The sequence below is a fragment of the Maylandia zebra genome, linkage group LG1 (genome assembly GCF_041146795.1).
Source record: "Maylandia zebra isolate NMK-2024a linkage group LG1, Mzebra_GT3a, whole genome shotgun sequence".
Classification (NCBI taxonomy): Eukaryota; Metazoa; Chordata; class Actinopteri; order Cichliformes; family Cichlidae; genus Maylandia; species Maylandia zebra.
Window position 1 is genome coordinate 2,637,575 of NC_135167.1, and position 72,089 is coordinate 2,709,663.

The 72,089-nt window shown below is 42.4% G+C and overlaps 1 protein-coding gene and 1 long non-coding RNA gene across 2 annotated transcripts; both read left to right on the forward strand.

Moving 5' to 3' along the window:
* Window positions 1–24,128: 24,128 nt before the first annotated feature.
* LOC143419897 (uncharacterized) lies at window positions 24,129–47,106 on the forward strand. The gene is made up of 3 exons (XR_013099922.1): window positions 24,129–24,215; window positions 25,515–25,599; window positions 46,001–47,106. It is a non-coding gene; the product is annotated as an uncharacterized LOC143419897 (long non-coding RNA).
* LOC101477516 (forkhead box protein B1-like) lies at window positions 31,144–33,542 on the forward strand. Its single transcript, XM_004565757.3, has one exon. The coding sequence runs from the start codon at window positions 31,478–31,480 to the stop codon at window positions 32,399–32,401; it is 924 nt and encodes a 307-aa protein (XP_004565814.2). The 5' UTR covers window positions 31,144–31,477; the 3' UTR covers window positions 32,402–33,542.
* Window positions 47,107–72,089: the final 24,983 nt, after the last annotated feature.

The window sequence follows — 72,089 nt, forward strand, 5'->3', positions numbered from 1 at the left end:
TTGTTTCCATTACAGCAATGATTCCCATTGGGTCCCCCTAGTGGGCCACAGAGGTACTGCAGGTTGAAATCCTGTACAAGTATGTACAGATCCATTTTCATATAAATAGGAGATGGTTAGTTTGCTATATATTAGATATTGCTCATTACTCTTGTGTACCAGTGGCAGATGGGTCGCACACTGACTTTAACAGCAGTAGTAGTTATTTAAAGCCAACAGCCTGTTTGGTTTATGTTTAAAGGAAATCTCTTCCTGTTCTGTTTCAGTTAGGGTGAAGATTTCAGATGCGTGGACCCCTGTGGGATTTTCTGGTCTTTAAGTTGTCCACAGTGCTCTTGACTTTGGAAATCTGTTCTCTATATTTGCTCTATCGACTTTAGGACAACAGAGAACTGTAGCACTTTGTAAAACTCTAATCTGGTAGAAAAATACAATAACAATAATGTATGATAGAGTGTCTGTTTGTTCATTTAATCCTTTGAGCTCGTGTTGTGTGTTTGTCATAGTTTCTGTCTCCTCCGTGTTGTCGCCTTCACTGAAGCGAATCAGCCTTCGCTCTCTGTCTGACCACACATGCGTCACATGGACGGAGACTTGACAGATGGTTCAGGTGGAGATTTAACAGCTGATAGTTTAATTGTGGAGCGTTTGCTGTGGGTGCGAGGAGGTTAAACAGCTGATTAATGCGAGGCTAACAGCGAGCGGCTCCTGCAGTGGCTCCTCCGTCTCTCGCCGCTGTGATAATGAGCTCATTCGATATGCAGATTCGATCCCCAGAGGCCTCGTACAATTAATTGTTCTCGTTGACTCGAGTAATTGTTTGTTTGCAGGTTTAATTTGGAGATTTAGAAAGCGTCACATGACGAGCGCGAGCCGAGCTTGATGTAATGAGCGGCAGCTGATCTGTGACGTCATGTTATGGCCCAAATGATGGCCAGCGCGGTTCAGTTACAGCCTCAGCTGAGCTTTGGATCACATGTGTCACAAAGCAGGGGTGTGTCTACAAGGGGGGCAGTGGTGGCACCAGCCAAGCCATCAGACTCGGGTACTGTTAATCTTACAAAGTAGCTGAGTACATTTACTCAAGTACTTCTCTTAGGTTTAATGTTCTTGTACTTCAAGTATTTCTATGCTGCGTTCTGCTTTTATATACACCAGGTAATGAGGGAGAGGAAACAGGTGGGGGCACAGCTGGAACTAATGACAGAAGAGGGGCTGTTGTGATTTGGCACTTGATGAGACAAGGGAAGCAGAAATGAGAGACCAGAGACCATCAAAATAAAACAGGAAATGACTAACAGATATGACTAAATCTCATATCCCGATATAAAACATCTATCGTCCGATAACGATATAAATCACAAAAATGTAACATTTTCTGTAAATTCTGTGAATCTCGGGCAGCTGAAGTGTTTCCAGCTGGGCGTCGTGTATCTGGAGTCGAGTGTTTTACCGATGCATGAAACTACACATTTTTAGACGTTTTCTTTGCGGCGTGCTGCAGGGAACAGCCTGTTCTAACGTTTGAGTCTAAGGTTTATTTTTTAGCACCTGACGCCTCTTTTTTGCTTCTCATCGGTAAATAGTCTGCATACTATTTCACATGATTCAGTTTATTTTGAAAAGTCTCAACAGGATCTTGAGCTTTATTGTGAAAGGTTTATGTGGAAAATAAACAAGCAGACACGCGATGGTTTTACCATTGTTGTTGCTAACGACAACACATAAAAACAGGTGTTTGTCCGTCCATAGTGTGGTTGTGTGTGTGTGTGTGTGTGTGTGTGTGTGTGTGTGTGTGTGTGTGTGTGTGTGATCTGCTTTGATAATAGTTTATTTGAAGGAAAGGCTGAATATCAGACATGGGAGAATCTGATGAATTGTAAATATGAAAATCATGAATACGTATATTTCTTCAGGAAAACAAAATAAACTAGTGATAAAAAATATTTTCACTTGATATTTATTGTTAAAAGTTTAAAGAAATGTAACTAAATAATAAAATAAATAAAATGTGCTAAATCCACAAAAATAAACAGTAACAAATGATAATTATATTAATTGATGTTAAGTATATTAAAATGGGTTTTAAAAAACTGCACTTTGTACTTGTTTTTGTTGCAAACTTCTGAAAGTACATTTACACTACAACACCATAACCTGAAAAGTAAATCCTGCCCAGAGACCGAGAGGTGCGCTGGCGGAGGCTCGACCCTCTGAGTGCGTCTTGTTCTCAGACCTGATTGGTCAGTAGGCGGTGATTTCATACCTGCCCTCTTATCTGGAAGATAACCCTGAACAGGAGGAAATACCACAGCATCTCCAGGCTCCACATGCTCAGTGTGAACCTGTGAAAAGGACAGGGCACCATGATTGGTCCTGCCAGATCAGGTGTTCTCAGGTGAATGCTAGTTAAGCTGCATGGCACTGGTCTGTGAGCACAGGTCCTATTAAAGGTCATCAAGCCCCAGTGCTACTCTCGTGAAGTCCCTGATAGCTCGATCAGACACATGCAGTGCTTCTCCTCTTCCTCCTCGCACAGATACCTGTCCTGCTAACAGCCCCTCTCCTGGTATCTCCTCCACACTGAGCCTGTGCTTGGAATCACAGCAACCTTACTGTGACGGCACATACAGATGTTTCATCCTGCATGAGCTGGACTACCTGTGACACAGTTACACACTGCCAGCTGCGAGGACACCAGCAAAAAGCAAAAGTAGAAGATCCATCAGGGCGATCGGAGTCGATGTCTCTCCGGTGCACCTGTGGTCACTTCAGTTTCCACTAAAGCAGGTGAAACGTTCTCAACGGAAGTGCATCCAAAACAACTCTGACTCCGAATTAAAAGAAAAAAACTTCTGAGTTTAAAATCAGATCATGAACACAGACAGTATCGATAGATTTTTAACAACTTTTCTAGAACAAAAATGTGTGGAGATCAAATAAAGATTTGCAGGTTAATAAGGATCCACATAAAGAGCTCTCACTTCAAAGGGAAGCTGGTTGTTGCTAAATCTGATTATGAATGTAATGTTCAGTATCCCAGGGCGTGTGTGTGTGTGTGTGTTAGTGGTCCAATATTTCCTCAGACAAAGGCAAACACTTTGTGGTCTGTGTCATTTTGGTGGCTTACTCCTTTAATCAGGCGGCGCTCTGATCTGGCAGAGCAAACATGGCTGCTCTAATTAACAGCATTAGTATTAATTAGCTCCCGGTAATCTGAAGTCAAACACACTGAACTGTGTCTGTGTTTGGTTTGTTCATGAGATTCATCCACACGCTGATTTCATTCACATAATATTTAATGACGAGTAAACGCCGCGATAGAGCGATTTACGTCAGGAAAATCAGAACAGACCACGAGCAGCGAACGCATCAGAAATTCTTCGACTCTTCCAGAGCAGCTTTGCATGATTCACAGTTCAAAATAAGCTTTCTTTATCTGACACTGGGTCACTCAGTTCATCTCTGTCTGAAACAAGCTGTTGTTTCTCGTGTCTTTAAGGTCATCCCCCCTTTAAAGCCTGATTGGCTGGTTTCCAGAAGCAGAAAACCAATCGACCAAACTGACCAATCAGCACGCGTTAACTGAAAATCAGCTTCACTTCCGACATGTTACTGATGTTTGACTGAACTAAAACAAAATGTGAAGACCTGACAATTTACCTCTTTGTGCAAAGTGAGGAAGTTTTTGTGCGTTCCTCACACGGACGGGGTCTCACGGGGTCTGAGGGTTCAAGGCTGGAGGTCTCCATCGGCGATGGTCCCCAGAGAGATGGTAATACAAGCACGTGTGTTTCCTGTGCCACAGCTGTCCCCAAAAAATTAATTACTGTGATCCAACTTTTTATAAAACGTGTCGCTTAATAAGAGCTGAGACATAATTAAATTTGCAGTCGAGTGACCTTGAGAGTTAAAACATAAAAACATGATGGATGGGTAGACCACACACACACACACACACACACACACACACACACACACACACACACACACACACACACACACACACACACACACACAGAGAGAGAAAATATAGTATGAAATTATAAAAATGTCAAAATTAAAATATCTCCTTTATATTTATATTCTGACTGAGCGGCCCATGTAAAAACAGACACAGTGGAGAGGTCAAAGGTCACAGATGCTGAAAGTAAAATTTTGAAATTTTACTTCCTTCAAAAACCAAAAGAACAAATGTTACAGTTTAATAGGAGAGAAGCTTCCTGTTGAAGCATCAGAACTTGAATATGGTCATAAAATGACGATGAAGACTTTCAGTGAAATGCTGCTTCAGGTTGTTTTGGGACTTTTTTTTACCTTTTTAAAGGTTTCATCTTCACCTTTTTTTTGCTTTGCTCTGAGGTTTAAACCCATTTTCTAACTGGAATCGTGCGTTTTTCTTTGAAAAACAGTGCTTTCAGCATTCTGACATGATGAAATACCCTTTAACTATCCCTCAGTGTCTTCTTTGAGTTTGGTCGCCTAACAAACCGCAGCAAATTACATATTAACTTTCTTTTCCGCTGCTCTCTGGCTTTGTCTCATCGACTCGGCCGCTGTAAGTCATCTCTTCATACATGACGCGACCGACCTCCTCTCGGGGACTGTGTGAATGTAATCGGACCCATCGATCACAGTGAGACAGTGCGTTTGGAGTTAAATGGTCCTAAAGACTAATGACAGAGTGGGTCGAGTGTTCCTCCTAAAGTTGGATGAATTAATCTCCTCTGTCACTGCTCAGTCAGAGTTCAGCAGATAGAGCCATTATTCAGCTAAAATTCAATCACAGTTTTCCCGTGAAGTTCCCAGGCTGAGGGCAGCGACTTCTCCAGTTTAAACAGGAAATCCACACAGGAAGGAAGCTTAGATTTAAGGTTCACAGTCTGTTAGTTCAAATATTAACTGGTCTCTTCCTGTTAAAAGGGAATTCTTCCTCCACACCATCACCGAATGCTGTTCACAGCAATCTCTCTGTCTTCGAGACAGAAAGCAAAACAAATTGAACAACCAAACCGAAGCTGCTGCTTTTCCTTCTTCAGGTGACATGTTTCGTATCTCCTGAATACAGCTGCCTGCTACCTGCTCTACAGTTCTTGAACCTTTCTCTCCTGGTCTTACCTTCAACAGGTAACGTGCGGTCTACCTTCATGACCCCGGGTCGTAGCATACAGTGCATATTGATGGATGATGATGCTCAGGGGTTTTTGAGGCCAGTGGCCAAGAGTATGAAGCTTTCTGGAGGTCAGTACATCTGTCAGGCGTGTCTGTCCGGTTCTTCAGTACTACGTCATTGGTTACTCGCTCTTTTCTCTACAGCAACAGATGGCAGCAAATGAGTTCTGCTGGTTCTTTGTGCACTGATTCAAAGGTTTCCTTTGCATAGGTCAGGAGTCCCCAACCCCCGGACTCCGGTCCAGAGCCGGAAACCATTTTCTCTTTCACTGTGTAGTTTGATATTTTATTCCTTCCAGCTGCCGTGGTTGACTTTTGAACAGGCGCGAGGGGGAGTTATGTGGGTCAGTAACTTTCTGGTCCACACTCCAAGCCAGCTAGTGGCAGTATTGCACCACCAACCACCATAAAAACAGCAAAGAAGAAGAAACTATGCGGGCCTTTCAACGGCTGTATCCCAATTCAGGGTCTGCAGCCTTAAAGGCCGCATTTTAAGGCCGATTACATCACAGCGACGCGACGAAGGCTGTCCCAATTCGAAGGCTGCTCGAAATGCGGCCCTCAAATGCGTCCTTCATTTCCCTGAATTTTAAGGATGTGGCGGTGTAGACTTCGTGGCCCAACATATCCCACAATTCATAGCGCGGCGGTGGGTGTGGATAATTTTGCTGCAGACGGCAGAAGCGGAGCGGCGAAGAGTAAACTGTGAAAAGTAAGGACTGAATATTATGTCACTTATTTATGTGCAAATGTTTAATAATGAAGAACATTAAACATTCCTGTTGGCCACATGTCGGCAAAGTCATGTGACATTAGTGACGTTTGTACTAACTTGGTTTTAAAGCCTTTACTTTAAAATATACGCCGTTCAATAGCTGAGCTTAATCTTACAGAGAATGATCAAAGCTCATGTAGAAACAAACAAATGAACAAAAGATTTTCTCCTTCATTTCTGTCAAACAAAGCTGTATGACACGTTTCCAGCTGTTAGTATCATGGTTGCTAGGCAACCTGGGCAGCGCGACGGACGCTAGACCGTCCCATTTCATAAGCCTCGCACTTCCGGCCTCAGCGGTCTTTGAGTACGCGGCCCTTGAGGACCGTTAAGGCTGCAGACCCTGAATTGGGATACAGCCAGCGTGGGTCGCTAAGTTACTAGCTTGGGACCTTTGCACTGGGAGGTCTGCACTTTGGACCACTGCAGCAGCTCCATTCTTGTTTTTCCAGCCATTCTTTTGGAGATTTGTTGCTGTTGTCCTGCTGAGGACCCAGTTTGGTCCAATTCAATTCAATTTTATTTATATAGCGCCAAATCACAACAAAAGTCACCTCAAGGCACTTTATATTGGACAGTAGATACAGAGAAAAACCCAACAATCATATGACCCCCTATGAGCAATATCTCACCCTGGGTCAACACACCTGAATCAAATGATTAGTTCATTACCAGGCTTCTGGAGAACTTCAAGACATGTTGAGGAGGTCATTTAGCCATTTAAATCACCTGTGTTGGACCAAGGACACATCTAAAACCTGCAGGACACCGGCCCTCGAGGCCTGGAGTTGGACACCTGTGCTGTAGAGTCTGAGTTTGAGCTGTTGGCTTTTTTGTTGTGTCTCAGCGTCTTCCAAAACACCGTCCAAAAACCAGGGGGTGGTTATGTCGCTTTAAAATCTAATATATGGTGATGCGCCTTGACAAGCTGTCAGAAGCTGGCCAATCTAAAGAGAGCGGACTTTTAGTGAGGAGGATATTAAAGCGATTAACGGCTTGTTTCAGATATAGCCAACCATTTTAGGGTAAATAGGGATTATTTTGAAGTGCGATTCATACAAAGCTACTCTAATGAAGTCTGAGATAAAAAGAGCTGTCTGTTAAAGAGCACAGAGATCCGTTTAAATCTGTGAGATGGTAACTCAAACCTTCTGCTCACATTCTTTAAATGTTTTTCTGACTACTCTAAGAATCGCTCTTCCTGTCAAACAGTTGGAGACGTCTGGTTTTAGCTCCGACCTGTATTCAAACGGCTCTCAGGTAAATATCATCGGCAGTCAGGTTGTGATGATGGCAGAGACGGCCGCCTCGGTCACGCCTGTCGCGTTGAACGAGTGCTTTCATTGAACTGCAGCAGACGTGTGATCAGCTGGAGACGATCTGTCTCTATGTGAGGCTCGGCTCATCGTTCAGCAGACTGAAGGAAAACCCCGAGAGGAGCAGCTCGGATCCAGGAGGACTCGGCTTCAGCAGAGGCAGGAGAAACGTCTGAGCAGTCTGAGAAACATCCCTGAAGACTGAAGCAATCAGCTTCAGTGAGATTAAAGTCTTTGTAAAGGAGTAAGACAAGAAAGGAGGTGGGTCCAGATATTAATAAATATATGTATGAAGAGATTTTAAAATTCACAAGTTTGGGGGTCCTGCGCAGTATTATTTTTTTACCATGAAGACTGACCCCTGCAGCTGCTCTGCAACATATTAAAAATCCAACAAAAACAGAAGCAGCACAACATCTTTTATAAAGTTTAGATGTTTCTTTTGGGTTTTCCTTGTCCAAGGTGTGCAGTAGGAAACGCACTTTCTCCACATCTTTGAAAGGTTTGTTCCTGCCAGGCTGCACTGAGGGCTCAGCTTAGCGCCGGGCAGTTCATTGAAAACAAACTGACGTAATCTTACCTGCGTCAGTTCATTTCTTTGTTACTGAGTTCTGTTAATACTTCCCCTTCATATCGTCCCTTCAAACAAAGAACAGTTTGTGTCACGTGACTTGTTCCCGTGCAGCCAGTAACATGCACGTTTCTGTTGTTTGGACACATCTTTGGATTTAGTAGCGACGACGTCAAACAAAAAGATAAAAACAGAAAACTAAGAAAGGTGGACCAGTCTGTTGCAACACAGTACAAAGCTGCTGAACTGTGAGGCCAAGCAGCTAAATATGGCATGTGCTGATTGTTAATGAAATCAAACTAATAATTTCACTGTGTCATACAATCAAAAAAAGCGCTATACAAATACAGGCCATTTACCATTTACCATACAAACACAAACAGCTAATCTTAAATCATAACTGCCTCTGATTTGTTTCAGTTGAAGCTTTTTAGTTTTTCTGTCTTGTTATTTTGCTGAATTTCCCCCTGAATCTTTTTAAAGATTAGTTTCCCCATTACTATAAAAAAGAATATCCTGTGAAATTTTTCCTCATTTAGACAAACAGCTCGTTGAAATATGTTTTTATTTCAAACTCAAATGTATCACTTTATTGTCCTTTTTTAGCCAAAAACTGTGATGACGGCTGATAATGTGGCGATATTGTGCAAAGTCTAAGGCATGTCTTTAGCCACTGTTTCATTGCTGCAGACAACCCCACCTCCAAGAGGGTTAGAAAAGGTCAGAGGTCATCACTCACTGAGGTGCAGTTAGGACACTTTCTGTCTGAGCTGCCATGTTTAACACTGCGAACTTAAAGATCAGCGGACCGATCAGGTTCCTCGAGTACATCAATCTGAAAAATCCACAGACATTGGCACAGATCCGTGTGTGCTGAGACATGTGTGCTGGTCTCACTGCTGATGTGGGGACAGAAGTGTGTTTAAACACTCTCATTGTGGGGACTGGACATAGGCATGCAGTCCTTTGAATAAATAGTCATTAAATTTTTCTTGGTGTAAGATTATTCTGCAGCAAGTGAGTGTGATGTCCTCTGAAGAGGTGGAAACATGACTGTGTGTGTGTGTGTGTGTGTGTGTGTGTGTGTGTGTGTGTGTGTGTGTGTGTGTGTGACAGATGGCGGGTTAATGAAGGCCTCGTGTGGCTGACATTTCAGTCGATACAGTATTGACGTCCCAGTTAAGCCGACAAACGAGCAGATTATTGTGTCGACTCCTGTTAGTGAACCGATCAATCAGCTCACTGTCTGTCCATTTATCAACACACACACACACACTCACACACACACACACACACACACACCTGACTGTCACCGTGTCTTGTTAGGCTGCTCTCATTACATCTGCTGCTTTAACCTGTCATTAATGAGCTAAATACACAGCTGTATGCCTCTAGTGGTGTTCTGTGGAACTGCAAGAAAAACTGCTACAGGACTGAAAGGTGAAGCTGAAAGCTGCAGTTCCTGTGACGTCCAGCAGGGGGTTCCAGCAGCGAGTTAATCCCCATAGACTCCCATGATAAAACTTTACAGCAGAAATAAACATGTTTACAGCCTGATACACAAACTGTGTTGGTCTATATGGATAATTTCCCCCTTTATGAAGACCGTATGGAAAGTTGGCGGGATGGTTAATGTCTTTGTAGGGGCGTGGCCTCTTTGATTAACAGGTGGATGGCGACACGGGTGGCTGCTGGGCTTCACCTCAGCCAACTGGAGTCCCTGAACTGGACCTCTGGACCACGTTTGATTGTTTTAATGACATCATGTGACCAATAATATGGCTGCTGGGAGGTTACTGTCCTAACAGACCGTCCAGGACGACTGAGCTGCAGTTCTGGTGCAGGGTGAAATTCTGGGTATGTGATAAAGTTGGCCAATTAGGAGGAAGTACATATTACAAGGTATCTGCTTTTTAAATGAGGTAATTGGCTCCACAAAACCAACTAAATGGCGTGGCCAAAATCCCAATGTTCGAAATGTAAAGGCCGCTATGGTGTCATGTTTTTAATGTAATTTCATATTATTTAACATAGTAACATAATATATATCTTTAAAAGGCAAAGGGGAAACTGAATATACTCGAAGAAAAGTGTGTGTCGTCCTCTTCACATTAATGTTGACTTAAATCATGGTAACTCCTGCCAGAACGTGCCGAGGGCCAAATTCGTCTCCGGGGGCCAGAGGCAGCAGAGTAATGGAGGACTTCCTCCCTGGCTCTATTTAATAACCACCGCTGCTCCTGGGTCCCACGGTCCCTGAACACATCAGAGCCGTAATGTTGGCAGATCGTCTCCTAACAGGTCAGGACCATTTGGATGCTCCGACCCCCCCACACCTTGTTAAATCCCACTTTGTTTGCGTCCCTCGTCCTCTGACAGTTAAAGAAGTGACGGATGGCCATTATTATGGAAAGAAGGTTACTTTTATACACGGCTCGTGGTGCCGGATGAGGGGGGTGCCGCCGGCCGCTCCATCACTGTCAGGGAAACTAATGATAAGATATCATAAGACACAGGACGGCCATGTTAAGATGGAGTGGCCTCCCAGCGAGTTTTCATCAGCCGGCGTCTGTCTGAGCTCAGCATTCATCTTGATTCTGCATCCACTTGCACTTATTTTGCTTTACACCTGCAAAACTGCATCAAACACCCAGAGCTGCATGGATTTATAAACGGACAAATCTGCAAATGAATAATGATGATGAAAGCAGCTTTATTTCTGCACGATGCCACTGTTCTGTAAATGAGGAGTCTACTGCTGCCTGTTTGGGTATCAGGCGCTGACACGCTGACAGGAACAACAAATAAAGTTCAATCAAACAGTCTCAACACAGAATAAATACAAAGACAGCAAATAAATCTCACCAATTTTGGGTCAAAATAAACCATTAATTTGTTTTAATTATAGATAAATGGACTGAGCATCTGGCCACCACCCTGAGGACCCTCCTCCTGATATATATCCAACACACAGACATGTCTGCACACACTCTCCAGCTACTCCCAGAGTGACAGTGCAACACAAAGCACAAATGGTGGCCAATCTGCTTCAAAATAAAGGTTCCACCTTTTCAAAAATGTTGGCTCAAACTGAGTCTTTTACTTTGAAGGCAAACAGTCGTCATTTCTGTTTTTCTACGTTATTTTTCAGTTTTTGGGCGAGTGACAGCCAGAAACGTCCTAAAAGCGCTCACCGACGACTGGTGGAGTCGCAGCCGGAGGTTGTATCACGTCCAATATGGTGACAACTCTTGATCAATGTGAGAAACCTCTATTTGGGGCTTTGCGTTGTGCTCATTGTGGCTACTCGAGCTTTACAGCAAGTTAAAAAGACGACTGCCTTAATGAACTCGGCGCTCGGACCAGGAAGCAGGGTTGATATTTCATGACTTAATAAGCAGATAACTGAAGCTGAAAGGGCGCCATCCTTTGAACGTCCGCTCTTTGGAGCCAACAGAGAATCAGGAAACGAAATGAGCATCGAACAACCATCATTACACATATACAGCGTTAAAGCATTGCTAGAGCCCAAGGTTTAAAATAAGGTGATACACGCTAGACCAGGGGGTGGGCAACTCCAGGCCTCGAGGGCCGGTATCCTGCAGGTTGTAGTTGTGTCTTTGATCCAACACAGCTGATTCAAATGGCTAAATTAGCTCCTCAACATGTCCTGAAGTTCTCCAGAGGCCTGGTAACGAACTAATCATGTGATTCAGGTGTGTTGACCCAGGGTGAGATCTAAAACCTGCAGGACACCAGCACTCGAGGCCTGGAGTTGCCCACCCCTGCGCTAGACTAATAAATTTCTTTATTCATTTTTAATTATAATAAATCCCAAAAGGTTGATTCTGTTCATCTAGACGTGACGTTTTCAGTAGGATCATGGAACTGACCTCCCAGCCCAGTGTTCCTTCAGTGGTGCTGGTTTCAGTCATTGTGCAAATGTCCTGTTTATAAGGTTGGAAACCTGCAGTCAGCTGAGACTGAAGACGTCACCTGGATGACGATGAAATGTTTCTCCCACTGAAAACGTCCAGATGAACAGAATCAACTATTTGGGAAAAAACATGAAATCCACCAAAGTGTGGGACATGATTTAATGTTACAGACAGAAATCTCACATTTTTAAATATACTTTCACCTCACTACAGCATCAGCACAGAGAACCGCCGGATTTTTAGTGTTTTCAGACCCACAATGCATCCGACAACCATCGTCCTGCAGCTCCTGCGACACCAGAAGAAGAAGAAGACGAAGACGAGTGTAAGTTTTAATGAGTGGATCGTCTCGGACTCTCGCCTCTGATGGACGGATTAGAGGCTCAGATTGTTTTCCTGCTGCAGTTTCATTGAAGTTTCCTGTGAATTAATTGAAAGCGTGTGCTGCCTAAGCCCTGGAAAAACATGCAGTTTTCACCGGTCGGTTCCCAAATCTGCCCGCGATGTGTTTGAGGAGGATTTTGATTTAATTTACCGCACACATCCAGGAGCGGGGCGGCGCTGTGCTGCTCTTAATTTACAACAAAATCACACACTAATCTTCTGATAATTAAATCTTTATTTATTAGACAGCTTTTGTTTAATCGCCAGCGAGGGGAGATGAAGTTCTGCAGCAAATATATGCACAGACAGGCAAAATAAAACCTCCGATCGCACCGCTGTGAACAAAGTGAACTGTTAACAGAAACTATACGAGGGGAGAGAATTCATTTTTATCATCGTCGTTGCTTACAAGACGATCGGGGACGTGAATGTACCGGGAGTATTTGAGCAACACATCTTCTTCCTTTGGGTTTAAGATTTGGGACTTTTAATGTGAAATAAAGTAAAAGGGACAAAATATGGGACAAAGGCAGAAAGACTAAAATCAGTTATCAGTCCCGCGCAGCTTTCTGCTCTGATTGAGATGGAGAGACGACCGTGCTGGCAAAAACAAAAATCGTTTTCTGTAGGTTTCCTAAATGCCTGGAACGTCAGTGGCCAGGTTATTCCTTAAAAACCCTACATAGGTTTGATCGACTTCACATCCTCGAAAGGGCAGAACAACAGAAAAGTGCTGTGGAGGCTTTGATGTAGTGTTTTGAATGTTGGTGTTGGGCCAAAGTTCTCCAGCTTTCTGAAGGTGTTTCAAAGTTTTTCTGATTTTTCACCCATTTTCAATCCAGTCCTGGTACCTGAACAATTTCACAGGAATGTTTTTGTCTGTTAATACCAGTCTATGGATTATTCAGGAAGAAAAAAAGCTCCTAATTCAAGAGATGAGACAACCTGGCAAATAACCCTTATTAAATTAAATCGGGCATAGCAGGTTGTCACGAAACGCTTAATTTGGTCTCTTGACTCGTGTGATTAGGTAGAGGATCAACAGGGGGTCCATGACCCTCTTGTGGGACACTCCCCTAGGACTTAAATCTGGGACTCTCCACCGTTTGACCTTAGAACTGAAGAAGCTTCTTGGATGAGAGGTGAAACATCTTCAAGCAACTTAACCCTTTAAGACCTACCATAGAACCAAGTCCGCCAGAGCTGATATCATATTTTTACATGCTGTGGAGCCATTTTTGGGAACATTTCAAGTTGCTATACATCAATACAACCATTATAGCCCAAATTTTAATAATATGTATGCATTAAGTGCATAGTAATTACATAAATTGCAAAAAAGTGCAATTCACTACAAAAAAATTGAAAATCGTTTTTGTTTTTTAACATAAATTTCTAGTTAGAGAAATTTAAGAGTCTTATCCCTCAAAACTGTAAATACAAAAAAGTTGCACAAAATAGTTTCCCACCACAGGAAATTTATTTTGAGTGTCTTCATAGTTTTGTTTTTGAAATACACCAATTTTTATACACTGAAAGAAAAACGAAAATAAATATTATACTGCAAATTTGCAAAAAAGCAGCATCTGCATCAAAATAAACTATTTCCAGCAGTGCAATATGAGTCCTAAGCATCCCAGAAATGACACAGGAAGTCATAAAGTCAAAGACAACTTTTAAAAACACCAGTATAGGCTCATGAGGCCCTGATGGTAAAAAACTAAATTTCCACGAAAATGACATCACTTCCGGTTTCGGGCAGGTGATGGTGGACATGCGAAAGTTCGCTCTGACGTCTATTCCAATGTAGGAAGTGTTATGAACAGCTGATCGGATCGGCAAAGCGTGTTTCTGGATTATTGTGTTTTTGTTGCTGCAAGCACTTTTTATGCAGTTTTTGCAAAGCTTTATGTGGAAGGAAACCGTGACCGAGGACAAGCTGATGGCATAAGATGTAAGTACAACTCCTCTGGTTTCATGTGCAAAAAAATTATTGCGCTAGCTTAGGCGGTTGCAGTGCTACCGGGATTTAAAAATAGTTACGCAAAACAGAGCGTGCTGCTCCGATCGGTTTTAAAGGGTTAAAGAAGTCCAGACGCTTTTCTTTCCAAACTCCTTAGACTACCATGATCTGGATGACTGAGAACCTTCACAGACATCATTTGGTCCAGTTTCATTAGTTAAAGAAAGAAGCTTTTATTCACTATGTTCACTGAAACCTCATCAGAAATAGTCTCAGTGGAAGGGCGGCTGTCAGGAAGCCATTCTTTAAGAAGGGAAACAGGAGAAAATGAAAATGATACAAGAAGATCAGAGGAGCAGATCTGATGGAGCGATGGATCCAGATCATGGTCAGTATGTACGAGGAGGTCCAACAGTGACAGTCTGCAGCCATCTGTGAGGCTCTGTCATGGTTTCAGCTGCACGTCAGCCAGTGGTGTTTATAATCTGTGTTAAAAATTATGAATTATGATTTCTCTAAAAAGAAGCCAGGCAGTATTTTTCCATCTATTAACTCATTGTGTGATAAATGCAAAGCAATGGAAAGAACCCTAGGCCACCTTTTCTGGTGCTGCCCTACACTCAGGAGTTTCTGGGAAGAGATATTTAATATATATAACCAGATTTATGACTTAAAATTAAAGTCAGATGGAACTTGGAACATCACTGGAACTTCGGTGTCCTCTTCAGAAAGCCTTAATGTTTGTCATGATTGAAGGTAAAACACTTATTCTTAGAGCCTGGAAAGCACCACCTCCTCCCTCGTTTAGGGTTTGGCTACGTGAGCTGATCGCATGTTTCTATATTGAAGAGGTTTGTCATCGTCTGGCTGGCACATTTGTCGAAATCTGGACCCTTTTCTCAATCACATTAACGGGGATTCAAGATCATCTTTAACCCATTTGACTGCGCTTTGTGTTTATGTGAAACCACACTTCTGTCACGATCCCGGGTCTCTGACCAGCGTTTTCAGTTTACGTTTTGAGTTCTTCAATTATCCCTTTAAATATGTTGAGTAACAGGATTATCATTTGGTTGTCTTAAGTTTAGTCTAGTTATGTTTCACTTATGTGTTAGTCTGTCATGTTTCTTGTCTTCTTGTTCATGTTGTCAAGCTACTTGCTGTTTCCTGTTTTATTTTGAAAGTCTGTCTTATTTCAGTGCTTTGCTTGCTTTGTCTCGTGTCAGATTAGCCTCAGCCGTTTCCCCGTGTGTTTCCACTTCCCCTGATCACCTCATGTGTGTATTTAGTCTGTGTGTTTTCTTCATTCGTCGTCAGGTCGTCCGTTATTTCTCGCCATGTTTCATGTCCAGGTTTCTGTCAAGGCTCTTTTTATCAGCCTTATTAAACGGCTCGCCTTTGTTCATATCAAGTTTTGTTCCACCTTCTTTTGTGTCTGCATTTGGGTCTATTAACAATTCATACAGGCTGCTTCGGCACACTGTGACAACTTCTGCTGGACCCTGATTCCTTCCTGGACGTGTTCCGAACATCTATTGGACTCGGTGAACTCTCTGCTGCCCTGTCTAACTTTACACGGAAGATCATCTTCTTCGGACTCCAGCATTTGTCTCAAACTTTTGATTTGAACTGACTAACTTGGTTTTGTTGTTTTTTTGGTGGCACGGTGGTTAGCACTGTTGCTGCACAGCAAGAGTTCAATTCCACCATCAGGCTGGGTCTCTCTGTGTGGAGTTTGCATGTTCCCCTTGTTTGCGTGGGTTCCCTCCGGGGACTCCGGCTTTCTCCCACCATCCAAAGTCTTGCAGTTAGGTTCACTGATTAATCTAAACTGCCCATTGGTGTGAATGTGAGAGCGAATGGTCCCTGTGTGTTAGCCCTGCGACAAACTGGCGACCTGTCCAGGGTGTACCCCGCCTCTTGCCCATGACAGCCAGTGTTGGTCAAGTTACTTGAAAAAAGTAATCAGTAACTAATTACTGATTACTTCCCCCAAAAAGTAATCCCGTTACTTTACTGATTACTTATTTTCAAAAGTAATTAGTTACTTAGTTACTTAGTTACCTTTTTAAAAACACGATTTACAACCTGAGTAGGTGATAAAGCGATAGATCTTTCAGCCCAAATTCTACTTTTTCTACATAATCCATCATACAAAATGTAATCAAATGGAAAAGTCTCTTTTTAAAACTTGTTTTATTAGTTTTAATCTTTTAACTTTATGCATCAAGCAAAAATTTAATTATATGCAACTTTCTCTGACTGGAAGAAATTAGTTTAACATTTAAACCTATTTTCTGCACATTCCAGCTCATAAAATAAAATATTTTTTGTGTTTACACTCAGTCTTTCAAATAGATGCAAGTAAAACACAGCAGAAAATAAATAAAGTGAAAGACTCAGCGGTCCTGTTGCTCTATTTTCACCTGTAAAGCAGGAGTGGGGTAGGCGGAGGTTTACCCTGGTGCAGGTGTGCCGCGGTCAGTGGAAGAATCCGCGAGTTTCTCTGTGAGTTTCCCATTACGTCGTAGCTACTCGGTGCTTGTTTGGAAGTTTAGGGGTTTTTTTCGCTGTAAAAAGAAGTTTTCTTCCCACGCACAGCGGACACTAATGTTTTTGTCACTTTTTATGGAATCAAACTCAAAGTAAGGTCAGTACTTCCACGCTTTAAACGCTGCACGCTCATACTCTCTCTGCACTCGATATATGATCCATTGTTGATCTGCACGCAGCTGCTGTCACTAACGGCGCACTCGCTTACGTCACTGTCGTGAGACATTCTCGCAAAAAATCACGGTTTTAGTAACGCAGTAACGCAGCGTTCCTACGGGAAAGTAACAGTAATCTAATTACCATTTTTGCAATAGTAATCCCTTACTTTACTCGTTACTTGAAAAAAATAATCAGATTACAGTAACGCGTTACTGCCCATCTCTGATGACAGCTGGGATAGGCTCCAGCACCCCCCGTGACCCAGAAAAGGAGAAGTGGAAGTGGATGGATGACCTGTGGGGGTTTTTTTTCTTCTTTTTTTGCTGTTTTGTTTTCTCTTCTCTGTGCTTGGATATTTTTGTTTTTTAATTTTTTTTCCTTTGTCTGGAGTGATTTTAATGTAATTTTGAACTTGAAATCTTATAAATTAAAAAAAAAAGATGAATTATGAACCGAGAAAAGTTTGAGCCATTACGCAGTAACATCTGGAAACATCTGATTAACAGCAACTTCATTTTTCAGCATATAGTGATCCTAAAGTCACTGTGAGTGCAGTAAAAGCATGGCTGGATAGAAACATGCGCAATGAGCCACAGAGCTGTGGTTAGGCTAACAGTTCCCGTGCTTTGGGAAAGTCAAACGCTGTCATGGCAGGAAGAAGGCGGCAGACCAGGTTAATCGTTAATGTATTGATAGCTTGATATGACAGCTTTGCTGGCCCAGAGTGATTCTTCCACTTGTACCTATTTGGTGTGACGCCACCACGAGGCCACGGGCTGCAGCTACATCACGAGATTTTAAGAACGTTTGGAGCGTGTCATAAATGTCTTCCTCCCATTTCTTGTGTCTCTTTAGTTACAAAGTATTCACATATTTCTAATTCAAAGTTCCCGCAGATACGCTGAACTCATGTGTCTCTAAGTCGAGACGTTTCTGTGTGAATGACAGAAATGAAAGACCTGCAAAACAATAATAATAGCTTTTTCAAAAAAGGGTTTGTGTCTGTGTTTGTGCTGTGGACCGCTCCTCAGTAAAATGTTTCCTCCTCAGAGAGGCCGGGCTGAAGGCTTCTAAGCCTCACAGGTTAACGAGTGTTTCTGCTCCGTGCCGCCGCCGATCCTCAGTTCGCAGCTGAGCCACCTTTACATTTACCTCCACTGATCTCCAGAGCTTTTACTCTGAAAAACAGGCTGTGGGCTCTGTCAGATCGTATATCAACACGTGTCTTTCTCCCCGTGTTCTCGCCGCCTCCTCGGGTGCCATCAGGAGAAAACAGATTGGAGAATCAGTGGATTAAACCCACAGATCACCTGCAGGAAATCCCCGCCGCCCGCCGCTCTTTCAGAGCTTTACAGAGTTGTCTGAAAGAAAAATGAAATAACGGGCTTCTTTAAGGTCAAGATTTGCTGTGGCGGGCTCAGCTCAGGCGTAAACGCTCAGTAACACCGGCTCGGCTGATTGCTTTGCTCTCTAGACGATGTCAATTTTTGGCCGAGGAGCGCTCGGTATTAAGGTGGCGGCGCATCGAGGGCCCTTGTTGGCGGCAGGTGAGTCCTGAAGCTCCGCTCTATTATCGGCTGAGCCCAGAGGAATATCTCACAGAGTAATAGCACATTACATTCTTAATGCGTCTAAAACACGAGGCGCTCCTCACACAATCCCCCCGCCATCTCTGCACAACCTTTTTGTTTTTGTCCTGTTGTTGTTTTTGTCACTTTGCTCCGGTCTCCCAGCGGCGTTTTGGCTCGCGCTCGCTGGGCCGCGGAGCATCCATCAAACCGGAACTACGTGCCGAGGGAGCGTTGGCCAACAAGGAAGTCATTAGAGAGGATGAATCTGTTGTATTTACTCCTCTGTTATGCAATAATAAAGACAGAGTGCAGCGCAGGACAAAAGGAAATGATGGTCTTTACACAGCGCTGGTTGGAGCCGCTGTGAGGGGAGCAAACTGCGTCTCTAAGATCAGGAAGAGGCTCCGATGTAAATGCACCGCGCTGGACCCTCCAGCTTTACCAGCACCTGTCTGTACAAATGAGAGCGTTACCTAAAACCATTAGGACGTATGAGCAGCTTAATACGCCGGGCAAAGACTCACAAAGTGCTGAAATACATTCACATCCATGATTGTTGTGAATGTGACGGATGGCTTTAAAATGAGCTTGAAAACAAGAAATTTCAACTTCCTGGTGTTCATCTGGTGCACAAACACATCAGTAAATGGTAAATGGCCTGTATTTGTATAGCGCTTTACGCACCAGTCATCCACACATTCACACACTGGTGATGGCAGCTACATTGTAGCCACACCCACCCTGGGGCGCAATGACAGAGGCGCCACCGGCCCTCTGACCACCACCAGTAGGCAACGGGTGAAGTGTCTTGCCCAAGGACACAACGACCGGGACTGTTCAAGCCGGGGCTCGAACCTTGGACACTTCATACGTTCTAAAAACACACGACTTGGTTAAGCTGAGGCAGGATTAAGCGCCTCTTGTTTGGGCCCATTTATCTGAACAATACTCGCTCCAAACACAAAATATACTTACGTACGCAGCCATCGAGAAAAGCAAGTGACAGACTGTCAGTAATCCACGAGAGTTTAATGACAACGTTTAAAACTCAAGCTGTGCTCTCTGCTATTTAAGTTATGTTTTGAAAAAGCTCCAACCTGCTGATAGTCTTTTAGGAAGTCCAGGAAAGACGCGTAGCAGTGATCCCGTCGACTGGAGAATATCTACAGTTTAATTCCAGGATTAAAACGTCAGCTTTTGACCTCGTGACCTCTCGTGCAGAGATAAAAGATGTCACGTCCTCTTTTCCTTCGTCTCTCTGTATGTTTTGGGTTTGTTTTTTGGCCTCCTGTGATCTGCCAGTCATTAAAGCCTCTGGTTCGACCCAATTGTTGAGGAAACGGCCTGTTTTAAGCCTTTAGAGTCAACACAGATGCCTCCACGGGGAGAAACGAGCGGCAGTTTAAGTGATTTCTCTCTGAGCGGCCCCATAAGTGCAGCAAATATCGCCTTTAAAGCCCGAGACCTGTAAAACATCTCACTCTGAGGTCTTTTTTTCTCTCTCTGACGCGTCTTTTTAGAAAGCTCAGCGATCACCGCCGCCGTCTGAGGAGATGAGCTAATTAAATTGGTACTTTTTACAAGTCTTACTCAATAAATCTGAATAAATTAACAAGGCATTACTAAGGCTGCTACATTAAATTTGCATAGTGCATTTAATGAATATGCAGCCGCGACTGGAAAGGTCTGCCACTGTGAACCCCGGCGAATTAGCATAACTACTTCCAGCATGTTTCTTAAATAATGCTCTCATTTGCACATCACTGAGTTGGCTAATTCTGGCTTCGGCGAGGGCGGCCCCGTAATTAAAGAATCTCACTTTAATTTTTAATGAAGTTTATGTTACATCAATCCTGACAGTAATGAGGGAGACATGGAAACAAAAAGGCTGCTAATAATTAAATTCACAAACCAGTTTGAGGGATAATAACTCCTGAGGAGGAATTACATGACTAATTATTAATTAAATATTCATAGTATCATGCAGCAGCAGCAGCGGCGGCGGCTCCTTACCGCACGCCGCCGGAGCCCAGATGCCAAACGGCTTTTATCTGTGGAGGACCTGAGTGGATCATAACGGCGCTCCAGACTGCCATTAATTATAATGACCCTACAACAAAAACAGGCTGTAATTGGTGGGCGTCCGCCACGTCCACGGATCTGTCTGGGAGGCTTTCCCTCTGATTTGTGAAGCTGCAACTCGTCCCGGCGCCTGAATGGACTCAAATAGCTTTCATTCAGTTCACTGTTAGCACTACATTATTGTACTCATAAATATACTTTTTGAACGTCTTCAAATAAATTGATGCATTCTCATAAACTTATTAGATTAAAAATAGAGATATTAGCCACCATGTTGCCCCGCCATCTCGAATGCAGTGGCAGAGACGTACCTCGCCACGTGTGGCTGGAGACGGGTGAAACAGCAGCGCTCGCCGATAGAAAACTTAACGATATCTCCAACAAGTCGCCTGCTCTTCAAGTATCGATGTCCTCGGACAGACGTGAGCTTCACGGACTCGTCCACTCGCAGGTTTTACAGCCTCCTCCAGGGCAAGGCTGGACTGGGACAAAAAATCGGCCCGGGCATTTTGACTAGAGACCGGCCCACCAGGATAAAGATTGAAAATGTGACGTCATTCAAGGGTAAAACCGCAAAGGATTCTGGGAACTTGTGGCAAGCGGTACTAGCGCACGCAGGCTTTCAATTGAAATCAGTCACACAGCGATAAAAAGAAACACAAAAATGTCAAGAAGCTGTTGTATTATTAACTGCAATAGCCGGTCGCATGACAGCCACGGGAAGCCGACGGGTAAAGAGATCGGTTTTTTTCGGATTACGTTGTTGAAGAGAAATTTTTCAAGCCATGTTTCCGAAGTAAGAGCCGACGGATGGTCTGGATATACCAAATATAACATCTCAGAACCCTCCAGCTCACAGGTTAGTCTGCTCCAAGCATTCCCACAAAGGTCAGAGTTTTGTAGTAGTTAATACGTCATTTTTCTTAACATAATTGGTGATATAGGTTACAAGCAAGTCTGGCGCTGAACAGAAATTGTGGCGCTATGCTCCTTTATTTATTGTGCATAAATAGTGAATTGTCCTGACACAATATTGCGTTTCGCTTCTGTTATTATGGTACATTGACAAAAACATATACTTTTATTCACAGGGTAAAACAGGTTTTTTGTATCACTAATTGCCCAGTACGATTACAGCATACAGTATTATTGTCACTGCTACATTTCTGTGATGAACCAGAAATTATTTCCACTACTAATTAATTACCGTTGAGCTCAAAGGTCCTATTAATAAACGGTTAACGAATGTGTATTTATGATGACGATTTGTGAGACTGGTAAACTTATGATACGTACGATGGTCTTTCGTTCTACACGGTGCATTTCAAGGTCCTGCACCCATCCGTCGGTAAACTGTACCTGGGCTTGTTGCAGTGACCTGAAGTTACTAAACTTCATGAGTGTATGCACTCACTCGAAGAACCGTATAATTATAAATATGAGCGTGGTGAAAGTTGGGCAGCACGCTGACGTCTTTTGTCACTCTGTGTGCTCGTAAGGGTCTGACCCTTTCACTGCTTTGATTTTTTCCTCGTATCTTTTCTTTGTCTTTTCGTCGAGTCTGTCTTTGTACGGACCGGCATTGTTCTCCTTTTGTTTTGTACATTTCTTTTTTGTACGGCAAAGAAAAAGCAAGAATTTATTGGAACCGGAGAATGAACGTTTTGCGGTGCTGCAAACGCTTGCATTTGATGCGGTACTTGGATTGTTTTGCCACGAGTTCCCGGCATGCAATGCGCGAAAATCACGTGATTGCTAAACAAGGGGGAGGGTGCATCCGGCCTCCTCGGCTGTAATTGGTCCAGCCCAGAGTCGATCATGACCAACTGGCCAATCCAACACCTTTCATTATATATACCCTTCCTAAAAAAAAAAAAAAAAAAAAAAAAAATCCATCGGCCCATAGAAACAAAAAATCGCAAATGCCCGGTATGCCCGATGGCCAGTCCAGCTATGCTTCAGGGTAAAGAGACGTGGACACCCGGCATGAGCAGCCGGACAAAAACCTTCATGGAAAATCACGAACACATTTTTGTTTTTTTAAGACGAAAAGAAAAAAGATGTGACAACTGTTACGTGACGTTTTCTAAATTTAACCTGAGATGATAAAATATGGAGATAAAGTCCGGCCAGTGTGGAAGTCCTGTTCTATTTAATGTCCACCAGGAGGCGATACCTGTGGTTAAAGAAAGAGTCTATGGGAACTCAGTCGTGACCTCTAAGTGCTTTCCTGATGAGCTCAGTTTGTTTTAATTCTGAAGTCCATTTAATAAATGTTGGTGATGCTGATGCTGCTTCCTCACAGGAAGCGATTCATCTCAAATCGCTCTGCAGTGACTGTTGGTCGCTAGCAGGTGTTCCAGGCTACAGTTGCCTAGGCAACTGGTAACCTGCATTTTCATTGGTAGTTGAACCTCATAAACGAGGTCAAAAGCTGTGTCCCAAAATGTCGGCTGCATCCTCCGGAGGCCGCATTTGAAGGCCGATTACGTCACAGCCAGGCGACGAAGGCTGTCCCAATTCGTCGACTCCTTCAAATGCGTCCTTCATTTCCCGGAATTTGAAGGATGGGTTGGGTGTGTCCTTCGTGGCCCACCATATCCCAGAATTCATAGCACGGCCCAGCCTAATTTCAGCTGCCAACAATGGCGGCAGCTACTGAGTTTTAAAATTACTCTTATTAATCTTTCTGGGCCACAAAATAAACTTTTAACATATTTTCAGGCGAGAATGTAGCTGTGTAAACATCAAATATCTGCTCGTTTATCAAGACATCACATATTTGGAAAAGTGTGCCAACGTTTTCAGAGATGTCTGTTACCCACCCACTCGATAGCAAGCCGGGGGGCTCAATGGTCACTCGAGCCGGCGAGAGCAGCGGACTCCCGGCTTCATCGTTTTCCGACCCCCGCTGTCTTTCGCTACTCAGGTTAAACATGATATATAAGTCTCTCAGATAACTTAAAAATTTAATTTTTTACCCTTTTTCTATGTTTTATTTGTTCCGGAGTAAATCGGTTTGGCTGAGATCAAAGTTATTAGATTAAATAAAACTTTATTAATCCATCGGTTGGGGTCCTCCGGGATTTTCACACAGCTGAATAAACGTCAAACAGAAAACTGATTAAACAGAAGTGTGAGATGGTCGAGAGTTTACTCCAGTGCCCTGTTATATTTTAGATAGCAAGGAGCAGACGGACGAGTTTATTAAACTCCACCGACACAGCGGTGACACAAATCTGAAGGCTAGACCGTCCAATTTCACAGCCTCGCACTTCTGGCCTTCTCGGTCTTCGAAGGACCCGGCCCACGTAGACCACGAAGGCCGGGTCTTCCGAAGGACGCAGCCTACGTTTTGGGACACAGCTCAAGAAACAAAATTCAGGCAAAGAACTGTGAAGTTCATAAACAAGGGTGTGTATATATAATGGCTGATCAGACCACTATAACACAGCAGGGGTCACTAAACACAACACGATTGCAAGCCACAAAAACGATGCAGTACAATCCAGTTTGTTAATAAACTCAGCACCACAGAAGAAAATCAAAAACACTAAAGTCTGAATTCACATATTTAGTTAAATACAAATGCTTGTTTAACTGAAGAAAATACACATTCTCCCCCCTTCAGCAAGACGTGGTGGTGCCGTCCAATCAGCCCCTCTTCGTATTAAAGTGCTCTAAACCCCGGCCACCATCTTTTGTCTGGCAACTCCCAGGGATCACGGCAGGTAAGAAACAAAGAGCAGTCACAATCACAACCCACAAATAAGAAATGAACTGTTATAAAATCACAGGCAAACTAAATGTGCACGCTTGCAAATAGAACAAATGTATTTAACCAATCAATAAACTGCAAACTAAGGTGTGTCGTTGTGTTTAGATGAAGCAAAGACTAAAAATACATGAGAGTTACTGACTTTTAGAGTCAGTCAGTAACAGCTGGAGCTAGGAACTGAACCCACAGATACTCGTTTTCTTGTGAAGTCGCCCTCTGCTGGACATTACAGAGAGTGCAGGATTGAGTGCTCAGCACTGTTGGTTTTTGTCAGATGTTGAAGGGGCGTTAGCGTCTGGAAACAACCAGCAGACTTTAAACTGAGTGACGGTTCAAATGTAAATGTGTCGCTGTTGGCGGGACTGAGTCGTAAGCTCTTCAGTCTAATCAGAGCCGAGAGTTTCTGCCATGTTTAAAAGTTAATTTCAGAGGTAATGACTGCTGAGCTCCCGCTAATACGCCACCGCTCTGAAATCCAGCACGAGGAGGCCGAGCCCGTCTGTCCTCATTACAGGCAGCAGAAACATCCTCATCGCTCCTCTATTTAATTGAGCTGCAGAAATGCAGCATCAGGAGGACTTGGGGATAAATAGGAAGCGTTCCCATTGGTCCCACAGAGGAGCTATTGATGTTCCATAAATCCCAGTCAGGAGAAATTTAATTGAGTTATACCACACTGAATTACCTTGCATCTAAATGGCACCCAGATCCAAGCAAATGGAATAATTAGGCGCCGGACAAAATGTTAGGGAGCGCTATCCCGAGCGACGAGGCGGCTGCCGATATTCATGCATGTTAACACGATCGGCTGCATTTATGAAGAAGCTAATCAGGTAACAGGGCCGAGCAGGGAGCACTTCACAAGCTCAGAGGAGGAAGACGCTGAAAATAACGATCCACACTAATCCTCCAGCTTCACAAATACCACGGCCACATTTAGACTTTTAATTTATGTCACGATGTCTGTGGAGATTTCACTTCGTCACATGATCTTCAGCAGATGGTGGAAACTTTTTAAATGTGTATGTTGGAGCATCGGGTGAGAGGACGCACTGAAGCTCCTTCCTGCCGCAGGAAGGAAAGTAAATTTCTTGTAGACCACTTCTGCGTTCAGACGCATATCACCTCTGCCCTCCAGTATATCTCATGATTTATCAGAAAGCATGAAATCATTTGTCTTTTCCCAAGTTCTGTTTATTAGCTTGCGTTTGTTAGCAGTGGCCTCACTAATCACAGATGTTCCCACCTGCAGTGATCAGGCTATAAGACTCCATCCTGGGAACCCGCCGTGCTTCCACGGAAGCAGGATGACCTCATAAACCAGCGCTGGATCGGAGGTGGGTTTCAGAGTGGCTTGCAGATGTGGGCGGGATAAAGCAACTTTAGTGGCCCCTGTTAAAGAGAATATCAGCTGATCTGGTGCGACTGTTGCAGAAACTGACCTCATGTTGCTCCTGAACATTTTTGTAGTTGTTTTTGGCCTTTTGTAGTTCTTTGCTCCTCGCCGGGTTTGTTCAACCCGGTGTGTTTATGGGTGATTTTGGCACCTTTCTGTGTATTTTCTCTGTGGGATGGTTGTTTTGTTGTTTTATCTGCTGTTTTTAATATAACTTTATTAAAATTTGATAAATCCACAATACAATGAAATCAATAATAGGGGAACACTCCCCGTCCTTCATACTCCACTTGAACCTGACCATTAAAGGAGTCAGGACTAGTTTGGCACTTCCGGGGTCCAAAACAGGAATACTGGGTGCACTTTGGAGGAGATTTGAGAAACAGAAACAAACGAGTCAAATTAGTGAACTTTAGCATTTATATATAGACTTAATAGGTTTCTACGTTAGTCAGCCGTGGCTCAATTTGCTGTCCACTCTGTGCTTTAAAAAAAATACTGCCGTGAAAGAAAAAGTTAGAAATGGCACAGAGACAATGCCTCTCCTCGCTAAAGCTCAGGTACACTTCAAGAACACTCAAACCAAACTTGATTTCCTCATTAACGGTGCTTCTCAGTATTAATCGGATGTTTCCCATCAGGGTAAAAAGGTCCAAACCAGCCGCTGCAGGAAGGAGCTGAAGATGAAACACGAGAATTTGATGATAATAAAAAGTCCAGGATAATGCCTCGAGATTGAAAGGAGCCTTCCTGGACGTCGTCTGCGACATCTCGCTGTGACGCGGCAGCATTTTGGCAGCCCGATGGAGTAATAATCTGTCAGTGTGGCTCTTAACGAGCGCTGACGCCTCATTCGCTGCTCTTAACACGCTAATCGCCTCACTAATTAGCAGCAGCTCTCCTGAAGGCCGCTGCTCGTTTACTAATCAGCCTCCAATCTGCTTAAACAGCGATTTAATTGAAGTGATCGCCTCCCACAGGCAAAGAACCACTCGAGCATGAGAGAGCTGGGAATCGAACCTGCAACCTCAGTCTTTAACCCAGGCTTAATGGCCTTTGACCTTCAGATTTTAACAGTTATATATATATATTTTTTTTTTTAAATATTTTTGATCAGTCCTTTAATTTTCGCATTCTTTGTGGTGAGTTGACTGTCTGTAGTAATATTGGGATAGTGGAGTGTCTGTTTAGCCCCGCCCAAGCCGCTGTGTCCAAACACTATAATTGAGTGATTTACATTGTTTTGAATTGTGTCCTCCTCCTGATAAATCAGCAGCTCTAATGGAGGCCAGCAGCTCCGACTGGGGGTTGGAGGAAGGTGGGGGGACGGTGGGCGACGTGCTGGGCGGTAACAGCTATGACACGTTCGGTGGCACCCATTCATTCATTTCATAATAAGGGCCTGGCAAATCTGCGGCGGTGGGAGGGTCGTCATTAATCCGTCACAAATTGGTGCCTGGATGAGGAACATTTAGAGGAGAAACACGGGTTCAGGTTAATGAGTTTGTGTCAACGTGACAGAAGAACCACAAACAGATTTTTACTTTTTTCCTGTTTGTCGATAAAAGTCCGAAACAGAAATTTCCTCTGAGCTTCTGGGTTTTTGTTTCCCGACACCATTTGAAATATATGTTTGAAAAATAACAACAGTTGGGCAAAAAGAAGATGATTATTTGGAAAATGGGGGGTATTAGTTTGCAATGTGCGCACATTTATCGGACACCTGGAAAGAGCAGGACTGGTTTTAGAAGTATGGACGTGTATTTGCAGAAGTTTGGATGTTACCACAAAGATTCAAAGCTCTGTTTGTGACATCAGACGAGGGTTTGGGTCAGTTTAGGATCATATTCCAATTTTAGGGTTAATGTCCCAGGAATGCATTGTGTTAGCGAAGGTCCTCACAAAGACAGCTGTGTGTGTGTGTGTGTGTGTGTGTGTGTGTGTGTGTGTGTGTGTGTGTGTGTGTGTGTGTGTGAGGTCGTGCTTATTTCCTGAGTGCAGCTGAAGTGTTGGTAGATGATGAGAAGCGTGCTCAAGTACCACCGCCACTGCTGCTCTGCATTTTGAATCCCCTCAAACACACACACACACACACACACACGTATGTTTTTCTGCCTTTGTGGGAGCCTCAGTAACATAATGCATTCCTGGGACGCTAACCCTCAGCCTGAACCTGAACCTTAAAACCAGACCTTTGATGCTCTATCACAGAGTGAAGATCTCCTCGGGTTCTGCAAATGTCCCCGCAAAGTTTGAAACGTGAACGGGTCCCCACAAAGTCAGATAAATGACAACACACCCCCACATGTAAAAGTGATGGGGAATGTGTAGTCCCTCATTTTTAAGAGCCCCCACCCCCCATTAAAAAGAAATCACGGGAACACCCCTGGAGAGTACAGCATTATAGCTGAATAACATCAAACCTTTTCATACTGAAAACAATTTTACATGAACTGATTTGAAAGCAGATGTTAGAAGATTTGTTCTGATAAATGTTTGGTGGCATGCCGTCTTTGTTCAGAGCTGAGACAGAAAACCTCGAACATGTCAGGGAACATGTTGGGGAACATTTCAGTGGACCGTGGGGATGAAACCTGAACAGGGTTAGGTGTTCCTCCTCTTCCTCCTCTGCTGTCGGCTGCTTTGAGCTCTGCTTTAGTCAGTTAACAGAGCCGTTAATGAGAATCCTCCTGCTGCTAATTAACTGCAGCCGGCTGAATATTTATACCTGCTGATGATTGTTATCGTCATTGCAGGTGCTATTAATGTTTGCATCACAAACCTGTAAGTGATAATAATAATAATATTAGAGGTGGTGTTTAATTCAGTTCAACTTTATTTATCTCAGTCAGAGGTGAGACCAAAACAGCTTCAAAAGCTCCCGGCTGTACCTGCCAATAGTGATCAATACATTGATTCATTAATAGCATTAAAAGTGAAAAGGCTGTTCTTCCCTTTACTTGTAATTCTGATATTATTTGTCTGTTTTCAGTGTAAATATAATTAATAAAGCATATTACGTAACGAGGATTAATTATGATAATTGGGATTACAGCTTCAGCAGGTTAGGAGAACCTTTAAAATGTGTTTTTCATTTGCTCACATTAAATAATAATAATAATAAAAATGTAAAAACCACTGCTGCAGAAAAAATATAAACTGGCTCATTCAATATAGTATGGATAATTTTTATAAGAATGAGTCGTATTTATTGCATTTGTATTCAATATTTATTATGTTGGATATTACTTTTAAGTGAACACTGATTTTTTTTTTTTACAAGAAAAAATTGTTTTGTCAAACATTTTAAACTAAATATACATTAAAACAGTTTTTATTTTATAAAAAAAAAAAAACAGCGCTCAAAGAGTTTTCAATAAAACCTTAAGAGGAAGCAGTGACCTAATTTAACTAAAACTATCACACTGACCATAAAATCTGCAGCTACGTGCTGAATATTATCAATAAGTCATAAATCACAGAACTTATTACATTCAGCACCAAAATAAAATCACATCATAAAAAACTGATTTTATCATTTAAATTCTTTTAATCAGTTTTTGAAAACTAAATTTATTTTATTTGTATTTAAGTCACCAGAAAAATTAAACTCACAGCCTAATGCAACATGAATGAATGAAATCATAAATGATGATACAAGAATTAAATGACACTGAAATGAATTTTCATCAATTTAAAAAATAAACAAAAAAACCTAAAATGAAAACACCTAAAATGCACTGAATAAATAAAATAAAATATAAATAAAAAACAGAGAATAACTAAAGTGATGAGCACCAACAATAAGAGTAACTGGAATAAATGATAACAGGAAACTGAAACTAGAAAATGAAATGACCAAAATCAAAAATATTAAACAGGAAACAAGTGGAAACAATAAAAAACACAATATAATTCTGTATGAAACCCTCTCATGTCACATTATCAGCTCACAGGTCAAAGGTCAGACGTGTGAAAGTAGCTGTTTGGTGTCACCCCCTCCCCCCCCCCTCCTCTGGGACTGTTAAACCCCGGGGCTCCTCCAGTTTAATCCTCCTTCTGCTGCACTTTAACTGACACGATGAAACGATGAAGAACAAAAAGAAAACAATGGACATGAAAGCAGCCGTTACGTCAATAATTAATGACCAAAATATGAAGAAGAAAATCAGATTTAATGCTGCAGCTTTTTAGAGTGATCATTAGTTTTGTTTTGAAGAAACAACTTTAGTTTTTACTGATAACTGATCGTATTGTAAGATCATAAAATCAGTCAACAAATTAACTCATCATCAGATGATTCTTGCACAAAAATGACTTGAGAATATATCAAGTCTCAGAAATAAGTTCTGCAAATAAATACATTTGGTAAAACATTTTTCAGTGTTAATATAATAATAATAATAATAATATATGGCAATATATCTGCTAGACTATTTCCTTTATTTTAAAACTGACAAGTCTTTTTTCAGGATGATGAAATCATTCTGTCTCTTTAACGATCAATAAGATTTTTAATTGTAAATTACTAGATAAAATAAATGTATGTGCTACAAATATCAGATATTAAGATTATAATACGTTAATTAAATTGCATTATATTAGAGTTATACTGACAGATCAGTTCAGATGAAAAATGAAGCTTTGCTGAGTAAAATAAAAATGATTAAGAACTTTAAGGCGGAACCTTCAGATCCATCTGAGGAAAAAAGACTCAAAGCTTTACAGGCTCCTTAAAAATATCTGCCTATTATTTTAGAAAAAAAAGATAAATGTGGCATTTGGGCAAAAACGGGAGAAAAAAAGCAAAAAGGGTTAATCGTATGAAATTAATCGCAGAAATTATAAACTCATTGTTTAAAGTTCAGGGTTGTTGTTTCCACACAGAGCTGTGGATAATAATTATAACAATAATTTGTTTAAATTTCGTGGAAATTCCCTTTAATTCCGTAGTTCAAGGAAAGTGGAAAAACAGGAGCTTATTAAAGGAGTTTCTCTCCCACAGTGAGAGAAGTCTCGTCTTCATCAGCTCAGACTCTGTGAAAGATACCTGGATGTTTGGAGAGAAGCTTCGTAACGGTTCTGTGAACAGAGACAAACGACAAAAAGACAAATAAAACAAATTAAAGCGCTCACACAGCAGCTCTCAGCGGCTCTATTAGTCAATGCAAATTGGTGCGAGAGGCCACAAACAACCCCCCGACACACACACACACACACACACACACACACAGACACACACTGCGCGTAAAACGGTGCCAACACACCTCCGCTCAGCGCACACGTTCCCGACAGTCGTGCTCCTCTCTTTTGCTCTTTCTCCGCTGCAGCTTCAAATGAAAGACTCGCGTCGGTTCACCGTGTAAATGACAGCACGGTGTGCCCCCCGCTTCCCCCTACACCCCCGCCTCCCTCCTCCTCCTCTTGGCTGTGATCATGTGATGGCGCAGAAGTGGCCCATTAATGAAGCTCCTCACCGGGGGTCTTTTCTGCTCCTGTCACCGCGCACGGGACAGATCTGAGAGGGGCATGGAAGAGGCAGCAGCAGCCGCTTAGCGCAGCTCACCAGCGGGCAGCAGGAGGACGGACACCGCGCTGCACCTGCCACCCAAGCGGAGGAGAGGAGGAGCACCCACCGCTTCAACTTCTCCCAAAGTTTCGCTACCAACTGTGCGTAAAAACTGGGAGCATGCGTCCAGGACAGCCGGCGGTTTCCGTTTCATGCGTAAAGGCGCAGTGAAGAGTTTGGAGAAAGTTTCCGAAAACAAAGCGAAGAGAGGCTCTTCTGACGGGATCCCGGTCCGGCTCGGCAGGACAAAATGCCGCGCCCCGGGAGGAACACGTACAGCGACCAGAAGCCTCCGTACTCGTACATCTCCCTGACGGCCATGGCCATCCAGAGCTGCCCGGAGAAGATGCTCCCACTCAGCGAGATTTACAAGTTCATCATGGACCGGTTCCCGTACTACCGGGAAAACACGCAGCGCTGGCAGAACTCGCTGCGCCACAACCTCTCTTTCAACGATTGCTTCATCAAGATCCCCCGTAGGCCGGACCAGCCCGGCAAGGGCAGCTTCTGGGCTTTGCACCCCAGCTGCGGTGACATGTTCGAGAACGGGAGCTTCCTGCGGCGCCGGAAACGCTTCAAGGTGGGCAGCATGCAGGCCGCGGACCCGCTGGCCGCCAGCAAGCCGCAGGATGCGACGCACTACCTGCAGCAGCAGGCCAAGCTGCGGCTGAGCGCGCTGCACGCAGCCGCGCACCTCCCGCAGATGCCGGCCGGATACAACCTGAGCTCCGTCTCGCAGCCGTCCAGCTTCAAGCACCCGTTCGCCATCGAGAACATCATCGCCAGAGAGTACAAGATGCCCGGCGGACTGGCGGCCTTCTCCACCGCCGGGTACCCGCTGCACAACCAGCTGACCCCGGCCTGGCCGCACATGTACGGCTCCGGAATGATGGAGACTGCGGCCCCCATCTCCATGGCCGCCAGCGACTACTCGGCCTACGGCATGCCACTCACGACCATCTGTCACGGCGGGCAGACGCTGCCCGCCATCCCGGTGCCGATCAAACCCTCCCCAGCCTCGGTACCCGGCCTGCCGAGGCTGCCCGCGCACATTCCGGCTTTCCTCGCGAACTCGCCCCAGTCTCTGAGCCCCACCTCCCCGCAGACAGCCACCGGCCAGAGCAGCCCGGGCGGCCCCGGAGAAGCGCTGCAGTCCGCGGTGGCGGTGCACTGACGGGGGCTGCTCCGCTTTTTCTATATTTAAAAAAAAAAAAAAAAAAAAAAAAACTTCCACCGCAGAGAGTTTAGGAAACCGCAGGCTGACCTCTGACCTCCACAGAAATAATCAAAATGATCGACTGGCTTTCTTTTCCACCGAGGTCAGAAACAAATTTGCTCCACATTCCTTCGCTTCACCGTGACTGAGTTTAACGGCTCGGTGGATCCCGCACAGACAAATTATCCGGATCTTTTGTGTTTGCAGCCTTTTCTTCTCGGACTCAAAGAAACCCTCAGATTAATGACTCCAGAAGATTTTTCTCCCTCTTGAGCCTCTCCGTTTCTTTTCTGCCCCCAAAACAAAAGTTAAACCTAAAAGGAGGTTAATTTGATCCCATTTGTAAAACTCAAGAGGAAAATCTGCCTAAAGAAGCCGGCAGGCGTGTGAACAACCAAATATGTCCCCGCTGTTTTTTCCTTTCTCAATCGAGTTTATTTTGTAATAATCGATATGAACAATCGCAGAGAAGATGAAACGTAAAAGCATATATTTATGTCACAGTCTAAAAACCCACCGGAGAGGTTTGAATGCAAGGATCTATGTCTCTGAAGCACTTTTTAAAGACCAACTTTAGATGTTTTTTATTGAGTAGCGAGGCCATGTTGGTTTGATTTAAAGGTTTGGTGTTACAATGAGCCGCTGTCTGTGTATTTGTACTGCTGCATGCTCCTCCGTCTGAAAAGCAGAGAATAATCCAGTGTTTGTATGTTTTTTTTTAAATGATTATTTTCATTTTGGGGGCATTGAAAAGCATGAACATGACTAATGGGCTTTTTATTCCCTTCGCTGTGTCTGCTCATCCAGATCCATTAAAGAAACCTTCATGGGCAAAAATACAGGAAATAAAACCAGTCCGAGTGCATTTTTAACATTTTCAGCTTTCGTGGATTTGTGCAGTTATAATTCAGTCCTCTAAGTTTGTACATTTAACCTCTAACCTGCTGTTTTCTCCCTTTCTTAAAATCACAAAGTGACATTTTTTATTTGAGTGGGATATTTATTATATTTCAGCCCAATATCACAGCAGATTGTGAAATAGTCACAAAAAACAAATGAAAGTAGAAAAAGTTATGACTATTTCACAATCTTTGTTAAATCAAATTAAAATTAAATTAAGAATAATTTAGATTCGCACCTTTAATCTCAGTAAACGTGGCTCTTAAAGCTGACTTTCTTTTAACTGCAGAATTCTTTTTAAATTTATTTTTCTTGTAACCTGAAATGTGGTTTAATAAATCTGCTTTACCAGGTGTTACATAAACTCAGCAGTTTACCTGGTAACAGCTGTATTTTCTTTGAACTCCTCACTCTGTGAAATTTCACCTGTTCAGGTATTTTAACAGCCTGACACTACTTCTTGTTTCCCTTCTGTTATATATAAACCCAAGATCAAAGGTACCTTAAATTCAAACCGTTTTATCAAAGTGTAGGCCTCCTGTCGTGAAGTACGAGTACGTCTGTATTCCTGAGATTTGGAGCCGGAGGCCTCCGACAACAAACCAGTTTTAAAATGAGATTTTACGGTTTCTCTGTCTCGCCCGTTTTATTTTTAACATTTCTTTGTCACTTTCACAAAGCAGCAGCTGAGAAACTGAACTTCTGTCAGTGATTTATAGGTGATCATTTCAGTGCAGCCAAATATAAAATCAGAGTTCATTTTGGGAAGCTGAGATTCACATTTCAGGCTCAGTGTTATTAAATCAGGATTAAATGAACCCTCAGACTGTTTCTATTGGAACACATTAACGTGCTCAGATATTAAAACTGGACCAACGCACCGTCTCACACAGTTCATCAATGCTGCGCTGCATTTTAATGCTAAATCATTTATTTAATAAGACAGCAACATAAAAATACACACTGAACTAATGGGCGTGAATAATCTTAACACATTTTTAGTTTAGTATCATAAAAAAATCATTTGAAAAAATATTTAATGCACACTAAAAATTCTTTATTCTTTATAATTTGGTAAGTAAGAAAATAAAAATGAGTGAAGCTTTATTTTGCTTTGTCTTTTTTTATATACACAAAAAACATTTACAATAAATGTGAAATTATGTTTAACCTGTTCAGGTGGCAAATCTGTTGAGTGAGACAACAACATAAATATAAGTTTAAATAAAGGTTTGAATATTTTTCAGTCACCTGTGACTGCAGATTTGTTCTTGTCATAGTTCACTGATGTTCGTGCAGTGAGCTGATATCAGAATCAGGTTTTTGACTGAACGTAAAAAGTCCCGTTGAGCAGACCCGACATGTTTCATTTAATATTACGCTGTAAGAAAACGTCATCGATAAACTTTGACTCAGTTTTAACGTCTAAATGTGAAAGCAAACAAAATGTGAAACAGAGAGTGAACACAGAACGAATTCAAAAATAATCCTTTCAGTTAATAACTAAGATTTTTTTTGTTAGACTACAAAACAAAGTCAGTTTCTTTGGTTTTGTTTTCTTTACATCAGATGAATTTCCACGTGTGTGACAGGATAAAAGATGCTGAGAAACAGGAAGTGGCGCGTCTTTCATTTATCGCATTAAAAAAATAAGATGGAAATGGAAAACCTCGTAAAAACATTCACAGTAAATCAACATAAATGTGACTCCTTTATACATCAACTCGGATATTAATAAAATATAAATGCAGCATGTACTGATGTCAGGAGAAAAATCTCTTCGTACCAAATTTATTTACTAAATATTTCACACTTGTGAGGATCCTCAACATGTCGTGACTGTAAATCAGAAGAAGACCGAGTCCCGCTTCACGTTAGTGCCGAGTCACATTAATATATTCTCAGGGTGTGAACCATCAGTGCAGCACGTTCACATGGAAACGCTCCACAAACATGCGTGTTACACACGAGTGTAAAACATGAACCATGGACGATGACTTCCCTTCAGATAACATTAACCTGGTATGTCGAGCGGCCGCGGCACTACAAACATTTCCATATCACATTTAGCAGGAGTTCAGTGCTCCAATCATGTGATCCATTATTTTCAGCTTTTGTAACTTTTATCTTGTTGTCATTACTGTGACACAACTGCAGCATTTAACCTTTTAATTAAGCGCCTTTAGCTTCTCATTATCCTTCACATTTACTTGGAACCTGAAGAAAAGGGGCAAATAAAGTTGGATACTTCAGCTTTCACGCATGTAGTCTGACAATGATAACACATTTGTACTGTTGGGGCATTTTCTTATGTAATTATCTGACCAATAATGCGGCTCCTGTGCGATTAACGGCGCTAACAGAGCGTCCAAGAGACCGTGAGCTGAACTTGGCACTTCCTCCTCTTGCTGAAGCGGCACCAAGATCCAGTTCAAGGCAAGATTTAACTTGAACTGTGATTTATGCAAAGCTGCTCTAGTAGAGACCAAAAGTAAAGTCTGCAGTGTCAGTTTTGTCTAGAAAAAGCGTAGATGTCACCATGACAACCAAGAACCCAGAGCTTAACAGGAAGTAGGAAGTGTTTTAACACAAACCAAGCCCTCTTCCTAAACCTGAACCGGATACTGAAACCATGTCACTTGAATAATGTAAACATAATCAAGTTTATTTGTGTTTATTTTAGTCGTCTATTAATTAAAAACGGTTCATAGCCCTGTTCATAGTTAAACTGCAAAAATCTCATGTTTGAGTCAAAACTATGATGATTCCCACAGCAGTTTGTGAAAAGTCACAGTCTACGTCAGAAACATCTTTATTGGATGCACAAGTTTGAATTTATATTTATGCCTTCCAAACCCGGTTTTGATGTGCGTGGGATCCAAGCGCAAGTTTCAACCATCTAGCTGTTTTTCTTTTGAGGTGAAGTTGAAGAGTTTGGATGTAGACCTCCTCCAACATTGTTCCATCCACTTTGTGCAGCATAGCGAAACTGCTGCCACCACCAGGCCTGACAGTTGGTACGGTGCTCCTACCTTTACTCTTCCAAACAAACCTCTCGTCATTGCAGCTCAATCTTTGTCTCGTCTGATCGTAGAACTTCGTGTGGGCAGCTGCAGGTGTCAGTCAAACTTGAAGGTGTTATTTTTGGAGCCAAAACCAAATTCTTCCCTGCACGTGTCCATGGTGATGTAGAGCTGGCTTCACTGTGGACAGTGATGCTGGTGTTGCAGCAGTTTACAGTTCATGGCAGAGCCTTGGTGGTTCCTCTGTTATTAACATCCTAACCACTGGGCGCTCATGAGGGTCCGTTTGGGTTTTCTTCCAGACTCTTGGCAAAGTGGTGACGCATTAAAGTAACTTCTACTGAAGTATATCTGCAGCTGTTTAGCAACGACTCCACGAGACCTTCACATCTTGTGTAAATCTACAATCATCTTTCTTAGATGTTCATTGACTCCCAGGAGTTTCACATTGTTTTGAGTGTAAATTTTGTAGTAGATTAATGTGCAGACACTTATGGCTGCATTGATTCTGCAGTTAAAGTTTAAGGTGTAATTTATTGTTAAATCCTGGGAGTAGCTCAGCATAGATCCTGCAGGTGGTTTCTGTTTAATGGACTCTGTTCCTCTGAGCGCTGAGAGCCAGCAGCTCGTGTGAAGAGCTTTTCCTCCCCCCGCAGTGACCGAGCTCTGGTGTGTAAACACTGGCCGGTTTGTGCGGAGCAGTGAATTAGCAGCGGGCGGCGTCTGGGCGGCCGTAAGGGATTAGCCAGTTAACACTTTCCTGGTGCCAAACACAATTGTGCTCCGTCAATGCGTACGGGTCTTTGAGTGTGTTGCCAAGAGACGGCGACTGTTACCATAAAAATGTCAGTTTCTGAACACCCCTGCCACCACCACCTCCATCCTCCTGAGCTGTGTGACCACACACAAGTAAAACAAACCGACTTTAAAGGGAAAAACCTCCACAGACGTAAAAGACGAGGTTAAAATAATCACACGGGTACAGGAGGAGGAGGTGCTGGGAAAGATGGACCTCCAGGGGACAGAAGGAACAGAACAAACACGACTTATTACTCCACATTTATTGATTACTATTGATTCCACAGGGACTAAACTTTGAAATCAATAAAACTTTATTACACGCAGCAACAGAGCAGTCAACAATATCTAAAGTTTTTTTGGCATTTGAGTTGAATTGCAGGCGTTCATAGCAGGTTTGATTATTTGTGGCTTGTGTGCCATTCCTACATGGGAATTCAGCGCGTTTGTTTTCATGGTTAGACCCAACAGAGGCTGGAAGCTGAGTTACTGAGTAAGGATGAACATGTGAGCTGTTTTAAATCCTGCAGTTCCACGTTTAACCCTCGCAAACATTTTAATACGCAGCTGAGAAGCTTTTTAATGCCTCGACTTCAGTTTCAGTCGAGTGAAGCTGGGAAATATCAGGAACACGATTTAAGGCGAAGATCTGCTGGATGTCCAACATCAGCTGCTAAACTCGCTGCTCGCTGAAGTGCAATTAATCATGAGCCCCTCGCTGCTGTTCGTTAATTAGAGACTTCAGGAAGAGGTGTGACAGCGTTAATTAGCAAACTGTACAGACGATCTGTGGAGAAAGACTCAGAGAGAGAAGAAGAAGAAAAGAAGAAGAACGTGGCGATGATGATGATGACAGAGCGTGCCGTCTGCTGTCAGCCGAACAACACATGGCTTATTTACACTGACGAACTCGTCAGATGATGAAAGGCTGTGAAAGATTGTTGGTCCTGAAACACGACATGAAAACGCAGGACGGCAGAAAACACAACTCGCCGCTGCTTTCATCATCGAGTCATCTCCAGTTTGGCTGAACAAATATTTAAAGTCATGTAAGACGTGGTTCTGATTTATGTTAATAACAGAAATAACACAAAGTACCATCCAGCCAATAATCCTAAACACACAAATATGGTTTTTCCTACATTAGCCGTCGTGTCGCGTCCTTCTAGGAGCCAGTCTCAACAACTGGCAGCCATATTGAAACACCCCCAGACTGTTATTATGATGTTAGGTAAAATATGGTCAATTTTAATGGTCCCCAATAATAAAAACTGGATCAACAGAAAGCTCGCAGGTTTTTCAGGTCCCTTCCTTCAAATTGAGAAATTGAATTTTTCCCTCTTTAAGTTACTTGGTCATGTTTGCTGTTGCAGAATTTTTCCACAGAGGTTTTTTAATTAGACTGTCTCTGGTTTTATTTTCTTAACATTAGAAAATAGAAACAAATAAAAACATTAAGCTCTTTATAGCCAACCAACAGCAAGAGATTATCTAAATATTCATTCTACCTTTTCCACATGTAAGAAGGCAGCAAGAAATATTTGTCTTAAACTTCTGGTTCAATTACCCAGACGTGTAAAATTTGTCCAAATGTTTCATGTGTTAAAACATTTGTCGCATCTCTCTTGGTCTGTGAAGGCCTCAAAGTTTCAGATCCAACCCCACTTTTTATTTTTCAGCCTTGGAATTTGAAGCTTGGACTTTCTGATTCTTTCTCAGGGCTGAAACACTCGTATACGGTGTTTCAACAAAGCTCGGATGATGTTCTTAAGATGATTGTTGTTAAAACAAGAGAGCCATGAAATACCTAAAGATGTGATGTGCAGCTTATATTTGTGCAGTACCCTGAGCCTGCAGCTCAGACCCCCTCGTCTCCGTCCTGATGTGGAAACTGGTTTTCCTGTCAAAACTGCTCCAAACTCCTCCAGGGCCGACGTGGCCTTTTTCCCAGCTGCAGGAACGTTTAGCTCCTTTCAGCTAATGTTTCTACCCTCCCTATCATAATCTATGAGACCTCACGTATCTGCACATCTTTCCCCTTTAAGCGCTGGGCAGGTTTTTGGCACCTCGGCAGCTTTGAAGTGCGGCTCTGAGGTGTTAGTTTACGGGCTGAAGGTGGAGATAAGATTCCTGAATGGGTCGTAAATTAAACCCATCACTACAGAGGTTTAAAAAAGAGGCTGGAGGCAAAAACACACCGAGGTCATTAAACCTGAAAGTCTGTTATCAACTCGAACATTCTCCAAATACAAGAGAAGCTCTTCAACAGCCTGACCCGAAGCTTTACGTCTGTTTGAATGAAGTTTTTACTCATGACCTCCAGTGTGTGAGCTGTTCACATTTATTATCTTCATGTCATTTCATGTCCTGGGGCAGTGAGAACAGAAACTACAAAAAAACTTCATATAAAATAAAACGATGAGTCGTTTTTCAAGCAAAAGCTAAACTGACACTAATTAAAATGCAATTATCTGACAGATAATTCTGAAAACGATCTCCGTTATCTGCAGTCTGCTTATTTACAGAAGTCCAGTTTAGTTGAGTTAAATTTGAGGATTTCATCTGGGTGTTGCTCACTAGTCGCTGAATGAAGACACAGCTAGCCAACCATAGGTTACAGTGCATACAGCCGCAGCAGTTGTATAGACTGTATATAAAAGATGGACTTATCCACTGTGATGTCACACCAGGGTCTGTAAAGTCTCATTATGAAGCTGCGTGCATCGTGACACATCGGGTTTAATGTTTTCATTTTTGCCGTTTTGTTGGCTTGAAACTGGACGTGATGAGCGAGACTCTGAGCGATGCAGCTCACACGTTAGCTAACGAATGACGGATAATTTAATCTGTTAGCATGGCTGGGTTTATTGTTTTAACCCAAAATTGAACTTTAGTTTTAAACTTTGTGTTTTTTTCAGTGGGACTTGAAACTTATGAGAACAGCGATGAGCTCAGATCAGGCTACCAGCAGGCTCACTAACATTTACAGCCAAAGAAATCACAGTGAAATATTCACAATACACATTCAGTGATGAAATGTGCAGATTGTGTTTCTAAGATTAATAAAATCTTTTGTATAGTTCAGTTTTAGAATATTTAATTTGCCACAAATAAAGTGAAAAATGAAATGAATTAAAAATGAGTCTTGGTGATGAATTTTCTTGTTATCGGGAATTCTTTGAGCTACGATAATCATGCCGTAAAAATCTGATATCCCGGAATTAGTAAATATTTACATAATTAAGTTTAAAAATCTGACGCATGCCCTTTAAGGAAATAAGTAAAATAAGTAACAACGCACGAACAAAAGAAAGGAAAATAATTAAAATAAAATAAAAGACTGTTTGTAGGTTTGTTTTTTTAACTTTTGCAGTTTTTGTTATTTTAGAAGTTATTAAAAAATGAATTGTCATATTATTGAACTGGAAAGCTTTTATATTTTATAAAAAGCTGAAATTTTCACTAGTTTGATATCCTCTGTGTTAATGTTTTGCTTCATATTTTGGACTTTCCTGACATCACGTTTTCCTTACTTGAAGTTTACATGATCATAAGTTTCATATTTTTAGATTGTTTCTGTTATTCTTGTAGTAAATTGGGATCTGTCCTGGCGTTGGTGATCCTGGTTCAGGATCAGTTTGGGGTCTCAGAGTTCAGAAGTTCACTGACAGTTTATGGCTAAGTTGAAGCACCTGATGGCTGCAGGGGGCGACACCCCCGTCAGTGCCGTGCACAGGTGGGTTACGGGAGGGCGGAGCCGCCTGCCACAAACCATTTAGGGTGTAGAGAGGGGAGGCCAGGGGGAGGTTAGTTAGTGGGCGTGTGAAAAGAAAACGACACTAATTCATTGGTAATAAAAGCACCACCTCGCCACCTCCTCCCCTGTCTGTTCCCAGGCAACGCCATGCTCAGCAGCCCCCATCTTCATCCCCTCCATCCTCCTCCAACTTCTATGACTAATCGTAAGACATGTGGGGGAGGAACCCGCCGCTGTGCTTGCGACCAACACGGCTCATCAGCATCATCACAAACAAACAAGCAGCGAGAGCCGGACGCCGCACACAGGAAGTTGCGGGTTTCAGGCCTTAGCGTCGACAAATAGCAACTGACGGTAAAGGGAAGTCTGAAAACAAAGATCTCAGGGGGGCGGGAACCTGGATGACACATGTTTCTGATGTTGGTTTCAAATGTGGATCAGGTTCGTTTCCAAACCTTTCCAGCTCTGGTTTATAAACTTAATCGAGCAGTTTCCTTTAACCAAACCAAAGACTGACTGAAAAAGAACATCTAATGAGTCCCACCCAGTGTACTTCATGAGAACCAAATAAAGTCCATAAAAGCTTAGAATTAGCTTAACGATTTCAAATATACTTTTTTATTTATATGCTAAAGTCTTTTCTTGGCAAATGCATTTGCAGGAAAATTCACCAGGAGACAGAAAGCTTGTGTTGTGGATGGATTTACTCCATTTTTGGTGTCTTCACCAAGGACCTCAACTTTTATCAGGAACAATTTACCCTTCATCCTCCATCTTCCCTGTGCTAATGTGTTCTAATTAGCCTGACTGCAGCTATGAAGCTGCGTTGGTGTTTAGTTTTCTGCCTTTGTTTATTCCCAAAGTTACTCCAGAGCTAAATGTTTCATGTTGAAATTTTTATATTGAATAAATCCATCATCAGTGGATCATCTTTACATGGAAGGTAGCAGGTTGCCAACTTCTAACTCCCCTAAACCTCTTAAATCCTCTTTTTCATGGATGTTGGATTTTATTTTAACAGCTGGGCAAACAGCCACACCCATCACTTATTGGAGCTCAAGTTATTTTGGCTGTTTTTATAAAAAGTAAGCTCAGTGATGTCACTGCGATAAAGAACCGGAAAGTTTCATTTTCACTGCTACGATTCAATAAAAAGTAAATAACCTTAACATTTCAGTTTAAATATTAACTCTGGGTTTACGGCAGTTACTTTTTCAACCAGCTGCTTCGAAACCCTGAAAACACATTTTATTCTCAGTTAAACTGCTATGAATCTTTTAGGCTCATAATCTCGTTCTCGCCAGTTTTACCTAACTCTTAGCGAGGAGTGCCGGTGAAATATGAATAAAGGTAATTACTTGGAAGGTGTAAAGTAAATAAAACGTTACATCGTGCAAAAGAAAAAGCAACATAAATGCGTGAAGCAGGTCAGCGATGGCGCGCTGACCCGTCGGGATGGACTCGTTTCTCCCCGTCGCTGCATCATTTACACCGTCACTCAGGGGAAGCCGTCTTATTTGGGTCACACATGAAATCAAACAGCTTCACCTCTAGCTGAGACGGATGATTTATTCAGACGCTGGCAGCCGCTCAGCACGGCGGCAGATTGTGTTCTTGGTGATCTGCCTGAAGGCGCCAAAGGGAAGCCATCAGAGGACGCTCTGCAGAGACACGGAGGTTTGCCGCGCTCACAAACCGGGAGCTCGGAGAGCGCTCGCTCCTCTGACAGATTTCAGTTTGTTTCTTAAACAAAGCACGACGTGTAAAAGAGGCATATTCAGAGACCACGTCCAGTCTTCTCCTGGCTGCTGTCCCAGCTCGTTGTCCCGTCAGAGAATAAACTCACATCTGCAGGTGATGAAGACTCGAGTATATATTCAGCGTGGACCTAGAGCCTTACACATTATGAGAGATACACCACCCTCTTTGATTGTGAAGTCAGGGTCTGTGGGGCTTCTGCCACACTCCAATTGGAAGTCTGACTTCAAGGAAGTTCCAGTTCAAAATTCCGACTCAAAAAGTTGGAATTACCGATTTCCCAGAATGCAACATTAGGACCTAAAAGCTACTCGGTCAGTCTTCAGGCTCTAAAGACCAGGCTCGCTGGAGGAATCTTGAATTGACATGGATTTTATCTTTATGACCTGCCGTCCTGCACCTGCATCCTTTTTATCAGGCGGAGAGGACGAACCGAGGCCGCACACATTCACATGTACAAGATTAGGCCCAATTCAACCTCCTTTCTTCCTCCACAGCTTGAAAGACACGACGAGGGGAGGGACAGACGAGCCGAGAGGACTCCTCTGGTGTTTTTTTTTTATCTGCTGGAGGGTGAAAGGCAGAGGGGGGAGAGAAAAGAAAGAGGAGGCGAGGAGACAGAGCCCTTTGTGTTTCTCTCAAGTGCTAATTCACAACGGATTCCTCTTAATGCACTCGTGAGGCTCTGGTAATGGTCTGAGTTTGCATTCAAATGGTGTATTTGTAGCTTTATAATTAGTCTTTTTTAAAAATTGAAACGAGATCAGTTTAAACACTTCAGGAAGTCTAACTGGTGCAGGATGCTGTTGACATTGAAAAATCACTGCTGAATGACACTTTTTTTTTCACTTGATATTTGCTGTTGGCAGAAAAAGGAGCTCCAGCACTTTCACACTGTATAAAACCAGCAGGTTGACTTGTTTAGCTTAAAGTGTCATGGTTTGCTGCTTTTCTTCCTCTGGACCTCAGCAGCCCATAAAAACACATTTCCAAGTTTGTCGAGCTATTTTTAAAACTGAAGACCAGCTGAAGTTGCGAAATGACCAAAACAGGACAGTAAATGTATATTTGAGAGAAGCTCAGATTAATAACTACATATTACGTAGAAGCTGTTTTACCAAATGAGGATAGAACAGTTATGATATCCAAGGGTTTATTTTAATTTTGCAGAAACACTAAATATTCAGTGATGTTTAAGAAATACACAGTATTCATTAGGGCTGGGTATCGTCACTGATTTCTAGAATCGATTCAATTCCGATTCACAAGGTCCCGAATCGATTCGATCCACGATTCGATTTAATTCGATTCGATTCGATTTAAATCTGGGAAATTTTGACAGTCAGAAATATAATTCAGATCAGTACATTTACATATTTTTGTATCCATAAAAAGGAAGCTGACACACGCAAGACTTTATCACAGGTGTAAGCGTCACAGCAGATGCCTTTGTGTCAAAGTAGCTGAAGATAAAACACAGAAAAACATGAAGGTGATTTTCCTGGCCTGGGATTTTATAAAAATATTCTGCAGTACATCAAAAACGAAAGAAAACCATTAATCAACATATGAACATCACCTCTGACATTACAGCGGTTTTATTAGAGACACGGCTAAGCATTTTGCATTTTGAATAATTTTAAAAAGTTTAAATTTGTTCAGTATTGAACAGCAGAAATGAGGTTTTCTTTTCGGAAGAATGTAAAAGGGAAAAAAACAGCGGCCGACAGCCTGTAAACAGCGGTAGACTTGTGCGTAACAAGCAAGCGAATAATGAAGAAAGGGAAACTGTTCTTGAAGTACAGAGAGAGAGAGAGAGAGCTGTGCATCGCGGTGGAAGCAAAACAGTAAAAGTCAGAGTGAATTCATGACGATGTTTATGTGAAGCGTTTGGAATCCAAACCGAACCAGCAGCAAAAGAAGATCCAAACTTTGGATCTTCTTTTGCTGCTGGTTCGGTCAATATTGTTTGGAGAGACATCAAACTAACAGCTTTAGAATCAGCGCATAAAGGGCGTGAACACAAAGCGCGGACCCGCCGACAGATCAGAATCAGCGAGCTGTCGGCTTTCAGCCCCGACTGTGAGAAAGGCGACATCTAACTGATTCTGATCCGCGGGTCGCGCTGTGTGTTTAAGTCTATGTGCAGAATCCCTGTACCTGCTCTCATTTACTGTCTTAACTGTTTGGTGGTTCTTGAAATTTTGTGAGATGTCACCAGAGATTCTGGCATTTCGGGCAAAATAAATTTATATTAAAAATTCGATTCAGGATTTTAATGAATCGATTTTACGTTATCCAAGCCAGAATCGATTTTAATCGATGAATCGATTATAAAAACCCACTCCTAGTATTCATTATGTTCAGCTAGCATAAACAGATTTTCCTTGTCAACACGCGAGCGAGATGAAGATCCAACTAGATATTTTTTTGTAGTTCTTTATGTATTTAGTTAAAACATTCTGTATTTCCCACATATATACTTACTTTAGCGACGACCTTAGCCGTAGCTTAGTTCAAAATGTATAACTGATTTAATAATAAAAAGTCTGGGTAGCTTAAACTCAGATTTCATAAATAGAAATATGGGAGAAAAATACATTTTTAGAATAGAAATGTTAGCCCAGCTTAAGCATTAGTTAGCTTAACTATAGTTGGATTCATGTTAGCTAAAAGTTAGCGGCTAAAACTCTTAAGCAATTTAATAAATATAAGTTAACAGTTAACTTTAGAAGCAAAAACGGCTTATTTCATGTTTAAGCAATAATTTAATGGTTCAAATTGTCTAAAAGTTTTGTTAGCAGATAAGGCTAACGGTATATTTCAGTTTTTCTTGGTACTTTTTGGTTTAAGGTGATTTATATAGTTCAAATTCATTGAAAGTTGTGTTTTACACAAGCTCTGATATTTGTATATTTTGTACACTCTTATCGGTGATATTCCTAGAAGAACAGATATTTTAAAAAAATTATTTTCAGTCATTATTTTTAAAAAAAAATTGAGGTAAAAACAAATTTTTGAGCCACGCATGAAGTTTTACAACATTTTCCCAGCATTATAAAGCGAGTCTGTCCTCTAAGTGTGTCAGTGAGTAAATATTAATTGTTGGAAAATTATCTCAATGGCCTCTTTGTCTGGAGCTAAGCTCTTTTTTCCTGTTCACTGTTAAAATCGGTAAAACTAACAGTCACTTCCAGCCGTATTTGCTCACAGCCATTCAGCCGCACACAAAGCGCAGTTCAATCACGTTCATCCACAAGTGGGACTCACGTTTTGTTTCGACAAAATAAACTACCGGAGCCGTCTTTTTCTTTCTTTCAGCCTCCTCGCAGCTTTTATTTCACGGCTGCCCCGAGTCTCAATGGGAATGTCAGCACTGAAGAATGCTTCGCCCTCCTCCTCCTCCTGCTCCGCTCGCCGGGATTCAGCCGCCGTCCAGCCGGCTGACAGCTTCCCCACCACATCACCTGGCGACTAAAGGGACCACACACACTCCTCGTCCTCTGTGCCCGGCTAATTCTTCTTCTTGGCTTTTCTGGAGGGCGAGACTGTTTTCAGCCACAGGTCTTTTCTCTCTGGCAGCTTTTCACCCTCGAGGACTTCCAAACAAATTTCAAGCATGAGTGTAAAAGCTGTCGAGTGTTATTGGACAAAAGAAATGTCCCCCCGTTTGTTCCAGGTCGAAACTTTACAGCACTCAGATCTGTGTTAGTCATTCAGCGTCCACAGCAGAGCAGTGACAAGTCATATTTTGCCAGGACCACACATGCAAGACTTTATTATCCCAGAGGGAAATTTCCTCTGGACGTACAGTAAACAAACGAAGCGTCCAATAAATTCATACTGAAATAAAAAAGAGACGATCAACGAGAGAAATCTTTAACCTAAACTACAGCGTCACAGTGTGATACATGCCAGCATATATACGAAAGAAACATGTCTCATGTCAGCATTTCTAAGTAATATATTTTAACAGTAGTACATGCAAATTCATGTTTTTTTGTTTTATTTTACTTATTTTTGTGGAGGTTCGGCTGGTTTAAATGCTTCTACAGTTAACTACAGCTATACTAGCTTTGAGGTTTGCTTCTTTAAATGCCTGATGGTAAATCAAAATAAAGTAATTTATAAGTGATTGAATAAGTTGAATGTAATTGATAACACATGCTATTAAGAAAGGATTCTACATGGTTTAAAACTGCCAAAATCAACCCTGTTAACAGAAAGGGAAGAAACAGTCGCTCTCAACGGCTTCCAAAATGATCTGCGTTGTGATGAAGAGACGTCAACTAAAGTCGAACTAGTGCTGATCTGTACTTCGGTGTATTATCAAATTGTACCACAAAGTGTTGCTGAGACTGACAGTAACCTTTATTAGATCGAGTTAGTCATGCATTCTTAATCACAGTGGGGAAAATAAATAATTAGATTGTGAATGTCCCAATATGCATTTGTGATGCTTTTGTTTTGAAGGAGTCGAGTGAGTTTGGACTGGAATAATTGTTTAGGTATAAAATAACTAATTGTTAGCCAATAAGCTTGCAGTTTCTCTCAGTCTGATTGTTCATTGATCGTATGAAAAGCTTTGCTGGCTACATGGCGTACATGTTCACTGTCACCAGGGGGCAGCGTCAGAAATACGTGCTACAATCAAACTGCTGTGTAAGGCGAGGTTTTCGACGGTGGATCAAAACAGAATTCGATCACTGCAGTGACTCGCCACATTGTTGTGTAGCTTAGCTCATGCTAAGTGCTAATCAAAGCCTGGTTAGCTTTAGCCTGGTAGGCGACTGGTTACTGTTGCTGCTGTTAGGATAATCCGGTCATTCAGTCTGACGTCACTAGCCGTGTCTGGGCCTAAACTCCGCTGCAGGTCCATATATCAAACGATCACTATGGCATTACTGAGAGTTGAAAAACTGTCTAAAGTCTTTCATCTTTAATAAAATGATCAGCGTTCTGCTCTACCAGGTGTAACAATTGAGTTTAACATCCAGGCATCCGTGAAAACGAAATTTATGACATTTAACGGAGTTAGAAGTTAGCAGGGAGTTAGCTCGCTAGCTTCTATCTAAATACAATATAGCATGTCCTGACTGCGGGGTTTTGGAAACAAATTCAAACGTACAGCTCTGTTATCACTTCCAACATAAATGAAGACAGAAAACTAAACAGCAGTGACGTTTGTAGGGTTACTGAAGTTGGGTTAGCTGGTATATAATGATGTGCTACGTGACCGCTAGCGACACAGCTATGTTAGCATAATATAAACAAGCTAACTTTTTTTCCACTCGATAAAAGTTAACGTGAGTGTTCTCGGTGGTCAGGAACAAATGTAATCGCATGGCAGGATGCTGTAAAAGGACCAAACTTCAGCCAGGAGAACAACTGAGATAATCCATCCACAATACGAGGTTAGTCATTCATATACTGCTGCATGGGCTGGGCTGTAGTTACATCCTAAGGTTTTAAAAACTGAGCTTAAATAAATGATTAGCGGTAATAAAAGCCGAGGGAGGTCAACAGTGATCACTGACTGTTTTAGGAGCTTTTTGAGATTAAATAGAAGAAAATACAAAACATTAAACATGTTAACAACACAAAAGCCATATTAAACGCAGACTACTTTAGACCCGGAAGTAGGATTCGTCACGTCATCACTTAACGACCGGATTGTGTCACCAAAGTCACGCCCAGTCTGCTCCAGAAACCTAATTTGTTCTGCTCATGTGGAAAAAAAGGGCTATTTCCTGTTTCTTCCCATTAAAATAAGACTGTGTGACAGATTCTGGGGTTAGAGTAAAATATAATCCTTGATTGTGATAATTATGAAATGGCGCTATCACTATTCCTCCCATCAGGTAAACTCTTTGTACATAAACCGCATATATGATTTAAAAAAAACAAACATATTAGGAATGGCAACTTATTCCTAATTTATGTAATTAAAAAATAAAATGTAAATATTCTTTATACATATTTTATAATTTTCTCTGCTTAAATGAAAAGCACAACATCTCTCTTTATAAAATGAACTGCTGAACATCAGGCGCGCCGGTGTGTTTCCATGTTGTGACAATTAAACCCTCTAAACCACCACGTGGTCCGCCTTATTTTGAAGGGTCGGGAGGCACTGCACGCTTCCTATGTCAGACGCTGTGTGCTTTATGGCCGACAGTAAAACATTTTAGTGCCGCAGAAATTGGGCTGTTATTAAAATAGCGGGCTCGTATCTGTCACGGGGAGACGTACAGTTATCTTTTGGTGACGCCGAGACATATTTTATCATAATCTGCCGAGCGGGGCCTTGTACACATCATTGGCTTTTCCTGCTCGGTTAGATTGTGAAGGTCAGAGTTCCTGCAGCCTTTTATGGCTGTTTAACTTTTAAGAAGGATTGCGAGGCGGCGGCCGAGGCGATTTATCTTCACCTCCATCAGTCAGTCAGGGCGTCGTGTTTGGACTTTTACAAGATCTCTCTGTCAGTCCACGAAACGTCACTCAGATCAGGGGCTCCAGGTCAAATTTAGCAGATAAATAAAACACAATTTTCTCTTTGAATGGCTCTGAGTTTAACATGTACGATATACAACCATGTAAAAATGATCAGATTGTATAGAATAAGAAAAATAAGATTTTATTTTGAGAATTTAGTGGAAATTTTGGATCAAAATAAGACTTTTAGTGTTGCTGCCTCTACAAAACGTTACTTCAAAGCCAGGTTTAGTAACCAGGATGCACTGATTCATATTTAGGCATAAATGCAGTGTGGTTATTAGGATTAAGGGAAAAGTGCACCAATAGCCTGCACAGACATATCCAGATGTATTGGCGCCCTCGCTCTGTGACCTCAGTAAACACTTCCTGATGAGTTTATGGTCTCAGTCGCTGGTTTTAAGACTTGGCGAATAAAGCCAGTTTAATTTGTAGATTATCTTTCTCACATAGCTGAAAAAGCTCAGCTGGAGACTTCATGCAGACTTGGGAAAACTGGCGGATGAGACCTTGCTGTCTGTCCTTTTTTCAGACTATGGTAAGTTTCGATATTTTTCCTCCTTAACGCTCTTTTCTTTGGATGTCGTTTCTTTCCACTGGTCCTTCGTACGCTGACTGATGACAGATTAAAATTTGACTCGTCGGCACGTGAACACCTGCGACTTCTCGTCTGTGTTTGTCGTGGCGCTTTCATAACACACGATCAGTCAGAATGGTGACGTCTCTCTCGGCCACTGTATTCAGGATGGCGGCAGCATGGCGTCCTCCATAAGCCGGTGCCCGCTCCTATGTATTTCTAACAGCTTAATTCTAAGTTTAGGAGATTTGTTGGAAGATGTAATCACACACTAATCTGTGTATATTTTTAAAATAAGCTCTAAAGAGACAGACGGTTCCTTTAAAGTTTCATTTACAGTTTTGTCTTCTTACACAAAGTGTCTCTAAATCTGCAGCAGACTTTGTGGAGACCGACTGCATCAGGCTGAGTCCGACTGTGGGTTCAGGTTTAAAAAGCAGCTTTGCAATAACTGAGCTGATAAACTGACATCGCGCCGGCGCTCCTTCACATAATGGACTTCCTGAAGTGCCGGCCTCCCGTCAGGCGGTGAATGTTTGGCCGGTGGTTTCGGTCTCACGGGACTCGCCGTCACCAGCAGCGTCTTCTTTAAACTCTGAGCAGCCGTGTGGGATCGTCTCCGTTTCATTCGCTTCCCACCGCCGGTTCCCTCTTTGTGCTCATTAAATATTTAATGGGGAGGTTTAAGCGGTCGGCGGGATTAGCTTCAGTCTCCAGGGGAGTGGGCTGCATTGTTTCTCTCCACGGCTGCAGGTTTAGTCTGTTTACATCTCACAGTTTAGTCGTTTTGTTGACGCTGACGGTGAACAATAAGCCGAAAGAGTCTCAGTTTAAAGAGAGGATACAGTGTGAATGGTGATGGACATGCGGCGGGTGGTGTTTGGATGAGCGTGCCAATTAAAACCATTTAGGCGGAGCTCCGAGTTTCACAGTGATTCTCATACACAGCTTCAGCTCTGTGTCACATGTATGAGCTGCATCAGTCGCCAGCAGGACGCTGAGGTGGGTGAAGGTTACAGTGAAACTTCAGTTTGGTTGACCTCTCTCTCAAGCAGAGGTACCTGCAACGTGCAGGAGACGGAGTCTAAAGGGGGCCACGAGCGGACTAACGCTACAATATTGTAACTGTAGCTAAAAGACAGTATTAAAGTAAAGAAAGATCATCATCAGACGATGAAGTCGCCGTGTCCTCTGCGTTGGCAGTGCTCGTTGTTTACTTGTGTGGACTTGAACCCAGTTTAGCTGAGTGGCTCACATGTGAGCGGCAGTCCTGCTGTCTTTGTAGTGGCAGAGCTCTAAAAACTGACACCCCGGGGGCCTCGGGGGCCCGGGGACGTTGGTATTGGGGGACTGCGGGGCCACGCCTTTCAGCCACCATATGCTCCAGATACCAAGTCAAACACGGGACTCTTTTCTTGGCTCATTAAAATGTTCGACATTTGGCAGGAGACGGCTCCCTGTCTTCCTGACCTATTTTCATGTGCGGAGCTGTGAACGTTTCACGGGTTTAGTTTGAGAGACTGATGCTGTCAGATATTCCACCAGACTCTGAGATTCCTCATCCTCTGCTCTTCAGAGGCCTGCAGACTTCACGCTCCTTTACCGTCTGTTAGCAGCTTGATTATAATGTTGTCTCTCCGAAACAGGGCCACTAGTTCCACCCTTAGAGCTTGTTTACTTTTTAATTGTAAGCTGCGGTCTTTATTCTGGATTTTTTCTGCTTTTTTAAATTTTCTTGTCAAACCTGGTCAATTTTCAGTGTACATTCAGCTCCAGAAACTCAGTTTATCACTTTTTCTTATTCTTGGATCTGTATGATGTCACAGAGATGGCTAATATTGATTTTAAAAGGGGAGGAGCTAAAACAGCTTGTTTCAGACAGTTCAAACTGACCTCCAGGCTCAGTCTCAGATAAATAAGGATTACTCTGAACTGTTAATCATGCAAAGCTACTCTAGTAGAGTCCAACCATCAAACTACGAAGCTTAAAATGATCAGAAAATGTGCACTTGGACGTGAACTAAAGATGTGTGTCACATATTGTTCCTGCCTCAAAGTGCAAAATTAATCAGGAAAGATTTTCACTCCGACTGAAGGAAAACTAAGAAATTCACAAGAATCCAGCAGTCACAAAACAAACCAATCACAGAAGCACAAATGATGACAGAAACTTTGACACTTGAGTCACATGATCACTGCTTTAGTAAATTTTTATTCATTTAACTCTCGTCAGCAGGATTCATTAAGAATATGATGATATAATGAGCCAAACACAATGCGAGGCACTAACTCACATATATTATTTTTTAAAATAGTATTTTTCAGACATGTTTTTATGTTTATCTCTGTTACAGCTGCTTTATTGCTTTGATTGCTATTCAATAACCATGTTGGCCGTTTGCATTGGATCTTGGTTTGTTGTCTTAAATTGAATATTCTACCTTTCTTGTCTGTTGAAGCACTTTCCAAATTTGGCACCTTTATAAACAAAATCTTTTTATTGTGGGGACTTCTTGTCTTCCGTACGCGTGAGCATGCTCTAAACTGTTACACAACAAGAAGTTGCTCTAAATGCAGCCCAGAGTTTAAACGTGTGACCCTGAAGTAACGTACAGATGAATGGACGCTTTCTTTAAAATCAATAAAAACTAAAAGGTAAACAACAAACTAAAACAAACATGGCTGAATTAAAGTGAGCCGATCTGTCTGTGCGTGATGTTATTATTAATATTAATAATAACATCACCTCCTCCTCTTATTGTCCCAGAGGAGCAGCGTCTTCTTTTATTACCCTGCAGGGTCATTTACAACCTGTCCCGTCTATTCATTGGTTGAGGAGATAATCCCGTGATAAATCCTCGCCGTGCCCTTCACAGTTGTCATAGCAAGACCATAAACAGCATTTATAACAATCTGAGGAGGGAGGGCGGGGGGCTCTGCTTAGCATGCAGAACAGATTAAGATGGGACGGGGCTGCTTAGAGCCCCTCGCCATCCGTGACAGACAGACGGACTCATGGGAAATGTTCCATCGCCGGCCCGTTTATTCTCAGTGGGAAATGAGCTGCAGAGACGGCGCTCGCCCGGCGGAAACGCAACTTTCCTTAAAGTGGAAAAGAAAAGCAACAAAAGCAGTCAAAAATATTTTTCATTTCCTGCACTTGCAATTTTTCAGTTGGTTTATGTGTGCATGAAGCTTTAAGGAGTTTAAGACTTGGTAACAGTGTGAATGTGTGCACACGAGTGGACTCGAGGCGCTCAGTCTCAGTACGGTCTCAAAGACATTCATTCTATATTTTGTCCTATTTTTGTTACCAGTGAGTAACATTTGGGTGACGTATGTTAAATATGACAACAAATGCAACTGTATAACACAACATCTCTTAACATTACCAAGCAGTTTTTAATATGTGACTGTAACCAGTATTTTATAGCACTCAAAAAGAGTGTTTAGCAGGTAAACCTTTGATGGCATCATCATCGTCTTCTGTCAGAATCTTTGGCTAACACTGGAATTGAGCACACAGCATGTTAGCAGTTCACACCGTACAGGAAACTGTTTGTTCAAGGCTATACTGTCCACGTCCCATCAGCGGTGTCCTTCAGGCATTACTGACGTGACCCCTGCTATTTATAAATTATCTTCTTCTTCTAGGAAATATCTTCATTTTTGTAAACGGTTCCAATTTATTTCTTCTGTTATATTTTATGCAGATGACACACAACTATATTTTCTACACACCCCAGACCTTCTCTTCCTGTCCGTTCCTCACCTCCTGCCTACAGGCAATCATTACTTGGCTCAACCTTAATGACAATAAAAGTCACGTTGTCCTCATTAGTTCAGAGGATCACCTACACAAAGTCTACTGACCACACACCTGCTCTCATCCAGCTTCACTGGCTCCCAGTTCTTCAGCGTATTAAATACAAGAATTTATTTCTCAAATCTGTCAGTGATTCTGCACAAACCAGTTTTTCCAGGACTGCCTCCTCCTCACACGCTCTCCGTGCTTTCTGCTCAGCTTCAGCTGTTCTCCGAACTTCTCACTTCAGGCCGAACACCGTGGACGCCCGAGCCTTCAGCTGTGCTGCACCTCATCTTTGGAGTTTATTACCACTACACCTTCGTCAGCTTGACTCTTTGTCACAGTCATATCAGCCATAAGCTTTATGTTTTACATTCTTATTATTCCTGGATTTTAAATGTCCCTAATGTTGTTCTTGTTGATTTGGGTTGTAAGGTGACCCTGAGTTGTTATTATTATTATTAGTGACCCTGACCCATACCAAGTAGTCTTTATGCCTGCCTAGTCAAATGCCACAAAAGTAGAAACTGTAGAAATAAGAGCAGTGTGATAGAAATCATGCTCAGGCTAAAATAACATAAGTGGGAATTTTTGTGTCCATAAACTCAAACCAACTAAAAAAAAGTCCTTTTATATAAAAACTGGTGTTGAGAAGTACAAATGAAAATGTCACAGTAGCTAAATATTTTCAGTATTTAAGGAACTGCTGTGATTGTGTGTTGTTGTTTATTTGTATATCTTTTAAAAATGATGCACAGCGTGCAGTAAATCATAAAAACGTGACGTTTCTCAGGCAGGTTTTTTCATCAGATGTGCGATTGTGTAAAAATACTGATGCGTGCTGCGCGTTCCCGGAGCCTCGGAGTTGCTGCCAGATTAAACACGACATCAATAAACAGTTGTATTTACTGCTGTCTCAGCTCTGCGAGTCAAAACAAAAAGAGCCGTCAGTGCTCGCATCCTCCCCCTCCTCCTCCGGCTGCTGAACGTCACCATGTGACAGCGTTTAGCTGCTGGCGTCCGGGCTAAACACTGCCAGAGGACTCTTCCCAGGTACGCAATTAATCTTAATTAAAGCAGAGTGTGACAAAGGCATCCCACACAGGCCTTTGTTCTGCCTTCAGTCTGCATCAAAGCTGCAAATTAAAATATACATAGCTCTGAGATGGCGTGTCAAAGCTTTGTTAAAACAGAAAAGCACAAAATATGCAGAATAACAACAGTAATTAACTTTAATAGAATAAAACAATAAAAAATACATTTGAACTATTCAGTCTCGGGCGTAGATCCAAGCAAAAGTGCCTCGATAGCTCGCTATTGAATCAAATAAGTAAAACCGAAGCACTTTAATGTTGCGTCTCCTCCAAGGAAACACGTGAGATCTCGTGAAGTGCTGTCCTGTAGATCACCACGGACGCAAGTGCGAAAACACGGAAACATGTCCTGCATTTTACTTCTGGCATTTAGACCCAGAACTTTCTGGAAAGATTATTTATCTTGTTCTGACATGAGAAGAGCTCAGCATCTCCAGGAAGAACAAAACTAAAAGCTAAAACCACTACAGTATTAAATGCTCCATTACAAGAAAACGTTCAGAAAACGAGTGTTGCTCTTCATCTGCTGTTAAGCCAGTTGCTCAGCTGATGGCATCCACATGTCTTATCAGCATGTCTTTGTATTTTAATTTTCAATGTAAAAAGGAAACAGGAAGTCAGGCTGTCACATTTTTCACGTCTTTAAGTCTAATAGGTGGTGCGGCCCTGCAGACTCTCTGCTGACTGCTCTGTAAAGAAAACAAAGGACAAAAAAGCAATTAAGTCGGGCAGTAAAAGCCCAAGTACCATAACATGCTACATTAAATATCTATTGGGCTCCATAAATTAACACCAAGCAGCTTCTTAAGCACTTTGTCTCATTGAGGTTGTTTACCGGAGGAACAAACTTGGACTCTTTCCTGCAGATGAGCCTGAAATGTACGGAAGCCAAACAGTGCCAAAAATTGAGGTTACGCTGCAGGCATTATTATGACTACAATGACTGAATGATTTTAACAATCAGTCAGATATTATGTAATTGTAGAGAAAATGTTGTGACTAAAAGGATAAAAGAATGATGCTTTTATTTTAATCTTTAAAAAAAATAGACACCTTTATCTGCAGAAAGCTGCTTTAAGACGCAGCCTCGCTGAGTCCCATTCAACCAGCGTCAAAAGTGCAGACTTCAAACTATATGCAACATTTTAAATTACTAGGCAAAGTAAACCCACAGTTATGGTGAATGTTTACCTCGTGCTTTTTCCTGAATAATGTTGTCAGGAAGAAATGGTAAAAACTGGATTTTCCAGGGAAGTGCACAAATAAACCTGTCCCTATTCTATTGGTGGGAAACTGCACCACTTCAACCAATCAAAAAACTGTGTGACACGCAAGCTTTGGTTGCCGAGTAAGAGGGGTAAACTGTGCGAGTGACGGCGGTGAAAGCGAGAAAGCGATGTTGATGGTGAGTTTTTAGATTTGTGAGGTTTAGCGTGATGCGTGTATGCTTGCTTTGTTCTGCAGTTCTGTTTTGTTTGTTAAATCTATGCGACGACTACTGAATGTGGTGCAATCAGCGAAGCTCTTTTTCAGCTGGAATAAGCCAAACAGAGTCCGAGCCACGCAGTGACAACTTTAACCAGGAAGTTTTGTTATGGGAAAGAGGAAGAGGAGCCCCCGGCATGCACACAGAGAAAGGTTCAGCTCTGAGCCCAGGAAGGAGGAGGAGGAGGAGGATGGTGACACTGCAGGTTCCCCATCAGAGTCCAAAAAGAACGTTTTCTGTTGTTTTTGACCAGTGACACAGTCACGACAATCTACAGCAACATGAAGAAAAACGCTGCAAAAAACTCAAGACTGGAGACAGAATCACACCTCATCTGTGCTCCGTCCACACAGAGTGATGACAGGAGACAGGTTCATCCACCTCTGTAATCCTGAGGAGGAAAAACCAGGTCATGACAACCCTTTAGGGTCAGGCCTCTCTATGATGACATCCTCAGTGCCTGCCGGGTATATTACAACCTGACGAGGGAGCTGGCAAAAACTGGCACGACACAGTGTATAAAAGACCCGCTGACTGCAGATAGAATTTTTTATATTAACTGAATCTAGAAGTGGTTCAGCATATGAGCCTTATTCAGCCACCCTGTCTGGGCCCTGGATAGCATGTTTACATGGACACTTTTTATACCAGTCCTGAACTCGTCCTGGACCCGACCAGCATCAAGTCTGGAGCATGTGGTACCTACATGGGGAGGGACGCCCCAGAGGGAGGGCAGATGTTCTCACCAAAACATGTGGATGAATATTTGTCAGGTGGTCAGCTTTGTGACAGGGACTGGTGATCCCTCCACCGTCACAGACACAGATGCTGGCCACCAATCAAATGTTGTGAATAAAATGATCTAAACAAAAGGTAACTGTAACTAAGTATTTTATTTATAGTATTTTTTTAACATTATGAACATTAAACTAATTTATAATAATTATAATACTTTAAGTGGCTGATTAATGAATGACAAAAAATTAAAAGATATTAATGAAACAAGAATATTTATAAGAAATCAACAATATTTACAGGAATATTTACAGGACTCTGCATAGTTATTTAAAGTGGCCAATGCAGGATTAACCCGAGTGAACCTTTCTTTAAACAGCAGGCCATAGAAAACGGTGCATACAAAATATTAACTCTATAATACTAATAATATTTCAGCAGACAAACAGTTGAACCAAGAACTTTTAAAAACAGATATTCTTTTTTTTTTTTTTTTTACTCGCCTGTTATCAGTAGTCGTGGTCTGGTGGCACCTCGTCCTCCAGGACAGAAAGTTGGTCCTTCCAGAGAGCACCACCGACTGCCTCCAAACCTGTCGCTCCTCCTCGTCACGTCCTCCTCAGGCTCATCCCGAGGAGGTGAGATGCAGATGCTGTTGACCCAAAATAGCTGAAATCAGATGTGACTTACAAAGGTGTGGTTTCCAAAGATAGCCAGGATCCTGGTCTTCATCGTTAGAGGTGTGCTCTGGAATGATGACTGTTTAAGTGCTGGGCTCCCACACCTTCTAATAGTCTCCTGTGGTACTAGAGTAATGTACTGACCCAGATCGGTCAACCTACCTGTCAGTAAAGCCACCCTGATGGTCACAAACCTGATGGAGGATGGGAACAGTTTCCTGTTTCTGTAGCACGGACTATAAGAACTGCTCAGAGGCTCAATGTGGATGCAACAGCTGTCGATTGCACTCTCGCCATCCTTGCAAATCCACAGGACACGAACTTCAGGTGCTCTGGGTTCTTTGGGAGGTGGATTACCTGGTGGCAAATGGCCACCAACTCCTCTGTGGGTTTATGGACGATGTAGCGGAACAAAGCATGCAAAACACTCTTGAGGCTGTGCTGTAGGATACTCTGTTAGCCAACCAGAAAAGAAAAACCACAGTCTCAATCATGGCGTCCCATCCATGTCTCTGATCCTGGTTCTAGGTTGAGCAGCAATGACAGCGGCTAACAGCTCACCCGAGGACCCCCGGGCCAGGGGTCCTCTTGGTAGCCTAGGTCCAGGACTGGGAAACTCAGGATAATCCTGCAGTTTTTTGTATAAAGATGTGACTTTGTTTATCTCAGCCTCAGATCCACACAGGCTCCAAAGGGGCACATTTACCTGTTCAGTTACAATCAAATATAAACAGGAAATGAATGTTAACACATTTGTCTTTCTAACTTCCTGTCCAGCCAAACACATTGTGACTGACAGCATCCGGCTAAGTGTGATAATCTGTGGAAGTTTGCGAACTTCTCGGGATAAATTGAAATGCTGTGGGTGTGGGATCCCGCCAGAACGACCATTAAGCAGATTTGAGTCCACCTTAAAGAGCGATGTGCTGCTGACTTCATCACTGAGAACAAACAGCACTTTAGGAAATGAGCCGGCGTCTCTGATGAATCTGCTGCGTCGTCCAGACGACTCATTTTGGCGAGGTTGGCCCAGCATTATGGCCGCCATCGTCAGATTAATAACCTCCACAGTGGACCGGTGCGGTGATTCAGCCACGGGTTAATTAAACATTTACATATAGATGCCCGCCGATCTGTTGTAGCTGGAGATTATTTATACCATCAGTATGCAGTTTAATCAGAAGCGGCGGGAGGGCGCATGTTAGCGTGCTCCGTGCTAATTGGCACCATGCTGGCTGCTGTTTTGGAGCTCGGAGACAAACGGAGTTCACTCTCGACTCGCCTCGACTGTTTCCTCTTTAATGCGCCTTCTTCCTTTCTCAGACTCTCAGATCTGTGCTCTTATTCTGACAGAACTCTCTCCATCCCCCACATGGCCTCTGAATGAACCAAAACATGTTATTTCATACGTTAAATGTCCTTAATTTGTTCATTAAATCCAGGCGGATTCTCCATGAATCAGCCACAGCGGTAAAGGGTTAGCATCCACGGTTTCTAAGGGATTTATTTATGAAGGCTGCAGTCATTAAGGGAACTTTTTGAGGTGTTTTGTGCTGGTTTACAGGGTTAGTTATGGTTATTGATGCTGAAAGACACGTTAAATGACCCCTCACTGATTTCATAATTAAAGCTATTCACTTACTTGGATTAGATTTCTTTTAACTGCTTGCCTTTACACCCCGAATTCTTAATAAACCCTTAAAGTGAGAAATATCTGTGTTTGATAGCATTTTCTTTTTTACTGACTCGTCAGGATTTTCATGTTTGGCTAGAAAGTTAAATGGGGAGCAATTTTTCTACTATTATGCCATTTTTATATATTTATATTAAGTATTACAAAAACAATCCCCATTAGCTGAAAGGTCACTGTTTAAATTACTCCAAATACTGTTTTCAACTATTCTACTGTCAGATTCTCTGAACTTTTCTTTGCTGAGGGTCAGGGATTTGTTTGAATTATTATTTATCTTAGCAGGATGTAGTGCTCTTCAGTAGGCTTCCAGCACTTGGCCAGTAAAGCTAGTTTCTCTTCTAGTGAGGACATATTCAGTTTCCACAAGTCTTTTTTTTCTAGCTTTTTGTAGAGCTTCTCATATAATCCTCTGTCTAAAACCAGAGATCGTCTACATTACACAGCATATAGAAAAAACACAGTAGCTCCATTTTAATTGTTGTAATTTCAACAGTTATTTAGCTGATTTTAGTTTTGTAGTCCCTTCAGTTTGTGTTTTAAGGGTATCAATCTGTTTTAAAGTGCTTTTATAACTTGTTAAAAGTGTTTTATATTAAATAAATTCGAGTTAAGTAAGTAAAAATTATATGAATCTTCATGATGTTCAAACAGTTGAAACTGAGGCTTGAGCTTCTCTAACATCTTTTTGTTGTTTCTGGGTTTTTGTTTCTCTGCATGCTGTCAATTAGAGGCCGAAGAGCTAATGAAGCTGGTCGGCTTTGATCTGATCGCCACACAGAGACGTTTACGGGATCGAAGCGTCTGAAATCCTCCTGAAAAGGATCGTGTTTTTACATTTTCCCTCATAAACATCTGTCTGACTGCAGCTTTCAATATTTGCCATGTCGTTGTCGTTAGAATGCAAACACCCTGTTGACACTTTACTCACGCAGGAAGCTGCATGAATATTTAATCGCCTGTAATATAAAGACTGCGAGCACTCGTGTGTCGCCTGTTTCCAGCCTGCGGAAAACAGAAAAACAACAGGGAGCATTAAAGCTAACCTCTGGGCCCTCAGTCAGTTCATTACAAGCAGACGAAGCGAGAGACAACAGAGCAAATAAACAGAACAACAGCGAGTCTTCCAACATGGCAGGTTCAAAGGTGATTTAAGGAAACAGCACTTTGTAACGCGCTGTTCACACAGTCGCCCTCGACTCTGTAAAGGCAGTGTGGTTATTATAATACAGAGGAAATGCTCAAATCTGCTGAATGTTTCATATGTTCTTCACTTTATTAAAGCCAGTCCTGTAGTGATGTGCAGCTGGCTGGTTTTTCAAGTGTTCAGGCTTTTTAATGCTTTTGTGATCAAAGTGTCCAAAGAGGTCACGCAGCACAGCCTCGGGTCTTTATTGCTAACTATAATCATTACTAAGACAGCAGCTTCACTTTAATTATGATATTTATCTTATGTAAAACCAACAAAAAAGTGAAGCCAACGATGAAGTGCCAAACTCTGCAGTTCCTCTAACGTCCACCGGAGGCTCCAGCACTGAGTCAGTCCCCATAGATAGGGATGGGTATCGTTGAGGTTTTATCCAATACCAGTACCAAACCGGTACTTTTGAAACGGTGCCGGTGCTTAAAGAATCAAGAACACAAACTTTGTCCAAAAACCTCTCATGTTTAGCTGTTTTTTTGTAAAAAGATAACAATGTTAGCCTTTTCTGCAGCTATGGGGGATTTATGGTATCACTCTTGGCTGGAAGCAGTGCTTAAACAATGGAAAAAACACAAACTTTGTCCAAAAACCTCATGTTTAACTGTTTCCCAATTTTTCTTTGGTCATTTTAGCCTTTTTGGCCAGCGTGCAGGGAGTATCTGCCATCAAACAAGAGGACAGCTGCATGTAGCTATGATGATGTTTGCTAGTTCACCTTACATGCATTAATGTAATAACGTGGTTAGCCTACTCAACGTAAATTACACACGAACAACATTAAGCTACTCACGCAGAGAAGAACGGCTGCTGCTGCATCATCATCCTCATCATTTCTGCTACACTGGCAGGGCTAGGGGCCAGGACTCTCCTCTTCGTGTTTTTGGGGATGTTGCTAACTCCGGGTCCAATAACAGGCACCACACCCGCAGTAGATGTGCTCGGTGTGAGGTCTCGCAGCAAGCTATCAAATACGGCGCATTTCTCGGCTTTTAAAAAAAACGCTATGCGTTGCCAGGTGTTTCATCAGATTTGAGGTGTTGCCTCCTTTGACAGTATCACAGTATCAGCTTAAAGCACTTGTTGCAGGCTGCTGAGTTTGCATCTTTTGCTGTGAAATACAGCCAGACTTTGACCGCTTCGCCTTGGGCATTTTTAATCTGTAGCTCTGCTCTAAAAGAACGGACGTACCTGGGCCTGCCTACTACGCTCGCAAAGGTAAGTGTAGTGTGCAAGTGTATGACATCTCAGTAAAAAAAAAGGACCAAAATGAAGCACCGAAATGTGCGCTGCTTTTCAGTCTGGTTACTACCGTTTATGTCAGAACCGGTGCCATCATGGCACCGGATACCGGTACACATCCCTAGCCATAGACGGATGATCTGATATCCTCGTGTTGGTGTTGTTCCCAGATCATCATGAAAATGTTGTTCCAGGTTTAACATTGCAAGTGACCAATCACATTGTTGTGACGTTATTCTTTTGCGCGCCAAGTCATTCCTGCATTTATGAAATTCCAATGTTGCAAGGACAATATTAATTCTGCTTACCGTTTATTAAAGGGTTAGAGTCACGGCCCGTTGATTGGCGGACAGAGGCGGTTTCTCGCAGCTTAAGTACAGTTTTTTGTTTTTTACGGCGGTTTTTCCCGAAGTCGCAAAAGTATGACGTCACAACATTCTGATTGGTCACTTGCAATGTTGATCCTGGAGCAACATTTACTATGATGATCTGGGAACAACACCAACACGACGATATCAGATCGTGCCCCCATAGACTCCCATGTCCAACTTCACATGCCAACACCCCGATAAAGACACATTTATTTACTGTTTCTGTCTCTATAGATAATGAATAATACTTCTCATAGCTCACTGGCTTCTTCGACTGACGGCTCAGTCTCTTATTTAACATTTTTTGCATGCTGGCCCGTTGATCACACTATCACACAGTGCTTTTTGCAAACTACCGGGTTAAAAAATGCACATGAGAAATGTCACAACACTGTACAGGGTAAAGGTACCAGCATGGATAATTCATTTTGAATATAACGACTAACTTTGCATTATGTTGTTGTGTTGCTGAACTTTGTAAGCAGTCCCCGAGCACTTGTGTCACACCCATGTGACCATGTTAGAGGGCCCCTCAGTGGAATAAAATATGATTTAGTAGTTTGTTGTTGTTGGTCTGACTGAGCAGGTGTGGTGAGTTCAGCTCTATTAAAGGTTTGACTGGAGCTGAATATGTTTAACTAAAAACTACTTTTCAGTTTAACTACTCGGGTAATTTAAACAACGTGGTTAGGTTAAAGAAAAGGTTTGGGTTGACATGAAACAGTTCCCAGTTCTTTAAAAGATGATTTTCTTGGTTGCCATGGTGATGCATCCCTGATGAAGAGCTGGATAAAATACGTTCTCCAGCCGTGAAATGTAATTATTAGAATGCGTTGCATCAACGCAGACAAACAGATTCACTCTTTTGTGACCATTTAAATTTTGCTCTCAGCTCCGGTTGGAAATGCGACGCTGTGATGTCAGCTTCCTGTACCCGCATCTTCTTCTCCTCAGTGAGGACTGAGACTAAAAGAAGACGTCTTCAGATCTGATTTTGTTGCAGAGACTCGTTATTCCTCCGTCTGTCCGTCTGCACATCACTGACAGACATGGAAAAATCCTCTTTCCCTCCAAACTGTGGAGGAAACATCCCTCCTCCTCCTCCTCTCTCTGCAGGAAAGTGACAGCCCGTCTAATTGGGATTAATCAACTGGCAGCTCCAGTTGAGTGGCTTCGTCACGATCTGAAGAGAAATGGCATTGACCCAAAGAGAGAGGTGTATACCGCCCCGGGGCCGGCGCTTGTACCGATTCATCTTCCTCAGCATAACATTATTATTCCCAACTCCACCACAGAAGAAGAAGAAGGAGCCTCTTTAGCATTCCTGGGTCAAGAACAAAAAGCCAGAGTGGGAGAAAAGAAACTGAACTAATCAAAAAAGAAAGAAAAAGAGCAGCTCTTGACTTTTTTTTACCACCAAAAACAAAAAAAGAGGAAGCAGCAGCAGCAGGCGGCAGCGCTACATTATTCTTTTTTATTCTTTCTCTCGCAGCCATCGCTTTGAATTTCAGAGAGAATCTTTTTGCTGAGAGTCAGACGGTGAGGAGGAAAAAATCAAAAATTCATCTGAGAGACTTTCACGAGCGAAAAAGGGAGAGGAGGAGGAGGAGGAGTTTTTCATGCTGGAACCAACATTTGCAGAAAGTTCCAGCTCCTTAAGCAATTATTAGCGGTGATAGTTTGACATGTTCAAGAGTTGTCAACAACTGGCTTTAAACAAAAGTACAAAGCAGAAATAAACACGGCCCGCGGTGGAATTAACTTGAGGGACGCGCGGGGCCGATGAATTAAACATGTGCTGCTGCTCTTCTTCTGCTGTGTTACAGCCGAGTGCGGCGTGCTGTTAGCGGGAGGATGAAGAGCAGAGAAAACACTGCGATAAAACCTGATCACAGGATATCATGCTCAGTCCACGACACTTTCTGTATTATGTTATGTGTCACAGAATGTCCTCCACGTAATATTAGCTCAGAAAACCTAATGTTGTGGTGTCAGTCCAGCCTTTGCAGCTATAACAGCTTCAGCGCTTCTGGAAAGACTTTTCACAGATTTAGGAGTATTTATAGGAAGTTTTAACCATTCTTCCACGAGCACATTTGTGCGGTCACAGTCTCTAATTCATCCCAAAGATGTTCTGTCAGGACTCTGTGCAGGCCAGTCAAGTTCTTCCACACCAGCCTGGCTCATCCATGTCTTTATGGACCTGCTTTGTGCGCTGGTGTGCAGCCATGTTGGAACAGGAAGTGCCATCTCCAAACTGTTCTCACAGAGCTGGGAACATGAAATTGTCCAAAAAGTCTCGGTCTGCTGAAGCATGAAGAGCTCCTTTCACTAGAGCTAAGAGCTGAGCCCAACTCCTGAAGAACACCCCCACACCATAATCCCTCCTCCACCAAACTTTACACTTGGCACAGTGAGGTCAGATAGATACGGTTCCCTTGGCAACCACCAAACCCAGACTCATCCATCGGATTGCCAGACCACGCGTCCCCACTGCTGTCCATGTGACAGCGTGCTTCACAACACTCCATCCAACAGTTTGCACGGTGCTTGGCTTGGCACTGTTCTCGAGCAGATCTGAAGGCCACATTAAGTTCAGTAGTGATTGATTCCCCTCTCTGAGGTTCTTCTGCAGAGGTTTCTTCCTGTTAAAAGGGAGTTCTTCATTCCCACAGTTACCAAGTGCTTGCTCACAGGAGGTCATCTGATTGTTGAGGTTTTCTCTCTATCATTGTTGGGGCTTTACCTTGAAATATCAAGTGCGGTGAGGCAACTGGTGTTGTCATTTGGTGTTATATAGCTAAAGTAATTGAACTTAATAGAAGTGAATTTGTGGTTGAGTTGCTGTCAGTCCCGATCGCTTAGCAATGAACTTGAATGTGTTATTACACATTCCAATACTGCTTTTTTCACCTTTTCAAATCATATCGACCCTCACAAAGCATTCATGACTTCAGAGTGCCAAATAGGTCTGCAGACATTCTTAAAGACGTTATGATGTGGATTAGGTAATCCAGATCTCTTTCCAGGTGCAAGAACTTAATTGATTATTAATTTACTATCTCTGCGGATATCTGAAATTTATTTTGGTGACTGGTGTGTCGTACAAAGCTGTGTCCCTGACGTGGACAACAATTGTAAGCACAGTCCACAAATTTCCAATAGGGTTGAGGTTGGAGCTTTGGGGAGCCCATCCAACAATCAGCTTTCGTCCACTTATCCTCTCTGCATGGAAGGTTTCCTCCCAGAAAAGCTGAAAGGTTAGGCACCTGTGACCTTATTCCTTCAGGTGGTACCCACAGCTCATGGCCATAGGTGAGATGAACGGTAAATCGACAGAGATCAGTGTGTAAGTCCAGCAGACCAGTGCATCTCTTCTGCATATCTTCCCAGATATATGTTTCATCTCTTATTCCCTTGTAATTCAGTTTAGTCCAGCGTATGTTCAGATAGTAGCCGATTATTTGATGGAAACCCTTATTTAAAACATCTCCTTATCAGAGGTTCAGTGTTTGGCGTGTTCTGTTATTAATAACAGTTCTTATTTAGTTGTTTAAATTACAAAAACAGCTCCATAATGGTTGGTTGTAATGTCAGCCACAGGTAGTTTAAATTTATTGACATTTGCTCAAATCTGTTCCGTTAAAAACGGCTTTATTATCTGCTGTAGCTGATGTGTTTTTGTAGTGTAGCAACTAGAGATGGACCGATCCGATATTATGTATCGGTATCGGTCCGATACTGACGTAAATTACTGGATCGGATATCGGAGAGAAATAAAAAATGTAATCCGATCCATTAAATATCAAAAAAGCACCCCACAAAACTTGCAACATGGCGTAACTCGTCTCATAATCGTAGCATCTCGGAGCAGTGTGCTCGTGATAGAGCAGCTGTGTGTATTTGTAGCCTCACCAGCATTTCATCTCAGATAGAATAGAATAGAATAGAATTCAACTTTATTGTCATTGCACATGCACAGGTACAGGGCAACGAAATGCAGTTTGCATCCATCCAGAAGTGCTTAGTGATATAGATATATTACAATATATATTAGCAATAATATAGATATGTGAGTATATTACAGAAATGGGTCTATTATGGTATGTTATAATGTACACGGTATGAAGTATGTTGTGAATATTCTATAACTATAAGTATGTACAGGCTGTAGTGAGTACAAGCTATGTACAGGCTATGGACAGGATATAAATATGAAAAACTATACAGAATATGAAATAAATAACTTTACAGGAATCTGAGATATACAGCTATACAGAAATGGGAACTATGCAAGTTGTAAACAGTTGTAGGGTTAAAAATTATCGTATGTACAGAATGATTATTTACACAGAGCTATACAGTAGTGCAGTTAAGGTAAGTGAGGGTGTGGATAATTTCTACAGAGGCTATATAAAGTGCTAGTGGTTGTGAGTGGTGGTTCAGTCCATGTTATTATTGTGTTTGAGGGTACAGTTGTCCATTGTGGGTGTGTGTATGTTCAGTCCATGAGTTTAACGTGGGTCAGATGTCAGGAGGCAGAGTTCAGGAGTCTGACAGCTGTGGGGAAGAAGCTGTTCCGGTACCTGGTGGTCTTAGTCCGGAGGCTCCTGTAGCGCCTCCCAGAGGGCAGGAGGGTGAAGAGTCCATGTGATGGGTGACTGGGGTCTCTGATGATTTTCCCAGCCCTTTTCAGACACCGCTTCCTGTAGATGTCTTTTATGGCAGGAAGTGGTGCTCCGGCGATGCGCTGGGCAGTTTTCACAACCCTCTGCAACGCCTTCCGGTCCGAGGCAGAGCAGTTCCCGTACCAGACTGTTATACAGTTGGTCAGGATGCTCTCGATGGTGCAGCGATAGAAGTTCACCAGGATGTCTGAGGACAGGTGGTTCTTCCTCAGAGTCCTCAAGAAGAAGAGGCGCTGGTGAGCCTTCTTGACCAGCTTGGAGCAGTTGGTCGTCCAGGTGAGATCCTCGGAGATGTGGACTCCCAGGAACTTGAAGCTGCTCACACGCTCCACAGCCGTCCCCTTAATGTGGATGGGTGGATGTGGGTCAGCATTCCTCCTGTAGTCCACGATGAGCTCCTTGGTCTTCTCGGTGTTAAGCAGCAGGTTGTTTGTGTCGCACCACTCAGCCAGACGATCCACCTCCTCCCTGTAGGCGGCCTCATCGTTGTCACTGATGAGGCCAATCGCCGTGGTGTCATCTGCAAACTTAATGATGGTGTTGGAACCATCAGCAGGTCTGCAGTCGTGGGTGAAGAGGGAGTAGAGGAAAGGGCTCATCACACAGCCTTGTGGTACACCGGTGTTCATCGTGATTGTAGATGAGCAGTGGTTATCCAGCCGGACGTGTTGGGGGCGGTTGGTCAGGAAGTCCAGTAACCATTTGCAGATGAGGGAACTGATGCCCAGGTCTGTCAGTTTCCTGATGAGTTGTGAGGGGTGGATTGTATTGAATGCTGAACTGAAGTCTATAAACAGCATTCTGGCGTAGGTGTTGTTGTTGTCCAGGTGTGAGAGGACAGAGTGCATTGCGATGGAGACTGCATCCTTTGTGCTCCTGTTCTGGCGGTATGCGAATTGGTGGGGGTCCAGGGTGGGGGGGAGACAGGATTTGAAGTGTGCTAGGACCAGCTGCTCTAAGCACTTAGTGATGATGGGGGTGAGTGCTACTGGGCGGTAGTCATTGAGGCAAGATGGGTTGGAGTTTTTGGGTATCGGGACGATGGAGGTGGATTTGAAGCAGGCCGGTACCACAGCGTGGGCCAAGGACAGGTTGAATATGTCTGTCAGCACTCCTGCAAGCTCCTCAGAACACGCTCTGAGAACACGCCCGGGGATGCCATCGGGACCTGCAGCCTTGTGGACATTGATCCTGCTCAGCACCGCTCCTACATCGGTGGGGGAGAGAGTCAGAGGTTGGTGGTCTGGCGTCACGTCTGCTTTGGTTGTGGTTGTGGGGTTCCCTCGCTCAAAACGAGCATAAAAGTTGTTGAGCTCGTTGAGGAAGGAGACATCAGAGGATGCGGGGGAGGGTTTGGTGGTCCTGTAGTCTGTAATGGTCTGGAGTCCTTGCCACATGCGTCGGGGGTTGGAGTTGGAGAAGTGTTCTTCTACCTTCTTTTTGTAATGGTGTTTGGCTTTTTTGATGCCCTTCTTTAGATTCCAAGTTATCCCAGAGAGAAGTAAAGCAAGTGTGTAAGTTCATCTGTGAATGTTTGTGAAGCATTTCCACGTTAAGCTTAACAACCGATATATGGAGCGACTGCCTCTTCTTGCTGCTACTTCAATCATGAAACTGCTCATTGATCAGCTGATCAGCTTTTCTGTCGCGAGTCCATCTCTCTTGTTTGTTTTTGGCCCACTTTGCACCAGAAAGAGGAAACCAGCAGCTGAACAACAGCAGCACGTTTAAGCTTGATAATCTGTTGTTAGAATTTATTTAATATTAATTTCTACACCAGGATCCTTTTCCACGCAGCTGACGGCTGGTAACTGTGCAGGGGCGGATCTAGCAAAGTTTAGCCAGGGGGGCCAATAGGGCATTAACAAGGAAAAGGGGGCACAAAGACATACTTTTCTTTCTTATTCTCATTTAAAATGTCGAGCTTTTAATAAATAATTATCTGAATCTTACAACCAAAGTTTTAATCTTATGTAAAATATATAGAAGTCCATTACTGTATATAGTAACTGTTAAGTCTAATATACCCTAGTAGGCTGTACTACTATACTACTATACCCTATTAGTTAGGTTGCTTAATATTTCTGCTAAGTACTCTTTAAAATACCAGAATAGGGAGGATGGAGTAGGTTTAAGTTTATTAGATTGATCAGTGTTGCTGAACTATGAATTATTTTGGGTGCAGTGTATTTTTTACATACAGGTATAACAGAATAGCTTTAGTATTGTTGTTTATTTAAACTTGAGTATAAACTTATACAAAATGCAGCAATATATTAAAAAAACAGTTTTATTGATTAAAAACACTATATCGGATTCATATCGGTATCGGCAGATATCCAAATTTATGATATCGGTATTGGTATCGGACATAAAAAAGTGGTATCGTGCCATCTCTAGTAGCAACTGGATTACTGTGATATTAAAGAAAATATAAAAAATTCTCAAGCAAATTAAAAGCTCAAGACTTGTTTTTGGTTTCCATGCAGGTTTACAGACCTGTAATCCTGAATGAGTGTTACACTTTAATAAGTTTAAAATGGTTTCGATTAGCTGTTAGATGTTAGTACAATGTTATGCACGTGACAACGTTTGTACTTTCGTACGAGTCGTCTCACACTGTGGTTAGTCCAGAAGCTCCCACCGCGCAAAGCTTCACGATGTCTTGGCTCGGTGTAGTTGTGTTTGCAGTCAGACAGTTGTTTTTTGTAACACTCGTCACTTTGTAGTTGGTTTCACTCTACGTAGTAAATTTGTCTTTTTGGAGCAGTTTCATGTTTTTTCCTTTTGAAGTTTTGTCACTTTGTAGTTGGTTTGTCATTTTTGTAGTTTGTATTTTTGTGCATCTTTGAAGTTTTTGTGTTTCCTTGAAGTTGGTTTGTGTCGCTTTTCAGTAGATTTTCTTTCACAGTATTGTATTTTTATAGTTCTTAAGTCACTTAAATGAAGACAGCATTCCTTAACAAGCACAAGCTGGTTATTCACTGACAGCGGCCCTCCACATCTCCTAATCTCTGCATTCACTTACACTATGCTTATTATTTCAAGCACAAACACTGATGCCATTGTGATTTCTTTTTTCTTTCATGTGTGAATTGTAACCTGCACCTGTGTTCACACACACACACACACAGTACTTCACGTGATGAGTGCTTCTTTAATCCTGTCAAGTTGCTTCTTTGGTGGCAGGAGGGTTAATTCAGGCGGCGCTGAGCGGAACAATTCGAGATCGGCGCTCTCTCGCTGCCCAGGAGTCACATCATTAACAGGAAGTGCTGGAGCAGTGGCGTCTCCTCCTCTGTGTGGCGTTCAGGTCTGGATTAATCCCACAGAGTCTGAGAGGAGTTATTATCTCAGCAGCGTCGTCTCTGCCTCTCTGCTCGTCAACCTTCGCTCTTCATAATCCATTACGCTGTGATCAGAATGCGCGCTGTGTTGATTGATTCAAATGTGTATTAGATCAGGGGAGCGGAGGTAGATTTAGAGTAATGGAGTCTCAGACCTCGTTCACTCAGCAGATGGATGATGGCAGCATCAGCGCTCCATCAGTCCCGACGCTATGAGATAATATTTGAAGTGCGATGGATGTTCACGTCCACCGCCATGCGTTTCCCCGTGCCACCTTTATTTTTACCCCCCGCTTCTTCAGGTGATGTCGGCAGGCCGCGTTGTTGCTGAATCGCTGCAGGATATGACAGTAATGGCTTCTCACATCAGTACACGCTCAGCGCATCTTATGTTAACTCGCAGCGCTGCAGAGGAAGCATAGTTTGAGGTTCAGAGTCAAAATAAAGCACTTTGTGATGTGCGAAAATGTACATTTGGTGTCAATCCAATACCAAGTAAATACGGGGCCGGTATTGCTGATACCGAAACCAATACTGACGCTTTTAACCTGTAAAAGTAGCTTATGTTGGGGAGAGCAGTGTCTCATGTCCCTTATTGCCACTGGCTGAGATTTTTATTTTCCACAGTAATTAGTTAATTTGGTGTGGGTTTTGATAATCGATTTTCCGATTTAAAATCGATTCTAGCTTGAGTAACGCGATATCGATTCATTAAAATCCTGAATTCATTTTTAACTCATTCATGTATTTTGCCCAAAACGTCACAATCTCAGGATAAATCCCACAAAATTTCAACAACCACTGAACAGCTAAAACAGTAAACGAGAGCAGGTACACGGATTCTGCACAAAGACATAAACACAGCGCGCGGACCCGACGCATCTTTTTTTGCGCTGGATTCTGGAGCTGCAGGTTTTGTGTCTCTCCAACCAAAATATCAGTCTGTACATGCAGAGAGCTTTTCTTCTAGTGATGGGTCGTTCACGAACGAAATGGCTCTTAGAGCCGGTTCTTTCTGCACACGAGCCTTCTGCTTTACGCTTGGCAGAGGGGGGAGGGGCGGTAGTTACACTCAGTAGCACCAGTGTTGCCAACTTAGCGACTTTGTCGCTATATTTAGCAAATTTTCAGACCCCTTAGCGACTTTTTTTCTAAAAAAAAGTCGCTAAAAAAAGACGTGAAAGCGCGTATCGCTTTTACTCTCAACAAGCAGCGGGTGCTGTAACGCAGTCAGTTCTTCTTTTACTCTTTTACTCTTATGCTGTTTTGTGAATCACAAGGTTTAAAACTACTTATAAACACACACACACAAAGTAACTCCACCAGAGTGCCAATTTCGGGTCACTTTTGCCGGTCCAAGCCCGGGTAAAGGAGCAGGGTTGGAATTGTGACATTAAAAAAAAACAATAATTGCTAAAAGAAATTTAATTTGTAGTTCTAAATAAACTTTAAATGCATTTAGGACGTTTTTTACTCACTTTATGTCTCTTCCACGATGTTATTTCTCTCTCCAACAACATAGGTTACAATTAGATTAGCATGACCAATTATGCAAATTAGGCGATGACGTCATTTAGCGACTTCTAGCGACTTTTAGGACAGCCAATAGCGATTTTCCTTACTGAGGAGTTGGCAACACTGAGTAGCACAGGAACAGAGCGGGAGGGAGACAGAGAGAAAGAGAGCCAGGGACAACAACGTCACATTAGAAAGGTATAGTAATCATCCACAACTATATTCAGTTGCAGATGATAAAGGATTCAGAAAGTTCATGCATGACAGAGAATATGCATGTTCTTTTTGTTTTCATATTATAAGTTATATTTAATTGTGTTGTGGTTTGCGGTGTTTTGTGTTGTTTCACTTTAAATTTGTAAAAGGAAAAAGCTGAAAATTTAAATAGTTAAAAGTTGAAATGTGAATAGTTGATTTTTGTATTATGATTTATTTATTACATTTTATGTGGAGTGAATAAATAAAAGTATATTTACGGTGG

Bases quoted from the DNA above. Each gene is read 5' to 3' on its own strand.
- LOC101477516 (XM_004565757.3), top strand. From the start codon at position 31,478: ATGCCGCGCCCCGGGAGGAACACGTACAGCGACCAGAAGCCTCCGTAC.